The sequence below is a fragment of the Mustelus asterias genome, chromosome 10 (assembly GCF_964213995.1).
Source record: "Mustelus asterias chromosome 10, sMusAst1.hap1.1, whole genome shotgun sequence".
Taxonomy (NCBI): Eukaryota; Metazoa; Chordata; class Chondrichthyes; order Carcharhiniformes; family Triakidae; genus Mustelus; species Mustelus asterias.
In genome coordinates, this window is record NC_135810.1 from 56,527,391 (window position 1) to 56,599,479 (window position 72,089).

General features: G+C 44.2%; 1 protein-coding gene across 2 annotated transcripts; it reads right to left on the reverse strand.

Annotated features, from left to right (window-relative positions):
- Positions 1–323: 323 nt before the first annotated feature.
- On the reverse strand, positions 324–34,509 carry cfap300 (cilia and flagella associated protein 300). Of its 2 annotated transcripts, none has more exons than XM_078222780.1 (7): positions 34,220–34,458; positions 33,970–34,051; positions 24,757–24,832; positions 19,442–19,608; positions 14,573–14,745; positions 1,887–1,953; positions 324–872 (listed from the first exon to the last, which is right to left on the reverse strand). In XM_078222780.1, exons 2-7 carry the CDS (start codon positions 34,045–34,047, stop codon positions 741–743), a joined length of 693 nt encoding a protein of 230 aa, XP_078078906.1. In that variant the 5' UTR covers positions 34,048–34,051; positions 34,220–34,458; the 3' UTR covers positions 324–740. The 2 variants fall into 2 exon arrangements, with proteins under 2 accessions (XP_078078906.1, XP_078078905.1); XM_078222779.1 differs by having other exon boundaries at positions 646–872; positions 34,399–34,509.
- Between the last annotated feature and the right edge of the window lie 37,580 nt (positions 34,510–72,089).

The following is a 72,089-nucleotide window of genomic DNA, read 5'->3' on the forward strand; positions in this document are numbered from 1 at the left end:
CCTCTCCTGTTGCAGCAAATATTGTGACATTCAGGCCTTTCTATTGAGACGACTCCAGCACGTCAGGAAGTTCCCCAACTCAAGCTATTCGCCTCAGTAGTGAAAATTTGGCCCAAAATATTTGTTCAATGTCTCTGCCATTCCTTCATTCCCAATCATAATTTATCTTGTTTCTACTTCTAAGGGACCTTATTGTGGTTCAGAGATGCACCATGCACTCGACTGCTTAGTGATAATGGTTATGAAATCAACAGTTTTTCATGACGGTACCTGTTGTAAGTGTGGATGGAATCAGAATCCAAAAATACTATTGCACAGCTGGTCAAGATAGAAAACAGATGCTTTGTTGAAAGTTTTTAAATGCATAAAACTGAGTTACATCTATATAATTCAACACATTCAACAAACAGCTAAGTTACACCATATCTATAATTACTAATATTCAGAAATTCCAAATGTTGTACTTTACAAATTATCTCACAGCAAAACCTATGTGATGTTTTTTTTCCTATTTAGCCAAATGAATAACTTAAACAGCTGTAAATGGCAGATTCTCCGAAACTGCTGACATTTCATTTCCTTTCACGACAAATTCTAATTAAATACAAAGAAAAAAGTCTCAAATATTGAAACAGATAATCCCTTGTTTGCTTCTTACACAGAATGTTTTCACCACAGACAATCTTCAGCTAAATAATCCACTAGTAATAATGTTCCAGCAAAGACACTGATTGTAAGTATTAATTGCAGAATAATCCTCCTCCAAAACAATGGTATAGCACATGCACGTGACGTTTTAAAGGATCCACAATCAGGTAGGCAAAAGTCTGTTCATGCTTCTTAGTGGAAGGGTAGCATGGGCCATAATCATCCTAGTTAAAAATAACAGCAGTGAACAATTAGTATCCCAGCTTCTCACATTTTCACCAAGAAAAGTTACAAAGCAATGTAATTTTGGAAGGCAATATTAATCCTGAAATATTTAAGGCAAATAATGATGCTAATACCCAAATAAATGGCAGTCATTACCATCTTCAAAATTGTTCTGAATTAGGATTTTATTCGATAACAATAAATTCCCCAATGCCCAAGTGCAGCAAGGCGCTGCCTTCTATAGCACAGTTATACAGAGCAATCTATGCTGAGTAGCTAATCTCAGCTAAGGTAGAAGTGGATACCTTTATTATTAGCACAAGTGGGCCAGAGAATGCAGAAACAGAACTTAGCCTGGATTCTTGCTAAAAAGAACTGTCCTATATCGAGAGAATGAGTAATTTGGCTCTAAAATCTCTGAAGTTCAAAAGAATTAGAGGTGAAACAAACAAGATTATGAAGGGAAGTGACAGGAATCAACCCCCATGGTTGGGGAATCTAGAACACAGGGGCATAGTCTTAGGGGCTGTGGATACTCTGAGGCCAAGATAAACATATTTTTGGTCTCTCAGGGAATCAAGAGATATGGGAAGTGGGTGAAAACTGGAGTCAAGGCCAAAGAACAGCCATGATTATATTAAAAGTCACAGCAGGCTCAATGGGCTGTATGGTCTACTGCTGCTCCTAGTTCTTATGTTCTTTTGAAATGTTACATCACAAATTATTTCCAATGGTTTGATCAGGTAGAATACGAGAAATCACTTATTGGTAATAACAGTGGACAAATAGCTCACACAGCCACATTACATTCTTCTGTCTGCTACTTTAACTCAGATGTTGATGCTCTTATTTTAAATGGTTAATGCTTCCATTTCGATGTCTATGTAGATATTAATTGCTCATTGATAAAACAAATTGGCTAATTTAATATCTAGGCTTCATCTTTAAGTCAGCACTTCAACCATCAACATCATTTCAAGGAAATTCAGATACAATTCTTGTTTGCTACTTACACTGGCTGTAACCTTGAATACTGTAGAGATGACACGTATATCTTTTGTTTCAGCATCTTTCTGCACACTACAAGAAAGTAATTCCAGTTCAGTATTTCACAGTACAGGAATCTGCTCTAGTCCTATGAGGGATTTGTTCCTGAGAGGCTGGTGTGAGAGACTTTTTAAATTAATAGCTTATTACTTGTCAACAAAATCTTTTCATTTATCTAGGCAATTCTACTAATTAATCTTGCAATTTATCAATTGCTGCTGTTCCCTGTGGCTTTTGAAGCTGCTTGGTTAGCTCCGATGGACAATCAGCTGGCTGAGACACATGCTCACTGAAAGAAATTTTAAAATACTAATCTCTCACCTGACCATGGCTGGAACTCTTCAATTTCACAGTTCAAAACTTCCCAGCTTGTCAGTTTCACTGAAGAAGCTCTTGCTGTTGTGCACTCGCTCGAGTGGCCCTGGCGAGTTTCTAACAGGTCAGGAAACAGCATTCTCCTATACCTTGCAGCTCCACCCATTCTTCTCTCTCCAGACACCTCACATCCCCATCATACCCATCTTATTGTCCTTTCACACTTATGTTTCACAGCCAATCTACACAAATTGTGTCCTTCCCTCCCCACCAAGCAAGCCACTGAGAGTTCTCATATCTCTGCTTTCTCTCTTTGTAGGAGAGAGCACACAACTTGGTGTGAGGCAGAGACCTGGGGGCAAGGCGGGGTAGGGTGTTGGGGGTTTCCCTCCAATGACTTGCACCTTGCCAGCCACTGGCAATGTGTGCTCAGCTGCTCCATGAAAGAAAGGAAAATTTGCATTTATTTGGCACTTTTCACAACCCCCCAATGTCTCAGAATGCTTTACAGCAAATGAAATACTTTTTGAAGCGTAGACACTGTTATAATGTAGGAAACATGGCGGCCAATATGCACTTGGCAAACTCTCACATACATGAATGGGATAATAACCAGATAATCTTTATTTTTATGATATTCATTGAGGGATAAACATTGACCAGGACATCAGTGATTACCCTGCTGTTCTTCTTCAAAATAAGTGCCATTTACATCCATCTGACAGCAGCTCTGACAATGCAGTACTCCCTTGGTACGGCACTGAAGTGTCAGCTTTGATTTTTGTGCTAAGCCCTGGATTGGGACCTGAACCTTGAAAGCTGAAAGTGCTACCAGCTGAACCACAGCTGACACTAACCCTGGAAGAAGGTCTGGTTGCAAATCCCAGCAGTAACTTGCCATGAAAGCCTGATTCTTCTGAGACACTTGTACTCAGAAATGTTGAAAGAACTGATCAACCCATAGATGCTGTATTGGCGGTCTCACTTGCTTCCACCGGGATCTCCTGTGGAGAGGCATGCAGGTGAGGCTGCTGCTGCTGATGGTTTTGCTTCTTCTCTTGCCTCTCACCAGAAGTGGAAGGTGCAGTTGCAATGTCTGCTCCATGTCCATCCCTTGAATGCCGATAGCAGGAAGTACTGTGGAAGTGCTAGGCAGGTAAGTAGTTTTGAACATTAACCTCCCACTGACCATGGCTGGAGCTCTTCCATTTCAATGATCAAAGCCTTCCCAGCTTGTCAGTTTTACTGAAGAAAGCTTTTCGTGCTGCGCACTCACCTCAGTGACTCTGGTGAGCTCCTGACAGGTCAGGAAACAGGCTCCCTGACTGGGATATCCAGAATTGAGGGTTAAAACCAGATTTAAATGACTTCTTAACTCCCGTAATTATTTACCCAACAGATCCAAAGGAGGTAGTTCCTCCAACCTCCCTATTGACCATAACTCCACCACTGAACATCAAGTCATCATATTCAGGACTGTCACTAATCTCATCTCCTAGAGATCTATCCTCCACAGTCTCCAACCTTGTAATCCACCAATCCTGTAGTTCCTCCTTCCCCAAATCCATAAACAGGACTGTCCTGGTTGACCCATTCTTTCAGCCTGTCCTCAAAAATTCTCACATTGATTACCAACTGCACAATGATGGAGTGGACAAATATCTGCTGCTGTGGAGGTGCTCAGATTGTCGATGGTGTACAGTGAATGACACCCTGCACAAGTGGGAAGCCAGCCAGCGTTGGAAATCTGAACATTCATTCATTCTGACTAGTTTAATGACAAGTGAAGTTAGCATAATTGCTGGCCTAGGTAAACAGGCTCCAGTGTTTATGAGCTGTTGACTGGGAAATTCTTGATATGCCTTCAGTAGGGTCCCAAAGGATCTAGAGGCAAAAAAGTTGAAAGCAGCAGTGGCCTTTCACAGACACTAGTAATGCATAGCTGCCAACTCCAGCAGAAAGCAGGTCTTTTTCTAGGAGACTGCAGATGTCTGCCACCAACAGATGTGACAACCTGAGCTTCCTGAGACGCTGCTCTTCAGAAGTGTCAAGAAAACACAGCCTTTGGTTGTTGGTTCTTTCATTAGTAATACCTGCTGCAAGGGCCACCCTTCTGTTGCTCTCCTCTCAGCTGCTCCCCTCTCACCTGCTCATCTTGGGGTCTCTGGCCAGAAGACTATTTTTACTGTGAATAGAGCCAGGCCTTTTAACCTAATCTGGCATTAGCCTGCCTTGGGCTCTGGCGGCAGGCACGACTGCACATCCCTCAGATGAAAATCCTGCCAACCAGCACAGCCGGGCTGGAGGCAGGATCGTGACGTCAGGAAAATTTCCATCTGATAATCCCCATCTCCATGATCCATGGAGTTAAGTGGTCTCACGGATTGGCGGAATGGGCTCAAATAATTTAGTGGTTTACTCTTGTTTCTGTGTTCCAAAATATAGACCATTGGAGAATAGCCAATGTGACTTCCATTTCCAAAGAGGCAGTAAGGAACCTTCAAATTATAAACTTATAAGCCTTATTTGCATTATGAGATAATATAAGGAGAAATATTGGGTGGTAAAGGAATGAGTGTCTGTGGATCAAGCTGAAAGATTTAATTTCTTATGTAGCATATTTTCCATATTGGTTACCAGATGTCGGCAATGGGCACTTCCAGGCAGATGTGACATGGTGAACACAGGTAAAGCCTTCTTTACTCGTAATAGAAATAAGTTCCTCCCCACTAATCTGTGCATCTGCCATCTAGTGGGCTTCTCGGCCTTTTGGCTAGGATCAAGTGTATGGACGGCAGCCCATGGTCGGCCGCACTTGGTTGAGGTCATTAGGTTACGCTGAGGCTTCATATGTTTCATATGAAGCAATTTTTTAAAGCGGCATCTCGGCCTTTTGGCTAAGATGCAAATGAGCTCAAGTCTTGGAGGAGGAACCTCCCCCTTCTCCAATCAGCTTGGCTCATGTAGATCAGGCCCAGGACAGGGTGGTTTGGTCGCTCGCCCTGTCTTGTCAGCCTGGATCTGAAATATCTCAACTTGTTGAGACTCTGAATTGGATTTGATTTGATTGAATTGGAAAAGTATTTAAAAAAATCTAGTGGTACACTAAAGCTGCAAAATTTCATTGCCCTCACAAGAAGGGTTGTATTTTGTCGGTGTTGTTTGATTGTGCTAATGTCAATAGGTTACATAAAAAAATAAATTTGGCAATACGAAATTAGAATAATGGCCCAATATTAATAAGCTAATCAAAACAGATTGTCCCAATACATTGCCAAGTGATGTTGGAATGACACATAACTTGCATTTATATAGTGCCTCTCATAACCACTGGACATCTCAAAGCGCTTTACAGCTAAAGGAATACTTCTGAAGCACAGTCACTATTGCAATGTAGAAAGCGCAGCACCAATTTGCACAGTGGAAGTGGAAATGAAAATGAAGTGGAAATGGTCGAGAGCTTCAAGGTTTTAGGTGTCCAGATCGCCAACAACATATCCTGGTCCTTCCACACCGACACTTTAGTTAAGAAAGCTTACCAACGTCTTTTCTTTCTCAAAAGGCTAAGGAAATTCAGTATGTCTGCAATGACTCTCACCAATTTTTACAGATGCACCATAGAAAGCATCCTTTTCGGATGTATCACAGCTTGGTATGGCTCCTGCTCCGACCAAGACTGCAACTACAAAGGGTTGTGAATGTAGCTCAGTCCATCAGGCAAACCAGCCTCCCATCCATTGACTCCGTCTACACGTCAACTGCCTCAGAAAAGCAGCCATCATAATCAAGGACCCCATACACCCTGGATGTACTCTCTTCCACCTTCTTCCGTCACGAAAAAGATACAAAAGTCTGAGATCACATACCAACCGATTCATGAACAGCTTCTACCCTAATGCTATCAGACTTTTGAATGGACCTACCTTAAATTAAGTTGATGTTTCTCTGCACCCTAGCCATGACTGTAACACCACATTTTGCACCCTCTCCTTTCCTTTATCCATATGTACTCAATGAAAGGTATGCTTCGTCTGTACAGCGTGCAAGAACCAAAACTTTTCACTGTTTACCAATACATGTGACAATAAATCAAATAAAAAATCAAAACACAGCAAAGTCCCACTTCAACAAGATGATAGTCAGATAATTAAGTTTTGTGTTGGGATAAATTTTGGGCAGGACATTGGGGATAGCTCCCTGCTCTTCTTTAAAATAAGAATGGATCTTTTACATACACCCAGCAGACAGAAGACATCTCGGTTTAACATCTGACCCAAAAAATAGCACCCCCCAACAATTTAGCAATCCCTCAGTGCTGCACTGGACTGTCAGCTTAACCTTGGTGTTCACGTCCTGGTGTGGAACTCGAATATACAATCTTGTGACTCAGAGGGAGAATATAGAGAAAATCCTGTTTCACCTCAGATGAGGTAAAATAAAACACTGCACATTTGCCTAATATTAATGATTTTTAGAGATTATGATATCAACATAATACACATTATGCCTTCTGATAAGAACTTCCTGGGTGCTAGCTCACAATGTTTTCATAACAATTTGGAATAGGTTTTTCATAAATCAACTGAGAATGGATAGAAAATCCAGCCCTTAAAATATTTTATGGCACTCGCTATAGCTTGAAATGACATGGTAAAGCCTCAGCTCCTCGGGATAATATTGTTATGAGGTTCTTGACATTACTTTCTCAGACTTTAAAGTTCCTCTTGCCAGCTTAAAAATTCAAAATTCATTAAATAATCACAAATGTAATTTCACGTCCCCATTCTGCCACAGGAGCCATCAGGAGCATGAGGAGTGTGTAAGCATCTGGTCACTGTATCTATAGCATCTGAAAAAGAGCTATACAGCCTAATGCTATTTTCAACTTGTAGATTCAAATTCATATCAAAGTATTTTTAATGCAATGAGGATTTCAACCTGTAGCATCCTTTCAATGAGTTCTAGAACCCCACTACCCTCTAGGTTAAAAGACTTCCCTTCAACATTCACCTAATCCTTTTGGCAATTACTTTAAATTAATAATCTCTGATATTGATCTCACTGCAGAGGGAAGTAGATCTTACCACTTTAGCTAGGCCTATCATAGTTTTATACACCTCAATTAAATCTCCCCTTAGCCTCCTCTGTTTCAAAGAAAACAACCCCACCCTATAAAATCTTTCCTCGTTGCTAAAGTTTTCTAATCTTGGTAACGTCCTTGTGAATTTCCTCTGTAACCTCTCTGAAATGACAACATGCTTCCTGTATTGATTGACCAGAACTGCATGTAGTACTCTAGTTGTGCTCTAACTAGTGTTTTGTACAATCCAGCATAACCTCCCTGCTCTTATATTCCATGCTACAGCCAAAACCCATCAGAACCCTGAATTATTCTTTTAGGCAGATACTGATGTAACAATAAAAAAGCAAGATACAATTAGCTTTGTCCCTAACTAGACTTCAAAAGGTACCAAACACTGTATGAGGATAAAAAAATCTAAAGCTAATGGTAGGATCTCTGTACATATACACAAAAATGTCCAGCTGAGTAATATTTTGGATGGTACTGTGATTAGTTCTGATATTAGTTATGATAGTCATTGTGATTAGTTATGATAATCACACAAGGTTTCTGAGCTTCATTGTATAATAATCTATATGTGGAGATGCCGGCGTTGGACTGGGGTAAACACAGTAAGAAGTTTAACAACACCAGGTTAAAGTCCAACAGGTTTATTTGGTAGCAAAAGCCACACAAAAGCTTTTGCTACCAAATAAACCTGTTGGACTTTAACCTGGTGTTGTTAAACTTCTTACTGTAATAATCTATACTCATCTTATTTTCTTATGTTTCATATTGTGGGTTGAACAGATTCCAACTTCTATCCACCCAAATAAAATGACAAGGCCTACTATTCTTAAAGCACTTCATTCAAACTCAACTGCTGGTTTAGGCCAAAGTACAATGCTGGGGAGCTAGTGCTGAAATACAATGTTTGGATCTCAGAGTACTGGGAAGGGATTGGAAGGTGCTGGGGGTCAGGATCTGGAAGCATTCAGCTGGATGGCATTGCAAGACTAAGAGGTGGCTCACAGAATTTGTCCACATTTTTGTAGAACTGATAGTGAAATGTCAGGTCTGGGAGAATGAGGCTGGGGAGAAATTTTGGGGGAAAGAGCGCTAGCATATGGAGGGAGTAGCATGGTGTTACAGGCTATTAAATCACGAGTGGATTGGTGGGAAAGTAAGGAATGGGTGCTTGGTGTGACAAGGGCGAGAGGCAGCAGAAAGTGTGGATTGGTGAGAATGTGACAAGGAACTAGGGAAAGGGCAAGAGTATCTAGCACATCGAATACCAGTAGGAGAAATGGCAAAAAGACATGGCTGCTCAATAGGGCACAGAGTGGCAAGAGGTGGTAGGATGTAGTGGGGATGAGGCAAAGTCATGGGCACCCGAGATGTAGTGCTGAAAAGCAATAGGATGGAGTGAAATCAGAGAGCAGGTGCAGACAGATTTAAGACAGTGCCAGTGTTGGCGTCCCCCTCTCTGCCCAGAATGAAAAATCAATAAGACACTATGGAAAGCCCGCTTTTATTTAAGCCAAATGCGCTCCTATGCAAATAACACATGTCCTTATAGTGGAAAAGCACAATAATAAATCTACATTAACTCCATTCGACCAAAAGCCATGTGACTCCACAAAGTGCATCATCTGTCTTAGATGTGAAGTGGGGAAACCGAAGCAAAATCTGATAACATTCCAGAAATAATATAAAGGAAATTGAATAAGAGAATGTTTCAGGATGTTAAAAACTACAACATTAGATATTAAACTTGCCAGTTTCAAATCAAAATACGTATCATTTAAAAGGATGAAAGTTAATCTCAAATAAAGTTTCACAGGCAATGATCAGAATTCTCTGACCTTGCCCGCAGCTAGGATTCTCTGGTCCCGCTGCAGCGAATGGGGATTTGGCTGAGCGCCAGGTTCTCTGTTCTCACTGGCTGCGGTGGCAGGGCCATATTCCAGCCATATTTTAAAAAATCTGCCCTGATATTAGCCATTTGACATTATGCACAAATGCTTAATGCTTTTGCCTGAAGTTCTTCTCTGGGTCACTTTAGTTGAAGCAGTATGTTATGTATTTTAAACACGTTGATGTCTATGTCAAAATAGTAGAAAGAAAATTTCAAACTTTGCACTCCAATATTTACACCTTAGACTCATCATATGAATTCACACATGAAATGAAATGCTAACGTCATTGTTTGGGGACTAAAACCAAGGATTTTTTAAAAAGTGTAAGTCACTGAATTATGTCCTATTCTATCTGCTTGTAGAGCAGTATTATAACTGACTAACATGCACTGAAGTGTACTAAAACTCTGTTCCCACCTAAAGTGTCAGGCAGAAACTAACTTGATTTATCTTGGAGGAGTCTCTGTTTTGAAAAATTCACTCAATGTGGAATGTAAGCTTGACTTCCATTTGGATGGGAAGTACTTAGAAGCAAGCTTTAGATCCAGGTAAGTTGGCTGCTGTTGCTAGTGGATGCATGAGAGGAGGTGGGGTGAGGGTGTGGGGATTTGGGGGGGGCGGGGGGTGGGGGTGAGTGAGGGCGTGGAGTGGGGGTGGGGTCGGCTGCAGTTGTATGTGGAAAGTGGTGGTGTCGATCCCTGACCCTGAGGTAGGTATGTCTAACCTTCAACCCTAGGCAGAGGTGGAGGTAGCTTGGTGGACCAGGGGTTGCTCTCTGAAGCTGCCCTTGGCTCTCCTATGCTGCCAGGTTTTCTGCTGCTTGGGAAATATGGTGGCCAGGTTAAACTTGCAAAACTCAGAAGGTGCTATTCTATTTAAAACATTTAAATGGCCAACTTGCCTCCTGGGCGTGGTTAGTTGGCCACCCCTTGTCCCATCTCCGTTAAACCTGAAACAGGGCTGATTGGAAATGGTTTGGGATTTTTAATGTCTTAACGTCTCACCTGACCTAGGAGTTAGGATTTAGCCCAGAATCTCAGGCAAATTAACAACAACTTGTACTTATATATCATTTTTAATGGGTAACAACTCTAGGAATTTCACAAGAGAAGACTGGTCTCTGAACAAATATTGGGAAAAGAGTCAGGGAATGCAATTGTAGGTATATTCAGAAAAGTAATTTTTCAAAAAGGAAGATTTCAAAAATGGTGGGAAATCTGCTCTCACCATCCCCAGAGTCAGTGCCGAATGTGCAGCTGCCAACTCTCAAACTCCATTGCCAGATGTGGTACTGCAGCACTCAGCCTGGAACCAAGTCCCGGGACCTTCGAAAAGGTAACTCCCGGAGGCGGGAAGGCGTGATTGTGACATTGGGGGGGAGGGGGTCTGGGGGAGGGGCAAATTCCAGAGCTCCAAGGCTCATGGGGGAGGGCGACCCAACTCTGAGGGGACTTTCAGACTGAAGCATCCCCCCCTAACCCCCATTCCCGCCCAGGATAGGAAAAAAGTGTAATGCCACTTTCCCACCCTACCCACACCCACCAGCCTAGAAATTGAGGTTATTGAGTGGCAGTGGCAAAGTGGTAATGTTGCTGGATGAATAATCCAGAGACCAAGCTATTGCTCAGGGGATATCAGTTCTAATCAAAGGCAGCTGTTCAGTTAAATTCAGTTAATAAATCTGAAATAAAAAAGGTGTCTCAGCAACAGTGACCATGAAACCATTGTTATAAAAACCCAACGGACCCTTTTGTCCTTTAGGAAATGCAGTCTGCCATCCTTACCAGGTCTGGCCTACATGTGGCTTCAAACTCACAGCAATGTGGTTGACTCTTAAATGCTCTCTGAAATGGCCTAGGCAGCCCATCGGTTGTATCAAATTGCTAGAAAGCCTACAGTTTTGTGTGGCACTACCATGAGCTAATTTGGATAGATTTAGATGAAATCTAGCAACTGATAACTGGGCATCCTTGAGGTGCTGTGGGCCATCAGCAGCAGCAGAGTTATAAACAACCACAATTTGTAACCTCGTGGCCCAGCATGTCCCCCACTCAACCACTACCATCAAACTGGGGATCAAATTTGGTTCAATAAAGAGGGCAGAAGGCATGCCAGGAGCAGCACCAGGCATATCTAAAAATGATGTGTCAGCCTGGTGAAGATACAACACAGGACTATCTGTGTGTCAAACAGCAGAAACAGCATGTGATAGACAGAACTAAGCGATCCCATAGCCAATGGGTCAGATCTAAGCCCTGTTGTCCTGCCACATCCAATTGTGAATGGTGGTAGACAATCAAATAATTCACTGTAGAAGGAGGCTCCATAAGTATCCACATTCCTCAATGATGGGAAAACTTAGCACATCAGTGCAAAAGACAAGGCTGAAGTATTTGCAACAATCTTCAACCAGAAGTGCCAAGTGAATGATCCAATTTGACCTCCTTTGGAGGTCCCCAGCTTCACAGATGCAATCTTCAGCCAATTTGATTCAGTCCACATAAATGGCTGCAAACATTGGATACTGCAAAGGCTCTGGGTCCTGACAACATTCCAGCAATAGCACTGAAGACCTGTGCACCAGAACCAGCTGCACTTCGCCATGCTTTCCAATACAGCCATAAAACTGGCATCTACTCAGCAATGTGGAAAACTGCTCAGGTATATCCTGTCCACAAAAGGCAGGACAAAACCTACATGGCCAATACATATCCTAATCAACACAAATTGGATGTAATCAGCACTTGAATTTAAACCTGCAGGTACCTGGTTTAACACTTTCAAGTGAGTTTAAATGTTGGTAATCAACAAAACTGTGCACTAAATCCAGAACCTGTGGCTTACAAGCACAACAACCATTTAGCAGCTGTTTCCGCCCTTTGGCCATAACCTTTGGTAATATGAGATTTCAAGGAAGCATACATCTCATGTATCCCATTGTTCCTTTTGGCTTTGGGACTTTGACTTGGATTCCTTGTGTGGAGTCTTATCATGAAGCCTTCTTTGGAATTTAGTCTGCTGGTAGGATCACTAGCTACACCAGGCCAGCCTGGGTACTGGCAGGGCGTGAACACTGATCCATTGCTCCCACAAATGATAGAAAAAATTTGCAATGTCCCCCACCCGCCACTTCATGTGGAACTGTACAGCCCACCCAAGGTAAGACTCCCATCAAGAAGCCGATCTGGAAAATCCCTCCCACACAGGACTTCAAAGCAAATTCCACCTGGACAAAAGAATGGGAAACATTGGACAAAACAAACAAGTACCTGGTCTCGAACCCAACCCTAACTGGTTAACTGGTTTCAACCTTCCAAGGAAAGAGTTGTCTACCCCCAACATGGTCAGGGCCGACTCCGGCCCCTGCTTGGTCAACCTCCACAGATGGGGCATTAGGACCAGCCCCTGTGAGAGAAACCAAACTATGCACCACATCATAGAAGGGTATCCAATCCACAGACTCAGCAGAGGCCTATTTGCACTCAACACAGCAGGACTGGAAGAAACTGCTTGGCTTAGGGACTTCGCATTCGCTAAATAAATAAATGTACCCCATGATAATACCGACTACAATGCTTTCCCCAAGATTATTAGCTATTGAAGGTAATCACAATGGGTTTTTAATAAAACCAACCACCCATGTACCAAATTTAATATACAATAGAATTTATAAATAGGAAACAAAACAAAATGCATTTAGCTACACTTCCCACTTTGTCATTGTTGCCAAGCACTTCCCAGTACTTTATTATGTCCTGGAAAGTTTTGTTAGTAATGTAACAACATTTAAAAATTATAAAGTAAAAATATAGTAATTGCCTTTTGTTTTTGAAACATTTACAGTTGTGCATGTGATTTGCAAAACTCCAGTGAGGTGCAGTGAATTAATCGTAACTGAGACTTTCCCTTCTCTTCACTGGACCTCAATATCAGGGATTGCTACTGCTATATCTTCCCACACCCACCATCTCTTCTCAAATAAAAATAAACAATGATTACAAATAACCAGAAACAGAGTATTTCTGAAGCATTAGTCACCAATATATAACTTGATAGGCTGAAGAGATTTTAGTACGATACAAATTTTCAAAAGAAGAATTTATCAGATGTATAACCCATGGAATAAAAAAAAGGGGAGTGTGTTTTGTAACAAAACTTAAAGATCTTCCAATGAGTTTAAATTGCTCAAGGTCCACTCCTCCAGTTATCAGATTTTTCAGCTGCAGCCACATAAGTTATTCTTGCACCTTTATACTTAGTGGTCCAGAACCATGCTCCCACCACTGCTAACCAATCCACAAGCAAATTATATGCCCTGTCTCTGACTCTGCGGGGTCTGATGTCACTAGAGGGAATTGGTTAACATGAATTGACACGTCCCAAAGGTTTTCAGGGCAATTCAGTTCAGATTACTTCAGTTAAATTTTCTGTTCAGTTCCTATTGCTCCACAATATAGGGCAATACCAATGCTGTATTTATGATGACAAAACAAAACTAAGGTGTCATAAGTGTGCATCTTTCCTGGAAGCGTAACATAGAATGGCAGCAGCTAGGCAGCAAATGCAGCAACAGCACAAATGTATGCAGCAGCACTGACTGAAGGATTTCTGTTCCCCTTCTCACTGGTCCAGCAGATTTGCTTATGGTTGCAAATTTACAGCTTTCTGAATCACCCACACAATAGAAGCAGTCATTAAAATAAAATAAAAGTGAAGCTTGCCTTTCCTCAATATGTTGCTGTAATGGAGTACGTCATAAAATGAATGGGGAACAACAACTAAAAACAAGAATTATGAAAGGAGAAAGAGAGAAAAAATACCAACACTTTTGGTATGATACAGGATGCGGCCAAAAGTATATCAAACCATCTCCATGGAACAGAAAGATAAAGTATCTTCACATATACCCAATGAGAGGAGGTAGTGACACAGTTGTATTGTCACTGGACTAGTAGTCCAGAGACCCAAGGCAATGCTCTGGGGACCTGGGTTCAAATCTCACCATGGCAGATGGCGACATTTGAATCCAAAAAGAAGTCTGGAAATAGATCTAATGAAGCTATTGTCAATTGTCATAAAAACCCTTCTAGTTCAACAAAGTCCTTTAGGGAAACAAATCTGCCATCCTTACAGGGTCTGGCCTACATGTGACTCCAGACCCACAGCAACATGATTGACTCTTAAATACCTAACAAACTACTCAGTTCAAGGCCACTTAGGGATGGGCAATAAATGCTGCCCTGCCAGTGACACCCACATCCCCTGAATGAATAAAAAGCACATGAGCAACCTGAGGTCTTGGAAACTTCCTATTGTTGTATTAAAAGAAAATAATCTGAAAACACATTATACACACCTGACTAATTCCTTGTATACTGCCTTGGTGGTTTCCAGATAAGGATCAACTGTATCTTCAAACTGACAGAGGACTCCACCCAAGCACAGATGTTTAAAGATGCAGAAGACAAATTCCTCACGTTCTGTATCACTGAATATTTGATATTTATCAGATTCTTCCAACAGTAACACCTAAATTAAGTATGGAACATTTAGGTGTGGAATTGGCTCAACCAAAAGGAAAATTAGTAATAGATAAAATCTCACTCATCTGCCCACATGATGAATGGTGGACACATGATATCATTCAGCACATTTCTCAAACAGTATTTTTCTATTGTGCATCATCTTTCTCTGTCATTTCAAGATATAAAATACAGTATATGATTTTGGTTCCTTGTTTCTTTTACAGAGTTGGCTCACTTGTTCAATGACAAATTAGACACTTCTTAAATGTTCCAGTATCATGAGATAAAAGCTCCATGTTGCCTCTAATGTTCAAGATGTTGTAAAATAATTCATTACATTGCTTTGTAATAACACATTTTTGGGACAGAATTCAATTTTTCTTGTAACAGAATAGAAAACAGCATTGTTGGAAAATAAATTAATAGCATTGTCAAGGTAAAACAAATCACAGATAACATATTACAGCATAATTCATGAAAATCCAGATATTTATCAATGTACATTACTTCACTAATGACCAAGTTATTTGCATAGTAGGAAACATACATTACTCGCACTGTGAAAGGGCGTGTAAAACTAACTGGCTGGATTTTGCTGTTGGCAGTGAACTAAGGGCACTTGCCACTGACCTTGAAGAAAGCCACGCTGAGACAACTATCAATTTACATGGTGAGAACTATACTTGGTGTGCAGTGGACTGTAGTATGTTTTATCAGAATTCCTCAATGGAACTGCACAGATGCCATCAGGTTCTTCAAGCAACCAACCGCATTAAAGAACTCTCACAGACAGCTAACTGGCAAATGAAAAGCACCAAATCAAAATACGTGTTCAAAATTTTACACAGAGCAAAATAAAGATTGGGACATGCATATAGGGTGAAGGTAGAAGCTGAAATATTATGAAGAAGATTATTTGAAAAATATTATTTAAAAAGTAGTTTAAAAACTAGAAATTAATTATAACGGAGACATTTAATGACACTCCACAAATAAAGTCATTTTTTTAAGATCAGTTCTGTTGCTCAGCATAGGTTATTTATTACTCAATAGTAATGACTTTCCTAAGGGTATATCCACTGATTCTTTCTCCATTGTTTGGAGATGGCAAATGCTGACAGATTACAGTTAAAACCCCCACAAAATCCAGACCAATTTTACTTTAAGGTGGTATAACAATGTCTTGTACTTAAGCATCTTTAGCCTTATAAAAAGTCCCAAGGTGCTTCCCAGGAACATTATATTACAAAGAAAATGACATAGAGTTGAAAAGATGACTGCAAGCTTGGCCAAAGGAATAGTCTCAGGAAGCATCATACAAGAGAACAGGTAAAGAGAAACAGAGAAGACTGGGGAAGGAATTCCAGGGCTTAAAGCGGTGGTAACTGAAGGAACAGACATCAACGGTGGATCATTTAAAATTGGAGATACTGACGAATCCAGAATCGGAGCAGCAATGACATCTCGGAAATTATGTCTTATATACCTGTGAAATAAGTATGTTCTTAAATCCAGTTTTGTACACATCACATTGTTTTCAACTACTTAAAAGGGAAACCGAACTGCAGGAGGAACATACTGGACAGGGTAAATGCCAACATCTAGATGATGCAGTGGCACAATAGTTAGCACTGCTGCCTCACAACGCCAGGGACCTGGGTTCGATTCCAGCCTTGGGTGACGGTGTGGAGTTTGCACGTTCTCCCTGTGTCTGTGTAGGTTTCCTCCTACAGTCCAAAAATGTGTAGGGTAGGGAGATTAGCAAGGTAAATATGTGAGGTTATGGGAAAGGGCCTGGTGGGATTCTCAGTCAGAGAGTCAGTGCAGACTCGATGGGCCAAATGGCCTCCATCTGCACTGTAGGGATTCTATGATTCTAATAATCCCAGTCAGTTAGCTTTTGTATACATCAATTTATTCCTTAACAAATAATTCAATTTAGTGGGCTTCTATGGAATCGTGCACACTTTCCATTTCAAGCAGTAGATGCGTTGTGGTGTCAAAGCCAAGGTTAATCCCTTGATGTGTATTCTTTCTTATCATTTGATGGAGAAACAATTGGTTACAGTATCAAAACAAAACATGCTTTCTAACTTTGTGAACATGGTTGATTTCAGGAAGAAAGTGATTCCTAAAGTAGATAAATACACTGCCCCTTCACACATGGAAACTGGCTTCAACTGAATGCTCTATGGAAATGTACACTGAGAAGCGCAAGTGATGTGTGAGTTTGCATGGCAACTGAACGGACATAGCCTGAATGCAGGTGTGGCAACAGTAGTGGATGATTCACCTATGCCCTGTTTTCTGACACTGGCAGCATGCAAACAGTCTGCTCATTTCAATGGTTCCTGCATTAAGCATGTTGTTGAGTGGCTGCACTGGGGACGGGCGGGGAGGGAGGGGCAAAATCATGTGAGGCTAACACAGATTCAAGTTAAGCTGCACTACTTGAAGTCAGCCTGCATCTCTTAAGGGGAGGTGCATTTTGACTGAAGGAGGTGCTGAAAGGCACAATGCGGTAGAATGCAAGTTTCAAGGTTCTCCAATGCAGTGTTAGAGGCCTTGGTGCAGGAAGTGCACAGCAGGCGCTTTTACATTGTACATGCTCCAAGAGAGACAACTCCCACATCTCCCTGTGCCTCTATCATTCCCTTACCCCAAAGTAATATTTAAAGGCATCACCCATTCAATTTTCAAATGAGGTGCTTTTGACATTCGCTTTGTTGCTGCAGAGTTAATGGAAATACTGTGTTGTCAGAGGAATTGTTCCTTTAGTCAGAAGTGAGTGATAATGGACTTTATGAAAGAATGGCGTGGTTTTAAAAGACCTCTGTGTACATCACTTGTGCCCAGTCATGTATAGAGGACTCTATATTGTTAACAGCATATAAACTGTACTGTTACAATTAAAGGTAGACAGCTGGAAGGCATTGATTGATTAATCTTAAACACATATAACGAGAGATTTACCTCACATATCACACGTCTGTTGCATTCCCACAATTTGGTCCACCTTGTGGAAATTCCCTCTGTGTGATTCTACTTTGCATGGAAGGGTTTCCTGTATGGCGCTGCAGCACACCCTCCACTTCCTTACCTTCCTCAACCATCAGTACATGCTTTGGTGTTCTCTTCTACTGCCTGGTGATTGGGGAGGTCTCCAGTGGAGGGCACTCTGTGTGTGAATCCTCCCTTTATCCATCGGGGTTCCGAAATGGAAGATTGCATGCAACAGTGCCATGCAATCGCAGGTTTAGGTCATTCACATACTCCCAGGCTGCCTGTGTTTTCTGTAGCCTTGAGAAGCCTGTGCTCCATGTGTATGTAGGATGCATTAAGTTGCAGCCCCTTTATGAATATTTGAGGGGCTGCACCTCAACGTTTGGTTACATTTTAACCCTATGTTTCTGATCTTTGGTTACCCAGTGCAGAGTGGCAGGCAGATCAGGCTGCTCCTGCACCTGAGCAAGGTGGACACTAACAGTCTAGGAAGCGGGCGATCGAGGAGAGCATTCAACCCAAATGTTGCCCTTCTTCCCTGGCTAAGTTTGCACCGGGTGTCCCTGAAGAAGGGGCACGTGGTGCCTACCAGTAGGCTTGAGGCCTTTGGCAATCAAAGAGCACTGTATTGTCTCCAACCAAAATATTATTTTAACTTATTAAGTTTCCATTAAAGGTTTGCTTTTGTTAGTGTCCATTTAAAGGACTGTCAATTAGTTAGTCTGTTGGTTTGATTATTGTTTGTTCAAAGTGTATAAAGAGGGACTTCGGCCATCCAGAGGCAGAGGCCTCTGTAGGGAGGCTCTCTGCATGAGGGTCCTCCCTTTTTCCATTGGGGATTTGGTGTGAAGGGTGTTGAGTGCAGCAGTCCCGTCCAATAGATGATTAAATCAGTTCATGGAGTCCCAGGCTGTCTGTAATTTCTGCAGCATTGAGGAGACCATGTTCATTATGTGACATTGCAGTTCCTCTTTCATTATTTGCAGAGCCTGCTCTTCAGATTTTGCTTGCCTCACGTGAAGCTGGGCCTCCTGCTACGCGCGCAGGCAATCTCCAACATCTTAGCGCTGGGCTGCACAATCCTGGAGGTGAACAGGCAGCACGAAGTTTGTATCCTGCCTGCATCAATTCCACTAGACCCAAGGTAATCACGCATCAGGACCTCAGTGCTCACCACTGGGTCTTACCAAACGTTATCCCCCTCCCTGTCCAAACAGTAACAACAGCATCGTTTTCTATTCATATCGTGACTTTAATGTAGTAAAACATCCCAAAGCACATTACATGAGCCATACCAAACCACTTAAGACCACAAAGGGGTAGATGCTCAAAATCCTGGTCAAAGAGATTGGTTTTAAAGGAGGAAAGGGAGGTAGAAAAGCAGAGTAAGCACAATAAGTTGCCTAATTACGTAACTGCTAGCAATAACACTATGGTCTGTGATTCAATTAATCATGTTTCTTTAAAATCATTAATATCAATACTTCCTCTCACTTGACGAATGCACTGCTTTTGCAATAAAGCCGAGCTAAGAGGTGAAAATTCATCTCAGCTGTGTTAGGCAAATTCAAGTACTGGGACCAAAACCAGCAATATTTTATTTGTGAAACAAGCAACATATTCATCACATTAGAAAAATTAATTATTTTTGTACACTTCCAACACAAAATGACACTTTCTGTCCATGAATATCCTACCTGTCGAAGCTGATCAGAGATAATAAAATCCTCATAAAATTCATCCAAACACTTTCTAATATGTCCTGTTTCTTGCACGATCCCTTCAGTGTACAAACAGTCAAAGAATGACATTGAAAGTTGACTGCAGGGCACTTCTTCAGCCTCTACTTTCTTAATTTCTGTTCCTACCACGACAGAATTAAAGATAAATGGAGACAGATCATAAATAAATTTCCCATATTTACGTAGAAGGCACACAGTTATTTATTTGATTTTGTAATGAATATTTACCCTTAAGTAAACTAAAGAACTTGCCGTGCATCACTGATGCTCCAGTACACTGCATCATTAAGCAATAATATGCAGACTCACACACACGATTGCCATTCAGTAACTTTCCAGTTTAGACTGTGCCTTCAGAGCTGGCACACTCCACAGCACGCAACACCTCATGGCCATCCTTGCACATGGTAAACAGTCAGTCCAAGGGCAATTCTGCCAGAGGCAGGCCACCACATAAGCCGGACACATTGAGCTGGGGTAAAGCATTATTTGGTGCAGAAGAAAATAGTGAAATGGGGAAAAACTGGGAACAAAACTAAATGTAAATACAATTGGCGAGCAAGTGCCTTTTGCTTAATGAAAAGGAGGCTTTGCCAGGATGTTGCAGTTGTTGCTACAAGCAACAATTAATTACATGGATAAAAAATTATAAGGTCAGAGTGCACTATTATTAATAGTGCATTGTTGTACACGTTTCACACAACTGATATGGGGTTTGCATAATAATAGCATCGTCACCTGGCCAAACTGCCTAAAAATTGCTGATCTCGCATTTGTGATGAAATGGATTTAATGTGGCTGTCATCAGCACAGGAGCAGCGTTCTTTTAACAGATTTTGCCTCACAGCGCCAGGGACCCGGGTTTGATTCCTGGCTTGGGTCACTGTCTGTGTGGAGTTGCACGTTCTCCCCGTGTCTACGTGGGTTTCCTCCGGGTGCTCCGGTTTCCTCCCATACTCCGAAGATGTGTGAGTTAGGTAGATTGGCCATGATAAATTGTCCATTAATGTCAGTGGGATTAGCAGGGTAAATATATGGGGTTACAGGAATAGGGCCTGGGTGGGATCATTGCCAGTGCAGGCTTGATGGGCTGAATGGCCTCCTTCTGCACTGTCGAGATTCTATGATTCTTTGATTCTATGATTTGCAGTTAACCTGGGAAGTATATTGTTGGGTTGAGCAAACATCAGGGCTGAGGTTTTCTCCTTCTGCACTTTCCAGAATGTGACATTCCTTCCATTAACTTTAATGAGCAGAAACCATGGGCTGACAAGCTCAGAAGTAGGAAATACTGGTTTTAATATTTTTGAAAGCTTTCGTGACCAAAGACAGTTGTTGAGAAGATGTCAGTGTTACAACTATGTCAGTGGTAGGGAAATTATTGGAGAGGATTCTTCGAGACAGGATTTATTCCCACTTGGAAATAAGTGGACGTATTAGTGAGAGGCAACATGGTTTTGTGAAGGGGAGGTCGTGTCTCTTGAACTTGATCGAGTTTTTCGAGGAAGTGACGAAGATGATTGATGAGGGTAGGACAGTGGATATTGTCTACATGGACTTCAGTAAGGCCTTTGACAAGGTCCCTCATGGCAGACTGGTGCAGAAGGTGAAGTCGCATGGGATCAGAGATGAGCTGGCAAGGTGGATACAAAACTGGCTTGGTCAAAGAAGACCGAGAGTAGCAGTGGAAGGGTGCGTTTCTGAATGGAGGGCTGTGACAAGTGGCATTCCTCAGGGATCAGTGCTGGGACCTTTGCTGTTTGTAATATATATAAATGATTTAGAGGAAAATGTAACTGGATTGATTAATAAGTTTGCGGACGACACAAAAGTTGGTGGATTTGCTGATAGCGATGAGGACCATCAGAGGATACAGCAGGATATAGATCAGTTGGAGACTTGGGCAGAGAGATAGCAGATGGAGTTTATTCCAGACAAATGTGAGGTAATGCATTTTGGAAGGTCTAATACAGATAGGAAATATACAGTAAATGGCAGAACCCTTAAGAGTATTGATAGGCAAAGAGATCTGGGTGCAGAGGTACACAGGTCACTGAAAGTGGCAATGCAGGTGGAGAAGGTAGTCAAGAAGGCATACGGCATGCTTGCCTTCATCGGCTGGGGTACTGAGTTTAAAAATTGGCAAGTCATGTTGCAGCTTTATAGAACCTTAGTTAGGTCACACTTGGAATATAGTGTTCAATTCTGGTCGCCACACTACCAGAAGGGTGTGGAGGCTTTGGAGAGGATTCAGAAAAGATTTACCAGGATGTTGCCTGTTATGGAGGGCATTAGCTATGAGTAGAGGTTGGAGAAACTTGGTTTGTTCTCACTGGAACGACAGACATTGAGGGGCAACCTGATAGAAGTCTACAAGATTATGAGAGGCATGGACAGAGTGGATAGTCAGAAGCTTTTTCCCAGGATGGAAGAGTCAATGACTCGGGGGCATAGGTTTAAGGTGCGAGGGGCAAGGTTTAAAACAGATGTATGAAGCTGATTTTTTATACAGAGAGTAGTGGGTGCCTGGAATTCGTTGCCGGGAGAAGTAGTGGAAGCAGATACGGTAGTGACTTTTAAGGGGCGTCTTGACAAGTACATGAATAGGGTGGGAATTGAGGGATATGGTCCCCGGAAGGGTAATGGGTTTTAGTTAAGTCGGGTAGTATGGTTGGTGCAGGCTTGGAGGGCCGAAGGGCCTGTTCCTGTGCTGTAATTTTCTTTGTTCTTTGTTTGTTCTTTATACTGGATTAGCTTGGTTAGAGCCAAAAAGCGGAAAATGTTGGAAAAGCTCAGCAGGCCTGGCAGCATCTGTGGAGAGAAAAACAGAGTTAATCACCAAAATCTTGCTCCCATTTACGCTGGTGGAATCTTACGGTCCCACTGCCGACGCACCCCTGCTGCGGTTTTTCCAGCAGCAAAGGGTGCATTCAACAGGAAACCCCATTGACAATGGCGGGACCATAAAATCCCATCGCCAGTGAGCAGTGCCACCTCCGGCCACCGTGAAACACACTGCAGAGTGGGAGAAAAATCCCGCCCAATGTTTCAAGTCCATATGACTCTTATGGGCTTGAAAAGTTAACTGTATTTTTCATTTTCTGTTTTTATTTCAGATTTCTAGCATCTGCAATGTTTTGTTTTATATTGGCGAGAGACATGGCTGATTCCGGAGCATAAATCTTTGGTAGTCCTGCCAGGATGTTGTCAGGACCCATAGTTTTTGCATTTTTAAGTGCCTTCAGAGATTTCTTGATACCATGTGGAGTGAATTGAATTGGCTGAAGGCTGGAATCTGTGACATTGGTGATTCCAGGGTGAGATGGATCATCCACTTGGCTGAAGCTGCTTTCGAGTTGTCTTTTGCACTGACGTACTGGACTCTCCCATCACTGAGGATGGAGATGCTGAGAAGTCTCCTCCAGTTGTTAGAACGTCTACCACCATTCACAACTGGGGTTGGAGGCCTGCAGAGTTTTGATCTGATCCAATGCTTGTGGAATTACTTAGTTCTGTCTGTCACATGCTACCTCTGCTGTTCAGCTTTTATTTAGCCCTGTGTAGTTGCCTCACTCGGTTGGCACCACATTTTTAGCTATATCTGGTGCTGCTCCTTGTATTCTTTCCTGCACTCATCATTGAACTAGGGTTGATCCTCATCACTACTTGATGGTAGTGCTGGAGTCAGTAATATGTCAGGCCATAAGGTTACAGTTTGTGGTTGAATAAATCCAGCGGCTCCTGCTGCTCCACCGCCATACATGTCCAGCTTTGAATTGCTAGATCTGTTCTGAATCTATCCCATTTAGCATGGTGCAGTGCCACACAACACAATGAATGGTATCCTCAATGTGAATATGGAACGTTGCCTCCAAAACGTCTGTGCAGTGGTCACTCCTACCAGTACTGTCATGGATAGATGTATCTGCATCAGGATGAGATCCCTCAGGGTATCCTTTTGGCAGCACAGCAGCACTGCCATCTCACAGTGCCAGGTACCCAGGATTGATTCTAGCCTTGGATGACTGTCTGTGTGGAGTTTGCACGTTCTCCCCGTGTTTGCTTGGGTTTCCTCTGCGTGTTCTGGTTTCCTCCCACGCTCCAAAGACGTGCGGATTAGGTGGATTGGCCATGATAAATTGTCTCTTAGTGCCCCACGATGTGTAGGGGATTAGGGGAATTAGTGGGGTTACAGGGATAGAGTGCGGGATGGGCCTGGGCAAGATACTCTTTGGGAGAGTTGGTACAGACTTGATGGGCTGAATGGCCTCCTTCTGCACGGTAGTGAACCTATAATTCTAGGACATGGCCAGGTCAATCATGGTGTTACCTAGCCACTTTTGGTGATGAGCACTGAAGTCCTCTATGCAGAGTACATCCTGCATGAACAAATGTAAAGCAGTTTACATTGAGAGGAAAAATAGGCAATACAAGTTATTCTGTGATAACAGAAACCGAGAATACTGGAAAAAACTGAGCTGGACTGGCAGCAACTGTTGCAAGAGAAACAGGATTAACATTTCAAGTCTGTATGACACTTCTTCAGAGTATGCATACTCTGTGAATGGCATTAAAATTGATAAAAAGATGGAAGTGCTCAAAATGTCCAACCAAAACAGAGCCACAATCAACAAAATCAACAGAATATTCAGGTATCAAGCCAAATCAGCAGAATACATATCAGAGGAAACTATGAACAGGTCATGACTACACTGTTGACTTCTGGACAATCTCAAAGGCCTAAGTATGAGGAAAGGATGGAGATAAATGGGTCTTTTAATATTGAAAAGAGATGCTTAAGTGCTGATCTTATGAAGGTATACAAGACTATTCGTAATACAGAAAGGATAAATTAAACAAAATAGTTTAAATTAAGCTAAGAGGAGAATAAGTGATCACAGATATAAACCAGCAAAATATATATTCACAAGTGTTATCAGGATTTTTTAAAAACAGAATGGTGACCATATGGAACAGAGTCTCAGGTATAGTAGTACAAGTAAAAAATGGAATGATTTCAGAACCAATTGGATGTCTCAATGAGGGAAGTTTTGGACTTCACTTTGAGATTTTAGGATTGATGAGCTATATAACTGGAATAACCTACCTTGTCTTTCACAGTACGTTAAAATAGAGAAATGTTATGTTAATTTGTGCAATGTTTGCAACAATTTGTGTTCAATTCAGACTGCCATTTGAATCAAATCAAATTTAAATAAACCTATTGGTGTTGTTCCCTACAACAGCTTTGACAACAATGCTATTCGTACCTAGAGTTGTCCATTCAGGTGATAAAGGTGTGAGTACCTTCAGATTAGCCATGACATTTGGATCCTGGAAAAATGCCTACAGGAGTAAAACATAAAATGAACAAATTCAATAAACAAATACAATAATTATTTGTTAAATATTTCTTGTATATATTCTTAAATATATTTACAAAACAGTGATTAATAAATAACCCATTGGCTGTGAAGTGTTTTGAGATCCCAATGTTATAATAAAGGTGCTATATAAATGCATTTTTTGCTGCTATCAATGCTAATGCAGTGATTAATATCTGCTGAGCTCATTGGAAACACTCTCACCTCAGAGTCAGTAGACTATAGGTTCAAGTCCCACTCCAGATACTAGAATACAAAATATAGACTGGCATCGCGATGCAGTATTGAGTGTGTGCTTCATTGTCTAAGTTGCCATCTTGTACATAAGACATTAAACCAAGGCTCCATCCTCAGTGAGACATCAAAGATCCTTGGTCAATGTTTTGAAGAACAGCAGGAGAGTTTTCCAATATTTAGCTCTCAAACAACTGGTTAAAATAGATTATTTGTTCATGAATGTTGCTATTGGGGGGAATTTGCTGCGGCTACCACATTTGCTATATTAATTACAAGAGTAACGAGATTTCAAAGTTAGTGAACTGGCTGTAAAACACTTTAGGATGCCCCAAGATCAAGAAAGGCGCCTTATAAATGCAAGTCCTTCTTTCTTAACAATCTGTTGCGCTCTGTAGAATATTTTGTTGTCTTTGGGAGATTGGGTTTGTACTCGTTGGAGTTTAGAAGGATGAGGGGGGATCTTATGGAGACTTATAAGATAATGCGGGGGCTGGATAGGGTGGAGGCGGAGAGATTCTTTCCACTTAGTAAGGAAGTTAAAACTAGAGGACACAGCCTCAAAATAAAGGGGGGTCGGTTTAAGACAGAGTTGAGGAGGAACTTCTTCTCCCAGAGGGTGGTGAATCTCTGGAATTCTCTGCCCACTGAGGTGGTGGAGGCTACCTCGCTGAATATGTTTAAAGCGCGGATGGATGGATTCCTGATCGGTAAGGGAATTAAGGGTTATGGGGATCAGGCGGGTAAGTGGTACTGATCCACGTCAGATCAGCCATGATCTTATTGAATGGCGGGGCAGGCTCGAGGGGCTAGATGGCCTACTCCTGCTCCTATTTCTTATGTTCTTATGTTCTTATGTCTTATTCTATTGGTTTTTCACAAACTGAAATAGCCGCCCAGTTATTCTCTAAAAGTTTACTCCGTTTACATTAGGGGACAGTATCACTCAATCATTCAGTTAGATCTTGCTTATCTCTTCAAGTGCATTTGTCACATTATAAAGAACAATGGTATAGAGTTTCTGCTCATTTGCACCAGCAATATCAAGGCAATAAAAACAAAACAAATGCTGGAAAAACTCAGCAGGTCTGGCAACATCACAGTGGTGATGTGGAGATGCCGGCGTTGGACTGGGGTAAACACAGTAAGAAGTTTAACAACACTAGGTTAAAGTCCAACAGGTTTATTTGGTAGCAAAAGCCACACAAGCTTTTGAAGCTCTAAGCCCCTTCTTCAGGTGAGTGGGAATTCTGTTCACAAACAGAGCTTATAAAGACACAGACTCAATTTACATGAATAATGGTTGGAATGCGAACCCAGTCTTTAAGAAACAAAACAATGGGAGTGGAGAGAGCATCAAGACAGGCTAAAAAGATGTGTATTGTCTCCAGACAAGACAGCCAGTGAAACTCTGCAGGTCCACGCAACTGTGGGAGTTACAAATAGTGTGACATGAACCCAATATCCCGGTTGAGGCCGTCCTTGTGTGTGCGGAACTTGGCTATCAGTTTCTGCTCAGCGACTCTGAGCTGTCCCCAAGAGGCCAACAACGAACACAATGAGACAGCCAATGAACCGGAACAGCCGACAGAGAGATCCGCAGTGCATCCGAAGAGGAAAGAGTCGAATTGGACTCCTCCGGAAGGCCGCTGCCCTCGACTTGACATGTATGCCCAAGCCGTCAGGAGGTGCGTCAACACCAAATTCATCAGCCGCACTCACAAGACAGCCCCGAACATCACCCAAGCACAACGTAACGCCATCCACGCTCTCAAGACCAACCGCAACATTGTCATCAAACCAGCAGACAAAGGAGGGGCCATCGTCATACTGAACAGAACGGATTACTGCAAAGAAGTGTACCGACAACTAAACAACGAGGAACACTACAGACAGTTACCTGCAGATCCGACCAAAGAACACACCCGTCAACTCAACACTCTGATCAAGACCTTTGATCCGGACCTTCAGAGCACCCTCCGTGCTCTCATCCCATGTACTCCCCGCGTTGGAGATCTCTACTGCCTCCCGAAGATACACAAGGCAAACACACCCGGCCGTCCCATCGTATCGGGCAATGGGATCCTGTGCGAGAACCTCTCCGGCTATGTCGAGGGCATCCTAAAACCCATTGTACAAAGAACCCCCAGCTTTTGTTGTGACACGACGGACTTCCTACAGAAACTCGGCACACATGGAGCAGTTGAACCAGGAGCGCTCCTCGTCACAATGGATGTCTCGGCACTCTACACCAGCATCCCCCATGACGATGGCATTGCTGCAACGGCCTCAGTGCTCAGCGCCAACAACTGCCAGTTTCCAAATGCAATTTTACATCTCATCCGCTTCATCCTGGACCACAATATCTTCACCTTCAACAACCAGTTCTTCATCCAGACACACGGAACAGCCATGGGGACCAAATTTGCACCTCAATATGCCAACATCTTCATGCACAGGTTCGAACAAGACTTCTTCACCGCACGGGACCTTCAACCGATGCTATACACTAGATACATCGATGACATTTTCTTCCTTTGGACTCATGGTGAACAATCACTGAAACAACTCTATGATGACATCAACAAGTTCCATCCCACCATCAGGCTCACCATAGACTACTCTCCGGAATCGGTTGCATTCTTGGACACGCGCATCTCCATTAAGGACGGTCACCTCAGCACCTCACTGTACCGCAAGCCCACGGATAACCTCACGATGCTCCACTTCTCCAGCTTCCACCCTAAACACGTTAAAGAAGCCATCCCCTACGGACAAGCCCTCCGTATACACAGGATCTGCTCGGATGAGGAGGATCGCAACAGACACCTCCAGACGCTGAAAGATGCCCTCATAAGAACAGGATATGGCGCTAGACTCATTGATCAACAGTTCCAACGCGCCACAGCGAAAAACCGCACCGACCTCCTCAGAAGACAAACACGGGACACAGTGGACAGAGTACCCTTCGTTGTCCAGTACTTCCCCGGAGCGGAGAAGCTACGGCATCTCCTCCGGAGCCTTCAACATGTCATTGATGAAGACGAACATCTCGCCAAGGCCATCCCCACACCCCCACTTCTTGCCTTCAAACAACCGCACAACCTCAAACAGACCATTGTCCGCAGCAAACTACCCAGCCTTCAGGAGAACAGTGACCAAGACACCACACAACCCTGCCACAGCAACCTCTGCAAGACGTGCCGGATCATCGACACAGATGCCATCATCTCACGTGAGAACACCATCCACCAGGTACACGGGTACATACTCTTGCAACTCGGCCAACGTTGTCTACCTGATACGCTGCAAGAAAGGATGTCCCGAGGCATGGTACATTGGGGAAACTATGCAGACGCTGCGACAACGGATGAATGAACACCGCTCGACAATCACCAGGCAAGACTGTTCTCTTCCTGTTGGGGAGCACTTCAGCAGTCACGGGCATTCGGCCTCTGATATTCGGGTAAGCGTTCTCCAAGGCGGCCTTCGCGACACACGACAGCGCAGAGTCGCTGAGCAGAAACTGATAGCCAAGTTCCGCACACACAAGGACGGCCTCAACCGGGATATTGGGTTCATGTCACACTATTTGTAACTCCCACAGTTGCGTGGACCTGCAGAGTTTCACTGGCTGTCTTGTCTGGAGACAATACACATCTTTTTAGCCTGTCTTGATGCTCTCTCCACTCCCATCGTTTTGTTTCTTAAAGACTTGATTAGTTGTAAGTATTCGCATTCCAACCATTATTCATGTAAATTGAGTCTGTGTCTTTATAAGCTCTGTTTGTGAACAGAATTCCCACTCACCTGAAGAAGGGGCTTAGAGCTTCGAAAGCTTGTGTGGCTTTTGCTACCAAATAAACCTGTTGGACTTTAACCTGGTGTTGTTAAACTTCTTACATCACAGTGGCACAGTGGTTAGCACTGCTGCCTCACAGTGCCAGGGACCCCGGATTCAATTCCCGGCTTGGGTCACTGTCTGTGCGGAGTCTGCACGTTCTTCCCATGCATGCGTGGGTTTCCTCCGGGTGCTCCGGTTTCCTCCCACAGTCTGAAAGATGTGCCGGTTAGCTGCATTGGTCATGCTAAATTCTCCCTCAGTGGACCCGAACAGGCGCCGGAGTGTGGCAACTAGGGGATTTTCACAGTAACTTCGTTGCAATATTAATGTAAGCCTACTTGAGACAATAATAAATAAACCTTAAAACATCTGCGGAGAGAAATAGAATTACTGTTTCAGGTCAGAGATGACCTTTCATCAGAAGCGAAGAAAGATTTAAATGTAAGAGTTTTTAAACTGGTGGAAGGGGTGAGGGAAGAACAAAGGAGAACGTTTGTGATGGGTTGGAGGGCAGGGGAGATTAAACAACAAAAGATTTCATAAAGCAACAGCCAAAGAGAGTTGTAATGGGTACAGTAATGAAACAAAGGATTTGCCCAAACGAGGTATGAATGGCTGCATAAAATCATCTGAAAGCAACATGAAGGTATAAAGAAAGACACAAGACAAGATCAACCCAGCAGGAGCATGGGGAAAACAGAGTGTGGAGAAAACAGGAGCAAGGAGAGAGCACAAGAGGAGCAGGGTTAAAGCAGGATTATGGGGCATAGAGCATGATACTGACCATTGCTCACTCATTTCCCCTTGATCACAATGATGTGGGTGATAGCCAGTATTGGTTACCCGTGTAGTCACCCAAGTCGTGGACTCCTCGATGGTGTCTGTGAACTCCTGGCTTAGAACAAGCATTTTGATTTGATATTTTATTCCTAGAATCCCTACAGAGCAGAAGGAGGCCATTTGGTCCATCGAGTCTGCACTGACCACAATCCCACCCAGGCCATATTCCCAGAACCCCACATATTTATGCTGCTAATACGCCTGACACTAGGGTCAATTTATCATCGCCAATCAAACTAACCCGCACATCTTTGGACTGTGGGAGGAAACCCACGTAGATAAGGGGAGAATGTGCAAATTCCACACAGTCACCCGAGACCAGAATTGAACCCGGATCCTTGGTGCTGTGAGGCAGTAGTGCTAACCACTGTGCCACCCATATTGTCACATGTATTGGGATAAGTGAAAAATATTGTTTCTTGTGCATTATGCAGACAAAGCATTCTGTTCATAGAGTACATGGGGAGAAGGAAAAGAGAGGGTGCAGAATATGGTGTTATATAATGCTAGGGTGTAGAGGAAGATCGACTTAATATAAGGTAGGTCCATTCAAAAGTCTAATGGCAGCAGGGAAGTTGCTGTTATTGAGTCGGTTGGTGCTTGATCTCAGACTTTTCTATCCTTTTCCCAATGGAAGAGAGTATGTTTGGGGTGCATGGGGTCCTAGATTATGCTGGCTGCTTTTCTGAGGCAACGGGAAGTATAGACAGATTCAATGCATGGAAGGCTGGTTTGAGTGATGGACTGTGCTACATTCACAACCCTTTGTAGTTCCTTGCAGACTTGGTCAGAGCAGGAGCCATACCAAGCTATGATACATCCAGAAAGGATGCTTTCTATGGTGCATTTGTAAAAATTGGTGAGTCATAGCGGCCATGCTGAATTTCCTTAGCCTCCTGAGAAAGTAAGTGCATTGGTGGACATTCTTAACTATAGCGTCGGCTTGGAGAGACCAGGGCAAGTTGTTGGTGATCTGGACACCTAGAAACTTGAAGCTCTCAATCATTTCCACTTCATCCCCATGGATTTAGACAGGGGCACATCCTCCATTATACTTCCTGAAGTCGATGATTATCTCCTTTCTTTTACTGACATAGAGGGAGAGATTATTTTCGTCGTACCATTTCACCAGATTCTTTATTTCTTTCCTGTACTCCATCTCATCATTGTTTGGGATCTGACCCACTACGGTGGTGTCATCAGCAAACTTGAAAATTGAGTTGGAGGGGAATTTGGCCACACAGTCATAGGTGAATAAGGAGTATAGTAGGGGGCTGAGGACACAGGCCTTATGGGGCACCGGTGTTGAGGATAATCGCGGAGGAGGTGTTGTTGCCTATCCTTACTGTTTGTGGTCTGTGAGTTAGGAAGTTCAGGATCCAGTCACAGAGGGAGGAGCTGAGCCTCAGGCCACGGAGTTTGGAGATGAAGTTTGTAGGAATAATGGTGTTGGAGGCTGAGCTGTTGTCAATACATAGGAGTCTGACATAGATGTCTTTGTCATCCAGGTGTTCCATGGTTCAGTGTAGGACCAGGGAGATGGCGTCTGACCTGTTGCGGCGATAGGCAAACTGTAATGGATCCAGGCAGTCTGGGAGGCTGGAGCTGATTCGTGCCATGACTAATCTTTCAAAGCACTTCAGAATGATAGATGTCAGAGCTACCGGGCGATAGTCATTAAGTCTTTGGTACCGGGATGATGGTTGTCTTCTTCAAGCAGGTAGGGACCTCAGATCAGAGTAAGGAGTGGTTAAAGATGTCTGCGATTACCCGTACCAGCTGATCCATGCAGTATCTGAGTGCTCGTCTATGTACCCCATCCGAGCCAGTCACTTTCTATGGGTTAACTTTCAAGAGGGCCGATCTGCCATCTGCGATGGTGACCTCAGATTCGAGTTTGGCACCCTACTATACTCCTTACATACCTATGACTGTGTGGCCAAATTCCCCTCCAACTCAACTTCTTCTGGGGCAGAAGACATCCTCTCACTGACCTCGTACTCAAAATGGGCATAGAATGTCTTGAGCTCATCGGAGAGGGGTGCATCGTTGCCGGCGATTCTACATGCATTCATCTTGAAGCCTGTTATGTCTTCCAGACCTTGCCATAATTAGTGGGTATCTGTGTGGCTAGCCTGGTACTCTAGCTTGGTTTGGTATTGTCTCTTGGCATCTTTGATGGTTCACCATAGATCGTGTCTGGATTTCTTGTAATAGGTCAGGGTCACCCAACTTGAATGCCTCAGATCTGGACTTCAACTGCACATGATATTTATAGAAATTCATATGTTCCACTGCTCTAGTTCAATTATTTGTGGTAATCCTTTTCTAGCCTGGAGCCTTTTGTCTGCAAAGTGACTTTATAATTTTAGCCAGCAGTTATTTACACCGTGCCCTATTGAACTCCATGTTTTTCAAATTCACAGAAAAGATTTTCCGAATTGGACGCAATCATGAACTTTGTTCAAACTCTCCTGATCCCACCCTCCCTCACTGTATCTCTGCACTCAGCTCTGACATAGCCCTGCTCTTCCTCTGCTCCTTTAATGCCTTCTCTTTGTTTTGCTTTCTCCAGCCCCCTGCTCCCTCCAGGTCTCTCCTCTTTCTGTGCCATGCTCCCTCTGGGTCTCTTGTTTCCCCACCACCCATTCTCTCCAAACTGTGCTTTCCCAGTGCTTCTTCCTCTGCTCCATCAAATCTTTCTCCATGCTCTGTTCAACTGGGCTTCCTCAGCTATCCGGATTCATGCTCACTCATTCTGCGCTGCTGTCAAGGATGGATGGCTGGCACAGTGGTTAGCACTACTTCCTCACAGTACCAGGGACCCGGATTCGATTCCCGGCTTGGGTCCCTGTCTGTGAGGAGTTTGCATGTTCTCCCCGTGTCTGCGTTCGTTTTCTCCAGATGCTCTTGTTTCCTCCTATAGTCCAAAGATGTGCAGGTTAGGTGGATTGGCCATGCTAAATTGCCCCTTCGTGTCCAAAGATGTGTAGGTTAGAGGAATTAGCGGGGTAAATGTGTGGGGTTAGGGGATAGGGCATGGGGGTGGGCCTGGGTAAGATGCTGTCAGAGAGTCAGTGCAGACTTGATAGGCCAAATGGCCTTCTTCAGTACTGTGGGGATTCTATGATTCTGCAGTGAGAAGCAGGCCTACCCATTGTTAACAGTAAATGAATTGTGTTTAATTGTATGCTGTTGCTAATCAAGAACTAGGGATCCACTTGTGTCCGATTAATTAACCGAAATTCTGATTGTTGGGGGAGGAGGTCCATTCTTGCAATGTGCAACTAGGTAAATAACTATTTATAAAACAGTCTAAAGATTGGCTCTAGTTCTATCCTTCATCAACTAGCTTTCTGGAATATAACATCCATCTCACTGATATCCTAGATAATACCCATTTCCTTTAAAACATTACATGTAACATTTTTGTATTCTGTATTATAATTTAGCTGGTATGTGTGTTTGTGTGGTGGGGAGTCCATGATTCTTAATCTGTCTGAAAAGGGCCCTTCAACCAAAAATGTTTGTGATGCACCGCTGCAAGACATTCACAATAAACTGATGTTCATAAGAACATTAGGAGGAGATTACTTTATGCACAACTAACTTAAAAAGTTGTGTTTTTAAGGGTATTTTTGTTGAGTTCTGGGGGAAAAATTGGACGAGCCTGAGACATCTATTAGATACAAGAAGATTTCTGAATTTTCACAGCCTATTGCAGTGTTATGCAGAATTGTACCAAGTCAGCAAATCACTGCATGTGATACTTGTAAACCTATAGAAATTCATGTATTCTAGTTCAATTAGTTGTGGTAATCCTTTTCTATCCTGGAGTCTATGGTCTGCAAAATGCTTTTATAATTTCAGCAAGTGGTCATTTATACTGTGCCCCTATGTTTTCTTTCAAATTCAAAGTCTAGAGTTCCCGCTTTGAACGCAATCATGAATTCGGTTCAAACTCTCCTGCTCCTGCCCTCTCTGTATCCCTGTGCCCAGCTCTGACAGCCCTGCTGTCCTCTGATCTTTGAAGAAGGCTCTTCAAAATTATCTGATCGCTGGACAATATCTAGTGGCCAGATGTTTGAAACAAAATTAATGCATTATCATAGCGCCGAAAATATCACTGGCCAAACATATATTTAAAAAAACAAATAAGGCAATGATATAACAGCACTTACCAGTACAAAATTATCCTTTTCATAAGCCTGAAAGTATTGGTCAAAACTAAAAACCTGAACTGTGATCCTTCCCTGCATTGACCTAACAGGAGGGAAATGCAGAAAGGGGAAAATCTTCATTAGAGCAATGCCATAATACTATTTCAATATTAGCTTTAAAAGACAAATTATCTTTGTTTCTGGCAATGAACACAAACACTGGTGATGTTATTTTTAAAGTAGTCAAGTTAAAGCTAAAGTAGTTAAAAACCCTTAATGCGAAGTCTGCTTGTCTGGTCTCCAGTAAGTAACGATACAGTTGATGATCCAGCGGTTAGTGAAATGAATGAGACCATTCAGTGAAGGGTTCAGCCAGTAGCCTCCTCCCTGGGCGATCCCAGTCTGAGTCTCTCATCATTTCTTTCCCATCCTTTTCACCGCGGAGTTTACCATTTCACAAACAGATCTCTGATGTGGCCATCTCCCAGGAAGTTGATCTTCTTGTTGCTCAGATGCCTGAAAGTAAACGCTGGCTTCACACCCCTTTCAACGGCCATTGCTTCGCCAGTGTTTACCAGTTGCTAGGAAACGCCTGCCGCCCTCAAATCCTTCCCTGGATCGCTGACACCAATTACAGTTAGTTCCTGGCTGCAGGTAGCTATTTAAACCAGCAGAGAGTGAGGGGGAAAGTTCACACAGTGCACATTTTGGGCGGAGAGAGTACAGTTTCAATGTCCAGGACACTGAAAAATCATAGGGACATTAAAAAAATACATAAAATTTTCTTTGAATGTTACCCTTTACCAGATATAAAAATATTGAAAATGGAAGGGGGCTGTTTGACTGACAGTCACAAATCATCCTTTTGGGTAATGAGTCTTTTTGCTTTCCAATTTGTGTAGGAAGGTAATGTGTCACAAGGATGGATGTGTTGGCTGACAGATGGCTGGAGTTTGGGGGAAAAGTCATGTGATGAAAACTCAGGATTATATTTACTCTCAGCTGGCAACCTGGGGCCAGGAATTGGATAAGATCCTGGACCTTTGTTTTGAAGTGGAAGTGGAAAGGGATTAGATAGGTCAAAAAAATGGAATGGGGATCGCAATGCGTCATTGCCTGTGTCAATTCCAATGCAGAGGCCAAACTTGTGCTCCTTGTTCATTTAAAATGGTTTCTGTGTGCAGCCAGTGCCAAGCGCACTGCTGAACGGTTGGACATCTGAGCGGAGATGCAAAATCTGGAGGGGCCAACATGAGTTAAAGTCTGCATTACTTAAAGCAAGCTGAGCTGGGCTGGAATTAAATTTAGAAGTGACTTGGACCTGGGAAAGACTCTAGAATGATACACTTGGCAGGTTCCAAAGTTTTTCAATAAAGCAATGAAAATTTTGGTGCTGGAGGAGGACAGGAGGAAAAAAATCCTCCAGCCAAAGGGGACCAGTAGCTCTCTGGACAAACTCTGAGAAAGCAATGGGAGCTGATAGACAGGCAGGTCAATGGTAGGAGTGTAGCTTTGAAGATCAGAATGCGGTGCTAAATGAAGATCAATGATCTCACACAAGTGGTTAAAGTAAGTGAACACATTTCCAAACGGCACATTCGATCAACTTCAGCACCAACCCCACACAGCTCAAGGCAACACCCTAACAACGCTATCCATCAATCATGACTCATTCATTCATAACTTCAACTCACCCTCACACACTTTGCACTTGTACAAGTCTCACACCCTGTCAGCACTGCCAACTATTTAACATTGTCAGCCACAACACCTAAACAGATTGCACCACACTCAATGACACACTTCCCTCTGTCTTGCAGGACAATTAGGTGGCACATAACTGAAGGCAACAGCTGGGGACAGGCAGAGGTCTGTGTCCTCACCCCCATGAAGGAGGTAGTGGTCAGTCAAAGAACAAAGAACAAAGAAAATTACAGTACAGGAACAGGCCCTTCGGCCCTCCAAGCCTGCACTGACCATGCTGTCCAACTTAACTAAAACCCCCTACCCTTCCGGGGACCATATCCCTCTATTCCCATCCTATTCATGTACTTGCCAAGACGCCCCTTAAAAGCCACTACCGTATCCGCTTCCACTACCTCCCCTGGCAACGAGTTCCAGGCACCCACTACTCTCTGTGTAAAACATCTGCCTCGTACATCTGTTTTAAACCTTGCCCCTCGCACCTTAAACCTATGCCCCCTAATAATTGACTCTTCCACCCTGGGAAAAAGCTTCTGACTATCCACTCTGTCCATGCCTCTCATAATCTTGTAGATTCTATCAGGTCTCCCCTCAACCTCCGTCGCTCCAGTGAGAACAAACCAAGTTTCTCCAACCTCCCCTCATAGCTAATGCCCTTCATATCAGGCAACATCCTGGTAAATCTTCTCCGTACCCTCTCCAAAGCCTCCATATCCTTCTGGTAGTGTGGCGACCAGAATTGAACACTATATTCCAAGTGTGGTCTAACTAAGGTTCTATAAAGCTGCAACATGACTTGCTAATTTTTAAACTTAATAACCCAGCCGATGAAGGCAAGCAAGCCGTATGCCTTCTTAACTACCTTCTCCACCTGTGTTACCACTTTCAGTGACCTGTGTACCTGTACACCCAGATCCCTTTGCCTATCAATACTCTTAAGGGTTCTGCCATTTACTGTATATTTCCTATCTGTATTAGACCTTCCAAAATGCATTATCTCACATTTGTCCAGATTAAACTCCATCTGCCATCTCTCCACCCAAGTCTCCAACTGATCTATATCCTGCTGTATCCTCTGATGGTCCTCATCGCTATCAGCAAATCCACCAACCTTTGTGTCGTCCGCAAACTTATTAATCAAACCAGTTTCATTTTCCTCCAAATCATTTACATATATTACAAACAGTCATGACAAACAGTCATTGAAGCAACCATGATGGAGGCCATTAGCAAGCAGCATGGCTGAAACCATTCAAAATGACTCTATGACCGATCTGAAGGATCCTGCTTTACACACCATGAAATAGGCTTTGTAGTTTGGAGTATGTTAAAAGCAAATCTTTATTAACAACTATGAACATATTCACAGTAGAAGGTACAGGTAAAGAGCTGGCCCCATTCTAGGTTTTACCCAACTGTGTCCATCTCCAGACTGCCCCTGGCTCTTACTATGTGGTAGTACGGTACTCAGTCCCACATTAGTTCTTTATGTCACATCCCACTTCCTCTCATTCTACAATCCCTTCTGATTTACAAACAGCAGATGGTGTAAAAATACATCTTTCTTCCTTCTCCCTTCCTTCATCATAAGCCTATTGTGTGCCAATCTCCTTTCAGATACTGATGGACTGCCACAGGCTGTGGTACAGGATTGTGAAATGGAAGAGAAAGGAGAGACTGATGATGTGCATGCAGTCAGGCTAAGGAGAAAGGTTAGCACAAGTAGCAGCTGCACAGAAGGCAAGTTTGCACATGAGCTCTGCTGCAGAAGACTCCAATGAAGAATTCAATAGGATGGCATACAGGAAAAGGCGAATAGGTATGTACAGTGACATGCTTGGTGGCTGGCAGGCCTGCCAGAATGCTTGCTGTCACTATCAAGGAATGCAAGCATTCCAGCATCAACTAGACACATAGATTTGTGTAGAGCTTCAGCTATCTATCCTCCAACAGATTACTGGGATTCCTGAGATTCTGCCTCGTGGAGTGGCTCCATGGATCCACAATCTCTGCCCTTTCTCAGGATGATAACATTCATCCTCCCACCACTGCCACTTCACCAGTGTCCTCACTGTTGTCATGCATCCCAAGCTGATGCAGTCGGTGGTCAGACTCTTGAGGGCGGAATTTTCCCATCCCGCCCGCGGGAATCATGGCGGGTGGGACAAAAAAATTCGGCGGACCATTGCAAAGGTCCATTGACCTCAGCGGGAATTGCTGGCCTTGGGGCGAGCATGGCCGGAAATTCCCGTTCCGTCTCTGAGTGTTTTGGACAGAGAGAGAAAGAGAGAGAGAGAGAGGTCTCATAGATACAAAAGCCGGAGTGGTTAGCAGAGGGGAGAAAGCAACAGGTCCTCACTGAGTTATGAGGGAGGATGTGAAAGGGTGGATTGTTTCTGGTTGAAGAGATGCCAGTTGTGCCAATCTGAAGTCTCTGGAAGATTTGCCATAGTGACTCCAGGAGGAGAAATTACTTCTGGGTCTGCACCTTACTGCTGGTAGTTAATTTGAAAACTCTCCAAAAAAAAATGAGGAAGCAATCTTTCTTTGAAAGTTATTGGTCTCTCTGGAGAGTAACAGGGAACAAAGACAAGTTGGTGGACTGGGAAATCTAGTAACAAGCAATGTGTAATAAAACATTTTGAGAGAAAGGTTAAAAAGAGTAAATATGCACCACATGATAAAAATTTAAAATGAGTAGAAGATCAGAGTGTCTTACCAGAGAGTTACATATCCAGCAAAGCCTTAACTCCATTTTTAGGTTGGAAATGGACACCACAAATCCATCAGCGGACCTGTGACCAGCTCAGGACGCAGTCACATTGAAGGAGAATGGATCTCAAGGTTCCACCCCCAGAGATATGTATAAGAATAATGTACTTCAAAGACAGGAGCTCTGCTACCTAATGCACAAGAATCTGCAGCCAATCATCTGCCTGTACTGTTCTCTATGAAGGTGATGATTGCATTCAAAGTTGATGGCACAGGGTAATCTCAGGACAGCGCTGGGTGGAAAAGTTAACCCTCTGCTCCCATAGATAATGGTCAACCAAGAGTGACTCAAATAGTCGTAGAGAAGTTATGTGATAAGATATATCCTTTATGTGGCACGGTGGCACAGTGATTAGCACTGGGACCCGGGTTCAATTCTGGCCTTGGCTAACTATCTGTGTGGAGTTTGCACCATTCTCCCCCTGTCTGCATGAGTTTCCTCCGGGTGCTCTGGTTTCGTCCCACAGCCCAAAGATGTGCATGTTAGGTTGATTGACCATGCTAAATTGCCCCTTAGTGTCTTAAGATGTGTAGGATTAGTCATGGGAAATGTGTGGGTTTACAGGGATAGGTTGGGGAAAGGGCCTGGGTAAGATACTCTGTCAGAGAGTCAGTGCAGACTTGATGAGCCGAATGGCCTCCTTCTGCCCTGTGGGGATTCTAAAAGTTGTCATTGACAGAACCACCTTAAAGATATGCTTTAACTGTCGAGACAAGTTTGGCGGTGGATGGTCTGCAGCGCGTACAGTTCTGCCCTGCTCTGCCCTGCACAGTTATAGTACACTCTAAAGCCAGAATTTGGTTGTTGCTGGGGAGGCAGCCTTAACTGGTTTGAAGGCAGAAATAGATATTGGAGATCAACATATTGACCTGCTCTCAGACAGCTCCTCAATGATAGCTGCAGAATCTTTGCTTTTTCAGGAAAACTGGTTTAATCTGCTGTAAAGAAAAAATATCACATCGGTTTACTTATTGAATGGAACGCTTTTCTTATCAGGAGAGTGACCACTTAGAGGAGAATCTATCTACTTATACATTATTCCAGTTCTTCTGCGCCAAGTGTAATTCCTTCAAGCATTTCTCAGTTTCAGCAACCTCTGAAACCCAATTGGTGTCATCTCCTTGTTACATTTGGCCCTGGCTATAAGATTTTTTTCTGTCATCATGTCACATGTGCCATGCCCAAAGGCAGGTTCATTGGCTCACTGTCTGCTGATGTTTCAGCTTGTTTTTCTAGACCTCCTCATATAATTAGAATAAATGAAATGCAGAAATAGCAATGAAAATAAATGGATAAATAGGCCAAGAATGCAAGAATAAAGAGTAACTAAAAACAGAAAATGCTGGATAAACTCAGCAGGTCTGGCAGCATTTGTGGAGAGAGAAACAGTTAACGTCTCACACAGACTCAAAACATTAACTCTGTTTCCCTGTCCAAAGACACGGGCCGGAATCTTACCCACCATTCCTGCCGCAGTGAACGGAGATTTTGCTGGCTGCCAAATTCTTCGACTTCGCTGCAGCAGGAGTGTGGCGTGAATGGCAGCTCAGATCCCACCCACTGAGTTTACCCAGCATTTTCTGTTTTTATTTCTGTGTTTCAGCATCCACAGTATTTGCCTTTATTTAAAGAATAAAGACTAAATATATTCAATGAAAAATATGAATGAGTTCTTGTTACTTTGCAGTTTTCAAGAAATGTGTAGTTGTATTTTTTACCTGTTGTCAGGGTGTGATCCAAAAAGCTGCATTTCTTGCCTGTGACTAGTTGGCCTGAAAAGCTTATGTTGGACCATTGCCTTGAACTACTGCACTCCTGCTCCTGGTGGTGCTCTCACAGTGGTGACAGGGAGACAATCACAGGTTTTTGATGCAGTGACAGTGAAGGAACATTGGTATATGTTTGAGTTAGAACAAAATATAAGATGAAGGGGAATTTGGAGCTACTGGTGCGCCCATGATCTTGCTTCTTTTATCCTTCTCAGTGGCAGTGATAGTAGCTGACCAAATCAGTCTCGAAATGTTGCTGAGTCCCCTGTATATGCTGCAGCCACTGTATAGTGGTGTTGGATATACTGGCTGTTATGTTCAATGGTAGGGCATCAGACAAGTAAACCAGTCTGTTCTAGCTTTTACTGACCTTCTAATGGGACTTTTCTCCTCCAGTGAGTAATGATATTCCACTTCTGCCTTGAGACTTGTGGATGGTGGGGCGGCATGGGAAAGATATGAATCATTCACTAAAACAACAATATAACAATTCACATGATGTAACATCTTTAAACTAGACATGTCCTTAGACAATTTCACAAGGGCAGAAGCAGAAATGGGTACCAAGCCAAAGAAAGTGATATTAGGAAGAGTGGCCAAAAGCTTGGCTGAAATGATGGGCCTTAAGGAGGGTTTTAAAGGTTGATACAATAGAGTGTCACATGTTTAATTTGTCACTGAGCACTGAATGCCCTGCTCTTTCAGTGACAGTGTTGCTAACGCTTGGCCCTGTTAAGCTTCTGTTCAGTGGTGACAACCAAAGGTGTTGGCAGTTGGAGATTCAGTGATTATCTTGCTGTAGAAGATTGGGGGAGGAGGTGAGACCTATTGTTGAGAATGGTCATAATCCAGGCACTTGTAAACTCTAATATCATCTTCCAATTGTCAGCCCAAAGCTCAAAGATCCCTAGGTCTTACTTTAGGCTAGCATGGTTGATTATGAGAGGAGTTGTGACTGGATGAACACTGCAGAATTACCAGTCCAGTCCATGTATAATGCCTGAGGGGACATCATTGATGAGGCAACTGAAGATGATTGGGATAAGGAAAAGCTGTTGTAGTGATGTCCTGGGGTACAATGTTTGCTCCTGACAAACCTACCCTTCCTGCTTGTTGGTTATGATTCCAATTTTGCCTTTCTGCTTCACAAAACTCAGTTTTGATTAGGATTGAAAATTTCCATGGTGCTGACAGCAAGCATGGACAAAAGAGTTGAATTCCAGTCGTAAGGTAAGAGTGACTATCTTTGACATCAAGGCAGTATTTGACTGAGAATGGCATTAAGGAGGCCGAGCAAAATTTGAAATCAATGGCAATCCAAAGGATTGAAAGGGGCAGCATGGTGGCAGAGTGGTTAGCACTGTTGCCTCACATCGCCAGGGATCCGGGTTCAATTCAAGCCTCGGGCCACTGTCTGTGTAGAGTTTGCACATTCTCCCCGTGACTGCGTGGGTTTCCTCCGGGTGCTCCGGTTTCCTTCCACAGTCCAAAGATGTACGGGTTAGGTTGATTGGCCATGCTAAATTAATCCTTAGTGTCCCAGGACGTGTAGGCTAGAGGGATTAGAGGATAAATGTGTGGTGTTGTGGGGATAGGGCCAGGGGTGGGATTGTTGTCAGTGTAGACTCGATAGGCCGAATGGCCTCCTTCTGCACTGTAGAACTTCTATGATTTCTATCTCAGCCCCAGGACAACACCACAGGGGTTGCTCAGGATAATGTTCTAGACCCCAACATCTTCAGCTTATTTGTCAATGACCTTCTCTCCATCAGAGATGTCCAGAGGTGATTGCACAGTATTTAGTTCCAAATCAATCCATGAAATGATGAAGTAGTCAATGCTGACATGTAGCCAAATCTGGACAACTTCCAGCCATGTGCTGATAGGTAGCAAGTAAAATTTGTGCCACACAAGTGACAGGCACTGACTGTTCCAACAAGAGAGAGATAAACATTTTGCATTGGCATTCAATGGCATTGCCATTGTTGAATCATCAGCCACAATCCTGGAGGTTGCCAATGGCCTGAAATGAACTGGATCAGCCGTATAAATACTGTGGTCACAAGAGAAGATCAAAGTCTGGATATTTTGCAGTTATTAACTCACCTTCTGACTCCCCAAACCCTGTCCACCATCTACAAATCACAAGTCAGGAATGTGATGGAATACTGTTCACTTGCCTAGATGAGTGCAGCTCCAACAACATGCAAGAAGTTTGACAGCATCAAAGAGGAATCAACCTGTTTGATCAGTACCCCATTTATCACCTGAAACATTAACCCCCTCCACCATCAGTGCACAATGCTCTACTGAAACTACTTGTCAAGGCTTCTTTGACAGCACCTTCAAAACCCATGACCTCTCACACCTAGAAGGACAATGCCAAGTAGTGTATGGGAATGCCACCACCTGTGAGTCATGCTCTAAGTCATGCTCCATCCTGACTTGAAAATACTAAATTGTCCTCTAGTGTCCCAAGGTGGGTAGCTTAAGGGGATTAGCAGGGTAAATATGTGGGGTTACAGGGAGAGGGCCTGGGTGGTTTGCTCTGTTGAAGTGTTGGTGCAGTCTCAATGGGCCAAATGGCCTCCTTCTGCGCTGTAGGGATTCTATGATTCTATGAGTGAACCAACTGAGCATCAACAGTTAGGTTATTGGTGAGTAGGTCTTGCTTAGTGACCTTATTGATAACATCTTCCATCGTTTATTGATGACTGTGTTATGTCCAGTGAAGGCATGTTCTATTCTTAACTTTAAAGATGGCCCGAAGTCAGTGTATAACTGTCTTTGTCTTTTATTTGAAAATGGACATTAAAAGGAGTGTTAAGGTAACTGCCAAAGATCAAATGGCCTTTGCAATTTTTGCACAGACAAAGGATTAACGTATTTCTGGAAAGTTCTCTTATATAAGTGGGTTTTTCAAGGGCAAAGGGACAATCCTGATCAGTTCAATGGAAGAGATCGAACAAACAGACGTGTGGGAGCCATAAGGATAGAATATCAAATAAAGGCTTCCAGTGAGCTAATCATAGCTGTTATGTTGATGGGTTACCAATCATACCCTGTTACCTATCAATCACCCTATTGTTCACATTATGTGAATAGAAACATTGGTCATATGCTGGCCACAGGTTAACAAATCTATTATTTCAAGAACCAGGAATAAACAAGTACTCCACATAGGCCACCAGCTCCAGGATATCTGCAGCAGAAAATACTGTAGAGTCTTGCCTTTTGAAACCTGGATATTGTCCCATCTAAAATGGCTCCCAGCCTGATTCCTATTTCTCGCCCTTCTGTAAAGAAACTTGATGGGCTGGTCAAAAGAAGTTGAAAATGAATAATTTGTAAAGTTTTTTACATTCTGTTTTATATTCCTGGCTAGTTTACTCTCATATTCATTTCTTCCCCTTTTTAATCAGCCTTTTGGGTTCGTGTAGCTGGTTTCTAAAATTCTCCCAATCCTCATTCTTTGGAACCTTATAAACCTCTTCTTTTAATCCAATACTACCCTGGACTTTACTGTTAAGCCATGACTGGATCTTTCTCACTGACTTCCTGTTCTCTAATTAAACATGCATTTGTATTAAATTTTGAATAATTTCTTGAAAGGTTTCCCACTATTTATTCACTGTGTTTAGTCTATTTATCCAATCAATCTTAGGCAGCTCTCCCCACATAGACATATGATTGGCTTTGTTTAAGTTTAAGATTTTTGTTTTGGTCTCAAATATGTCACACTCAAACTTAATATGGAATTCAATTGTATTATGATCAGAAAAGTATGTTTGGCGATGTGACAAAAATGAAGAATTTTTGTCTTTGATGGATTATTTATTGGATTCTGTCATGTTGGCTAAAGTACAAACAAGCTCAAAACTAAGGTTCACTTAAAGAAAAATAGCACATGCTTTTTGATGAGGCTAGACCAGAGTCTTCCCATTATTAATATCCAGATATATATTCATATACTGGAATTCTTAGCTAATTGTCTGGTCTACTGTGTTCATTGTAGCCGCTGAAATACATTAATTGGATTTTTACAGCAGCGTTTAATTGGAACAGGATACTTTCTTACAGAGTGACGCTATTCAATTCAAAGACCTGTGGTTCTTTTTAAAAGTTCTGTTATTCTGAAAACGGGGCTCTGTTTTGAATTATGTGTGTCTCACTACATGTAGTTATGAGAAATACAGTTTTAATGTTCCTTCTTTTGGTTTATCTTCAAAGGAATTTGGACTCTAGCTTAGCCAGATTGTAGCCAGAGATCTGTTAATCTAACATCGTCGATCATGAAATGTGGGCAAGCAAGTAGCCATGTAATCTATATGAGGCTGTATTTTTTGTCTGTTCTTAGGAATAAGGGCATTAGATGCTTGTTTTTGGCATTTGTAAAATAGTACAAGTTTGTAATTGTTGTAAACATGCCATTTGTATCATGTACTGACCTTTAGTATTTCATAAGTCTTTTCAGACACTCAGATCCTAAGTTATGGTCCGATAGCATGTACAATTTTCTGCCTCCTAGGGTAAGTAGACCATATGGAAACACATGATATATTCCAATAGTTGGAGCATAGTGCCAAAGTTCTTTGTTCAACCTTCTGAATTTTCTTACATGTCTTTAGACATCAAGCAGATAAAAACACAATGATTTGTGTGGGAGGTGAAGCTTTAGCCTATGGGAGTGACCAGTGAATAGAAGGAAATAACTTACATCACAACTCCAACACAGTCTGAAATAAGGTTAGGAAATATCGCTGGTAAGTAAGTTAGCTGATGACACAAAACTCAGAAATGTAGTAAACAATGTGAAGGGCAGTGTTTTGTTGAGTTGTTGCTACTGGTGTTGTGTACTGCTTTAGGTATCATTAAGCAGTCTTGTAGAAGCCTTTATTAACATGACTGAACTATGTACGTGTTTAGAGTAAAGGGTACAGGTATGGAGAGAACTTCATGGCATGTCCTTACATGTTGCTACATAGCTCTATACTGCCAACCTGAGCTCTAGGTCTTGTGCCTTCTTACATCACTGGTGGGTGGTAACTTACTCAGTCCCAGATTAACCCTTAATGTAACTAATCCTTCGGCAAGACTTCCCGCTATATGTCTTTATCCCCTGGATATAGACTGACAATAGTCACTTACAATTTGATTCAAGTCTTGTGTTGTCGTAAGACTTGTGCACTTAACTCCAGTGTTGGAACTATAACTACTCCAGCTCTGAGCTACTTTGTGATTAACATTCCAACATTAACAGCACGCACTATCAGAGTTCATACTACCCGGCTCCCCTCTTCAAGTCTTTGAAATCATGGTTTGAGATAGTCTCGAGGTCTCCTACCCCTGTCACATCTCATTTCAATCTGATTGGGAGAGGCTGCTGATCTTGGTGATGGATCATTGGTTGGAACCGGGTGTAGGCATGCATGTGCCTTTTCTACTGGCGAGTGTTTCACCACGCCCGGTTGGTGGGGTTGCTGCAATGGTGGTTTGGCACAGTGAGTGGTGGTTGTTTCTTTCTGGGAATAGTATCCATCCAGTTGTTGGTTGCGTCCCTTTTCCTTCTTCCTTCACCATTTCTGGGGTCTGGAAGCCATCTGGAGTTGAGGGTTTGAAATAGAATTTAGAGTGACTCACCTTTACTAAGTGGTGTTTGCGTTATGTTGTTAACTGGTTCCAGTGGGTTCTGTGGTTTCATCACCCTGGCTGGTAGTAGCAAGGGCCGTGTGTTGGTTGTCATTTCAACTGACAGCACCGTGGTTACTGATTTAATTTGATTCAATTTATTATTGTCACATATATTAGCATTCAGTGAAAAGTATTGTTTCTTGCATACAGACAAAGCATATCATTCAAAGAAAAGGAAACGAGACAGTGCAGAATGTAGTGTTACAGTCATAGCTAGGGTGTAGAGAAAGATCAACTTACTACAAGGTAGGTCCATTCAAAAGTCTGATGGCAGCAGGAAAAAAGCTGTTCTTGAGTCGGTTGGTACGTGACTTCAGATTTTGTATCTTTTTCCCGAAGGAAGAAGGTGGAAGAAAGAATGTCCAGGGTGTGTGGGGTCCTTAATTATCCTGGCTGCTTTGCTGAGGCAGCGGGAAATGTAGACAGAGTCAATGGATGGAACTACAAAAGGTCATGAATATATTCATGACCTTTTGTAGTTCCTTGCAGACTTGGGCAGAGCAGGAGCCATACCAAGCTGTGATACAACCAGAAAGAATGCTTTCTATGGTGCATCTGTAAAAGTTGGTGAGAGTCGTAGCTGACATGCCAAATTTCCTTAGTCTTCTGAGAAAGTAGAGTTATTGGTGGGCTTTCGTAACTATAGTGTTGGCATGGGGGGACCAGGACAGATTGTTGATGATCTGGACACCTAAAAATTTGAAGTTCTCGATCCTTTCTACTTCATCCCTGTTGATGTCGATAGGGGCATGTTCTGCTCTATGCTTCCTGAATTCGATGACAATCTCCTTCATTTTGTTGACATTGAGGAAGAGATTATTGTCGCTGCACCAGTTCACCAGATTCTCTATCTCATTCCTGTACTCTGTTTCATCATTGTTTGAGATCCGACCCACTACGGTGGTGTCATCAGCAAACTTGAAAATTGAGTTGGAGGGGAATGTGGCCACACATTGGTGGAGGTTGAAGCACTGCTGTAAGTCATTCTGGCTCTGGCATCACATCCACTGGGAGTTTTGTGGTCACCTCCTTTGCTGTGGGCTGGCCTGGCCCTTGGTTTGGTTTGGGGGCCTGAGAAAGAGAAGAACTGACCTGCTTCATGAACAGGAAGAGGTCACAAAGTCAACATGTGAATATAGTTTTGTGGTTGAGCCTTTTGGAGGACGCTGGATGTTGGATTATGATTGAGGGCTGGTTGCTGCCCCATGAAATGTTCTCCCCAATGATTGGTTCTTCCTTGGCAGATTAGAATTCCTCTATGCAATCTTTCAAATGCACATTCTACATTTGTTTTCCTATCAGTTGATTTTGCAAGAACTCATGCTCTCTCGTGAGAACTTCAATCCTTGCTTGGCATTCTATGTTTTTGATCTTCAGCTGTTTGTAGACCTCTTTGGGAAAGCAATCTTTTTCCAAGGTTCCTTGAAGATGTGCAACTACTTCCTGCAGCACTGCAGTCTCATTGTTGTACCTCTTGACTTCTTCCCAGGGTAGTGAACATTCCTAAATCTTCTGTGAAAACTGGACTGTCAGTTCGTTCAGAGTGGCAGTAAATTCTCACTTCATAATTTTCCCGAGGGGCAAACTCAGACCTGAGGAATCCTTTTACCATACAAAGGTCCTTCAACAGGTTTTCCTTTTGTTGCAGAGCTCATGTACTTTGTCTTGAGTCTCATGGAGCCTGTCCTGCCATTCTTGGGTGGCACGGTGACACAGTGGTTAGCACTGCTGCTTCACAGCGCCAGGGACCCGGGTTCGATTCCTGGCTTGTGTCACTGTCTGTGTGGAGTCGGCATGTTCTCCCCGTGTCAGCGTGGGTTTCGTCTGGGTGTTCCAGTTTCCTCCCACATTCTGAAAGACGTGCAGATTAGGTGAATTGGCCATGTTAAATTCTCCCTCAGTGTACCCGAACAGGCGACTAGAGGATTTTCACAGTAACTTTATTGCAGTGTTAATGTAAGCCTACTCATGTCTAATGAATAAACTTTTTTTTCTATTGCTCATGGTATTCTGTATTTCATTGTGTTGCTGAAAGGTGACGCACTGTGTTTGAATCTGCTCTTAAAGGACAAGTAGTTGCTCTTTCAAATGTTTATTTTCTCCTTCTGCTCCTGCACGCTCTAGCTGGGTATCAGTAAATATGTTTGTCATTGCTGACAGATCCAATGCAGTGTTCTCTAAAGTAGCCTTCAAGATTTTTGCCAACTCCTCCTGTTTTTTGAATGATACGTATTAGCTTGTCAGAGTCTTTCAAGGTAATGAGTCTGTTGAGTGCCTTTCTTGTCAACTATTGTGCCTGTCTGTACTTCATGTTGAGATCTTCCAGCTTGACTTTGAGACAAAAGTTTGTACCTTGTATCTGTACTTTGGTCTGCAAGGCAAAGGTTTTTTCCTTGTCATCCACTACCAGCCTGTATGGGTCAGGCAACATGCCCAGGTCATCGAGAAAGAAATCATCTGGGTCTTCTGATCCAAGATACCCAGAAAGATAACTTAACTGGGGTTTTGGCCCATGGTGTGACTCTCTGGCACCCCCGTGTGGTTGGTCTGGGTTTCACCTTTTGCCTTTCTTTTGTTCTGCTCGGGATTGTTTTTATGACTCTTTTCAAGCTTTGCACTCTTCTCACCTTCAAGATTAAAATATCCATCAAAGGCTGTTCGCCATTCCCTGAAACCTGTGTTAGATTCATCAATGCCCTGCATTAGAACTACATGATTTGTATGATCGCCAAGCCAGTAAAACAAAAGCAGTGAGTTTTAAGTTTATTTATTAGTCACAAGTAGGCTTACATTAACACTGCAATGAAGTTACTGTGAAAATCCCCTAGTCGCCACACTCCGGCATCTATTTGGGTACACTGAGGGAGAATTTAGCATGGCCAATGCACCTACCCAGCACATCTTTTGGACTGTGGGAGGAAACCGGAGCATCCGGAGGAAACCCGCGCAGATACAGGGAGAATGTGCAGACTCCGCACAGACAGTGACCCAAGCTAAGAATCAAACCTGGGTCCCTGGTGCTGTGAAGTAGCAGTGCTAACCATTGTACCACCATGCCGTCCATACCAATGATCTGGTGTGGGTCTGATTCTTCAGCTGATGCTGGACTAGATACCGAGTCAGAGGTCAGACTAGTAATCGTGCAACTGGATTTTCAGCCTGACGGTTTTTCACCAAGTTACCATAAGTCTTTATTAACATTACTGAACTATGTACATATTTACAGTAGAGAGTACAGGAATGGAGAGGACTCCATAGCATGTCCTTACATCTTTCTACCTAGCTTTACAATGCTGACCTAAGAGCTAGGTCAGGTGCCCCCACTGCTGGGCAGTACTGTACTCAGTCCCAGGTTAATCCTTAATGTACCAGAACCTTCTACTACAGGTATTTAGTACTTCAGCTGGATATTAATAGACTGGTAAGGTAAGTTGACATGCCAAATGCCAACTTAATGCAGGGCACTGTGAAATGATGCACTTGGAAGAATAAGGAGGTAATAATCTAAATGATTCAGGAGTAGAGAAATCTGGGGTATACTTACACAAATCATAGAAATGATGATTAGACTGTGGAATAGGCACACAGATCATTAACTTTTAAACAAAGACAGAGCACAAAAACAAAGAAGTTCATCCTAAAAACAGAGAATGCTGAAAATATTTAGCTGACCTGGCTGAATGTGTGGAGAGAGAAAGCGATTTGATGGCCAGAATATTATGCTCTGGAATTCTGACCTCCTTCTCCTGCGGCCTATCCCTCGACACTCTGGTCGCCTCTTCACGGCCTCTCAGATGTTCCCTACCCTCCCTACCCCAAGACCCTGCCACTTACCTGTTGTCTGGGTCCCGGGACTTAGATCCAGGCAGCTCCCTGCAGTGCCTCTTCTGGCACTGTGCCTGGAGGGACGAGAGAGCTGCCAGCCAATCTGATTGAATTTGATGATCAGCCATGTTCATAATGAAAGGCGGAGCAGGCTCGAAGGGCTGAATGGCCTACTCCTGCTTCTATTTTCTATGTTTCTATGACAGCCCTCCATGGTGGGACTTTCTCCTGAGTGAGGGCAGAACTTCCGTCGAATGCCAATGAACGCTAGAGGATAATATGGTGTCAGTGCTGCTGGAGTTGGTGGGGGTGTGTTCTCTGCCATCTTAAAAGTTCAGGCCAATGTGGTATGTGACTTTTCATCAGAAGTCATTATGGAGCAGAGAAAGTTATGGAGAGATTTAATGTAGGTGTTCAAAATCATGAAACTTTTGATAAAGAAACTGCTTCCAGTGGCAGAAAGGTTGGCAACCAGAAGAGAGAGATCTAAGGTGATTGGCAAAAGAACCAGAGAAGGGGTGAGGAGATTTGTTTTGATGCAGTTAGGTGTTCGGATCTGGACAGTTCTGCCTGAAAGGATATTGGAAGCACATTCAACAAGAACTTTCAAAAAAAGAATTAAGTAATTACATGAAGTGAAAACATTTCCAGGGTTCATTGAATTATGGGAAGAATTGAACTAATTGGGTCATTTGTTCAAAGAACTGGCAAGGGCACTGGCCTGAATAGACTCATGTTTTGTATTATCCTATGATTCTATTTGACCAGCATGTTTTCTTGACCAATATGTTTTTGGCCTTGTTGGCAATCTTTTAAATAGGGCTGGAGCCATTTGCTCACCATGCAAGTTTTATGCTGAAAAAAGTTGCATCGAAGACATCCTGTGGGATAATGGCTATCCTGATCAGCTCATTGCTTGCTGTATATCACACAAACTCATGAATGGGCCTAAGGCCATCACTTCCGGTACTGAGAAGTGGCCAGACTACCCTGGAAGGGTATGAGCAACAGGCGAAGCTGGCCGTTTCACACTGCTATGCAGTAGCAACAGGAGCGGTAACTAACTAGATGCTGCTATCAAACCAAAAGGATAATCTGCCTCTCACATAAATGAGCAATGTGCTACATGAATTTCAATGCTAGTGTGATGCCAGGTATATAGACTATACATCCCAAAGATTGCACAACATATTAAACAGTGCAGCCCTTCGGCTATTGGCAACAGTCAGAATACTTATTGTATGCAACCAGCCTGTGCTTGTAAAACCTAAAGTATAGTGTTCAACATTAGAAATGATTGTGCAATTGGACAACACCCATTAAACAATCCCGATTCTGCTAAGAATTATACTGAAAGCCAATTTAAGATTGACAGCCAGCCTCCCAGTTTGGCTCACTCACACAAATTCTAAACCACATATTTTCACACACAGGCCCCTGTCCTTTGCAGACAGAAGGAACACGTGCACACTTTGTACCTTTTTCAACTAAACAAAAGATTAGGGAACAGAATTTCCTTGGTTCGTTTCCCCAGGGCAATGTCTTGACCAGAGTGGACCTGCCTGGTTGGAATTTGAACAAAGCTGGGCAGTTAATGGTTCCTTGCTGCATTCTTTAAGGCTATGCCCTCACCAATCAGAGTCCATTTGCCAGCCAATCAACATTGTCTTCTCATGCAAAATAAACGGTTGTTCCCTGTTACGCTGTTGAAAATTTTTTGTGAGCTAGGCTGATGAGTGCAAGATGAAATACTTTGACTTGCATGACTCTGTTTTCAGCAATACTTAAATTCAATTAATAAATTGAGTGCAGCTGATGAACTGAGTACATGTCTTGGAGATTGGTGAGTGAGTCAGTTTAAAGTGTTAATCTTGTTCTTGAAACATCGGGGGTGATCTTACCATCATGCCCTGCCGGCCAATGGGAGGGGCGAGCAGGTAAGATCACACAAGAGCTGAGAAATCAGGATTGCGCCCGATTTCCCACCTCTTCTGGCACCTGATATCCGGCACGATCAGCCTCGCTCCCATTTCTGGTGCAAAGCTGAATAAATTGTTTAAATTAAATTTAAATTAAATTTAATGTCATTAGCAAGCCCGGGACATTAGCGACTGGGCTCACTTGCCTGTGTGCTCGTGACAGGGTAGGTTCTCTCCAGCGAGAATCACAGCTGATCCCCAACAACAGGGACCAGACGTGATGACCTTGCCAGTAGAACCAGAGGCCATTAAAGCCCCCCTGGGCGGTCGGGGACAAGGAGGAGTGCCCCTTGGACAGATCAAATCTGGTACCCTGGCAGTGCCAGCCTGCCCCCCTGGCAACGCCATCTTGGCATCCTGGTACTGCCCACCAGCACCAGGCAGTACCAAGGGGCAGGGCCTGAGGGGGCAGGGCCTACTGGGGGGGTGCCAGACCAAGGAAAGGTCAATTGGCTGGGGTCCACTGCACGCTCTGCATTTGCGAATGGTGGTGGTGGTGGGGCGGGGGGGGGGGGGGGGGGGGTGACCAGTGCCACTCTGCAGTTGAGATGGGGGGGGGGGAGGGGAACTGCTGCTACAACACAGTTGCGATCAGGTTGTGGGGGGCAGGTTGTGGGGGGGTTGATTGGTCCAGCCGGGGAGGAGGTGAGTAGTGGGAGCTGATTGGTCTCGCCAGGGGGTGGGGGTGGGCAGGGTGGTTGCGAGGGTTGATCTGTCTGGCCGGGGGAAGGTGGGGTTGTGGAGGTTGATCAGTCTGGTCGCAGTCGGCTGCGGTCCCCCATGGTAGCTGGAGGGGGCGGGGGGGGCGGTGAGGCCTGCTTTAGGCCTCCATAGGCAGACTGAAAGTAGCAGATACTGTGTGATATGTCTTTCTGCTGCTCAGAGCAGAGAGACCTGCACATGTGTTCTCTGCTGCTCTCAGCCAGCTTTCTGGCAATTTAAACCCCGTCCCCTCCCCCTACAGGTGAGAAACAGTTTTGAGGTTTTTTAATGCACAGTGTATAAGATACCAGATTTGGACTCGCGGAAAAAATGGATCCAAATCTCTCCCATTTTCATGCTTGTTCTTTTTTTTCATAAGATCGCCCCCATCTAGCCTTGTTTGTAATTAGCAGTAACTGGAAAGTGCTGTAATTCTTTTCTCCCCACCTTAGCTATATAAACACACTCTGCTGTAAGAGCTGAGTAACTAATCATCTCACTGGTTGATTTTGGTTTCTCTCGCCCCAGTTCCGTTTACTCCAAACTCAGAGTTCTTTAGTGCAGTCAAGGCAATTGAGTGCAGCTGAGAAACTGAGTGTATACTTGAGAGTTTGGTGAGTGGGGAAGTCTCGGGGGATAGGCCAGCAGGGGAAGGAGGTCCAGAATCCCAGAGCGTAACATTCTGTTTCTCTCTCTCTGCAGACTCAACCAGGCCAGCTAAGTATTTTCAGTATTTTCTGTTTTTAGTTGGTGAGGCAGTGGGGAGAGAGTGGGGTGGAGGCAGGCATTCATTTCCTTTTGCTTCTCTTATCTTTCTCATTCTCGCAATTAGTTCTTACTCTACTACAGGGAAAGGAGTTAATGTTTAGTTCATCTCTGGCAAGCAGTTAAGATCTGTTCCAGTCCTAACATTTAAAATAAAATAAATATTGGTGGTAAAGTTAATATTAAACATATATGAAAACAGCATAAATAAGTGAATGATATAATTAAGTAACTATTTAGAATGCAATAAGGATGGCAGGGCAGGTGATGTGTCAAAGCTGCAACATGTCGGAGCACCTGGATACCAGTGCGATCCAGGGCAAACATGTCAGCAGTAAGTGTTTACGGCTTGAGGGACCTTGGCTCAGAGTCATTGAGCTGGAGGCTGAACTGCAGATACTGTGATACATCAAGGAGGAGGGAGGTTACCTGGATGCTTTGTATCAGGAGGCAGTTATGCCTCTTAGAATAGGGCCTTCTGATTTAGTCAGTGGTCAGGGACAAGAAGGTGTGACTGAAAGTGAGGCAGGTAAAGGGGCCCAGAAGACAGGAGTGTCACCCTCTGCAATTGTTCAATAAATTTGAGGTTCTCTTGGCTTATTAGGATGAGAATAAGGGCTGCAGGGTGGATGAACAAACTGACCATGGCATTGTGGGGAGCAACAAGGAGCGTAGAGGTAATAGAGGACATTAGGGATTAACACTGATGTCTGCAGCCAAGAGTGAGAGTCCAGATAACTATTTTGCCTGCGCAGTGCCAGGGTTTGGGACATCTGCTCAGCACTGGAGATGAACGTGCAGTGGGAGGGGGAAGGATAGAGTTGCCATATAGATGGCAATTACATAAATAGAGTTAGGAAAGCGTTTCTGCATAGTGAGTATGAGGAATTAAAAGTTTATTTATTAGTCATAAGTAGGCTTACATTAACACTGCAATGAAGTCATTGTGAAATTCCCCGAGTCGCCACACTCTGGCGCCTGTTCGGGTACACTGAGGGAGAATTTACCATGGCCAATGCACCTAACCAGCACATATTTTGGACTGTGGGAAGAAACTGGAGCGCCCAGAGGAAACCCTCACAGACACAGGGAGAATGTGCAAACTCTGCACAGACAGTGACCCAAGCCAGGAATCGAATCTGGGTCCTTGGCGCTGTGAGGCAACAGTGCTGGTCACTAAATAATAAAGCAGAACCTCAAAAGTTACAATCTCTGGATTGTTACCTTAGCCACATGCAAATTAGCATAGGGTACATAAAATTAGAGGGATGAATAGATGGCTCAAAAACTGGTGTGGAAGAAGTCAGTTCCAGTTCCTGGGGCACTAGTACCAATGCTAGGGAATGTGAGGACTGTACCATTGGAACACTCTGCATTTGAACCATGCTGGGACCAGTGCTCTTCTGAACCAGAGAATGAGTGAAGAAGAGAGGCCTTCAAACTAAACAAAGGAGTGAGGGATCAAGCTATAGTAGATGTAACAAGTCAAGGGGTGGAGTCAAAGCAAGAAATGAAAATAGTAATGGTGTAGGGTGTAGAAAATTGGCTGACTGTCAGAGAGCAGAGAGTATGCATAAATGAGTCTTTGTTTAATTGGCAAGACGTGACAAATGGAGTCTTGCATGGGTCTGTGCTGGGGCCTCAATGCTTTACAGTTCATATCAATGAGTTAGACAAGGGGTGTGGAGGCACAGAGCTACATTTGCAGCTGACAATAAGATAGGTAGAAAAGACTGTTGAGGAGTTTGCAGCAGACATGGAAAGGTTGAGTGAAGGGCAAAAAATAAGACACATAATATGGGAAAATGTGAAGTTGTTCACTTTGGCAGGAAGATTAAAAAACAGTTTTACTTAAATGGAGAAATCTGAGGTGCAGAGGGATCTAGGTGCTCGAGAGCATGAGTCACAAAAAGTTAATATGCAGGTACAGCAAGTAATCAAAAAGGCTAATGGAATGCTGTTCTTTATTATGAGAGGAATTGAATATAAAAGTAAGGAAGTTATGCTTTAGTTGTACAGGGCATTGGTAAGACCACATCGCGAATACTGTGTGCAGTTTTGTCTCCCTATTTAAGGAAGGATATAAATGCAGTGGAGGCAGTTCAAAGCCGATTTTCTAGATTGATACTTGGAATGAGTAGGTTGTCTTAAGAGGAAAGGTTAGGCATACTGGGCTTGTTTCCACTGGAGCTTAGAGGAGTGAGTGGTGACTTGACTGAAGCGTATAAAATACTGAAAGGCCTTGACAAGGTGAATGTTTCCTCTTGAGGGTGAGACCAGAACTAGCATGGGCACTGTTTTAAAATTAGCAGTTGCCCTTTTAGGACAGAGATGAGGAGAAATTTTCCCTCTCCAAGGGTTGTGCAACTTTGGAACTCTCTGCCTCAAAAGGTGCTGGAGGTGGAATCATTGAATATTTTAAAGGTGGGAGTGCACAGATTCTTGTTAAGCAAGGGGATCAAAGGTTATCAGGGGTAGATGGGAATGTGGAATTTGAAACACAAACAGATCAGCTCTGATCTTATTGAATCACAGAGCAGGCTTAAGCAGCTGAATGGCCCACTTCTGCTCCTATCTTGCATGTTCATGTGAAACTAAGAAAAAAAATCAGACAGAGAACTAAAATCCTAGTAGCCACTGTCGAAGATAGCAGACATCAAATGTAAATTGTTGAGTATAATTATTCTCCAATGTTCTCAGAGTCTGAACTACATGTCCAATGGAAGAACAAAGTGAAATGTGGACACAGGTATCTCCCCATCAAAAAGGGAAAAAGGCGTTTTCACTTCCTGCAACAAGTAGAACCAGAAATAAAGTAATTTTTCAGCTCAATGTCCGTCAGTTGGTTAGCTCTTGGATGAACTTTACAAGATATGCATATCATTATCTGTTAATAGCTAGGAGGCATGGTCAGGTTTTGATAGGTTTCAGAACACAGCAGGTCATTTCATGTCAGAACATATCGCTGACTTTAACAGATTCTATCATAAATTGACAAAATTCAACTTGCAGGTCCCTGGATCAGTACAAGCAGCTAAATTGCTGGATTCTGCAAACATGCCTCAAAGGTTCCTGGGTCTAATTGGTCAGTTCTCAGAGAAAGAGACCTTATTGGATCAGATGTCTACTTCAAAGAAATTCCTGGCGAATCCTTTCATCTTCAGGAAACAAATGAGATGCACAACGGTGACCCAGAAATAAGAGAGTCAATGATTGCCAGATTTCAGAGTGGCCCAGGTACCAGGTGCAGACACCAATAGAACAGGAGTATTAAAAACAAATGAGAATGAAAGCACCTTTAGAGGAACTTGCTATTACAACAGAAGACAAATCTTTTACAAAAATAAGGGGCCAAAGAATTCCAGAAACGCTCAAGAATATTAGCTGAAGATTGAAGTTATCGTTATGCAGTAGCAGGTCTTCAAAGTGTCAAATGTTGAAGAAAATTCTGAGGGAAAGGATATAGATAATAATTGTATCCTGGTTACAAGGAGTTTTGTACTATGATGAATGTGTCAGTTGCTGACTCCTTTAACAGTGCAGTGCTAGATCGGAAGATTGAAGTTAATGTCTTCTATCCCTGTCACAACTCCGCTTCTTTAATTACCACCAATTCTATCCCCCTCCCTGGCTGAACCAGACTGTGCACAACCTTGTGTCATACTTGACTCCAAAATGAGTATTCAACCCTATATCTGTGCTATCATAAAAACTGCCTTTTTTCCCTGAAACCTTACCCATGTCCACCCTACATTAGTTCTTATGCTGCTGAAACCCTTATCCAAATCTTTGTGAGCTGTGTTTCTCTAATGCCAGCCTCTAAACATACCTGATTTTAAACCGCTCCACCATTGATGGTCATTCCTTCAGCTGTCTAGGCCCTATCCTCTGGAATTACCTGCCTAAATATCTCTGCCTACCACATTTTCCTCCTTTAACACACTACTTGAAACCTACCTCTTTGACCAAGCTTTAACACATCTGCACTAATATCTTTTTATGTGGCTCAGTGTCATGTTTTATTTATAATGCCTCCGTGAGGCACCTTGGGACATTTTGTTATGTTAAAAGTGCGATTTAAAATGGCTGTGTTTGCTGATGTCACAAAAGCAAGGATGCACTCTGCGCACGCACGTCTGAGTCATTGACAGTGATGTTCCAGGTTGCTGGCTGCATTAACGGTGGCTCAGACCAAACAAAAAGAGCAAAGAACACACACTGCTGTTCTCACTCCCTGCCAGTGGAGACTCTCTTTGTTGCTCCCTCCCACCCCCTTTGTCTGCCATTTGTCTCACACCACCATTCCCTTCACCACTTCCTCCTGCTTGAACAGCAGTGGAGCAGCGAAGAAAGCAAGAGGAAGTAGGAAGTAGGAGGGAGCAACTAAGAAAGAGGGAGGGAGCTGTGAAGAGAGCGGGAGGGAGTGATGGAAAGATCTGCAGGGAATGGTGAAGAGAGCAGGAAAGAGTGGTGAAGAGAGTGAGAGGTAGCAGCATTGAGAGTGGGAAGTTACGGTGAAGGGAGTGGGAGGTAGCAGCATTGAGAGTGGGAGAGCGGTGAAGACATTTAAAGGGTGTGATGAAGGAAATGGGAAGCAGGTGGGAGAGAACGGGAACTTGAGAGGGAGTGTTGAAGAGACCAAGAAGCAAGACAGTGCAGGAGAGGGAGCAGGAAGTTGGCGGGAGAGGGTGGGAAGTGAGAGGGATAGTCAAAGGGGGCAGTGAAGAGAGCAGGGCACGCAGGAGGGAGCAGCAAAAAGAGCAAGAGGGAGGGACAAAGGGGGTGGTGAAGGGAGCAGGGAATGTGGGTGCTGGAGGGAGCAACAGAGGCAGTGGGTGGAAGCAGCAAGAGGAGGGACAGGCAAAGCAGATGGTGGACAGCAGAAGGGAGTGGCCACTTGGACAGGTGTGCCTTAATCAATGAAATCCAGGACAGATTTGTTGAAGACAAGTCCTGTTTAGATGAGGTAACAGAAAGGGTTGACGAGGGTAATTATGTTGGTGTGGTGTACGTGGACTGCCAAAAGGCATCTGATAAATTGACACACGACTGGTTTGTGAACAATATTGAAGCCCATGAAGTAAAATGGAAGAGGAGCAGCATGGATATGGAACTGGCTGAGTGACAGGAAGCAGAGGAGCGGTGAATGGCTGCTTTCAGGCTGGAGAAGACATATAGCAAGGGTTCCCCAGGGGTCACTATTAGGACCACCACTTTCCTTGGTTTATATCAATGACAGACAGGGATGTCCTGGACACAATTTCAAAATTTACAGATGAAACAAAACTTGAAACTACTGTAAAATGTGAGGAAAATTATAAACTTAAAGAGAACATAGGCTGGGTGAACGGACGGATATACGACAGATGAAATTTAATGCAGAGAAGTGTGAGAAAAAATAAACAGTACAACTCTAAAGGGGTTGTCAGAGGGACTGGGCACAAGTCACTGAAGGTTGCAGGACAGATTGAGAATGCTGCTAATGATGTGTTTAGGATGCTGGTGTTTATAAATCGAATAAATGATCAGGATTGCAGCATCTGCGAAAAAAGTAATGGAGTTAACGTTTCAGATCAAGGAACTCTCATCCGATCCAAAGTCAGGTTATACATTGTTGCGAAGTTGAGTAGAGTAATTGTAGATTGGTGTTTGTAAAATTGTAAAATGCTAGGGAGAAAGCATTGCATGGTCCCTTTAAAAGGTGGTGCTTTTTCTGTGTTTAGAAAGTTAAAAGTACATATAGTGCCCAGACTGAAACATTTGTATTGAAAGGCCAAGCAGCAGTGTTACCAAGGCAATGGGCTTTCAGGCATTCGAATTATTTGAATTCAGCCTATCAATTTGACTCAGGCATTTAGATACCAAGAGCCTATTATATTTAAATCTGACGGTTTTGGCAACCTAGGACCAATCCTATTGTGGGGGATATTGATACGTCATCACAGGTAGAAAAGAAGGAGGCGGTGGGACAAAAGCAGAGAGCAACTGCCATCTGCCAGAATAACAGCTCTTAATTCAGGTCTCAGCTCGAGAGAGAGAGACCTGCTGACTGTCATGGCCTCAGTTATGTTTCAAGAGAAAGCACCATCTCGATAGCGAAGGTACCAAAGAAGGCAAAAGTTCCAGACAGAAGAATCAACAGAGAAGACCCAGAATATTCCGGAAGACGCTAAACCTGGTTATAATTGTGAGAGTGATTAAATGCTATTTTTGTTAATGAATGGGAATTGTATTTATCTGAACAGCATTCCATCAGAATCTTGTTTTATTCGGTTTGTTAATAATTTAGTTAATGTGTTCACTGCTGGTTAAATAAATTGTTACTTGTTGACTTCAGAGAGAGTCATGGAGTTATTTTGATTTAACTACTAAAAGTTGCTGAAACACAGATCATCCCACTTCCCACTCACTTTAACGGATTATGAGGCGAGGTACACCTCTTTGAGGGTTTTGGTGTTAGTTCTCAGAGGCGGCTGGGATCCACCTCCACTTTATAACCACAGCTTTTACCTCCCTTCAGCTCTGAAGAAAGTTACAGATACTGCCAGACCTGCTGAGAATTTCAAACTTTTTTTGTTTCATTTCAGGCTTCCAGTCTCTGCAATGTTTTGCTGAAGTTTTGATGAACTGTTTTCAAATTATTCAATCTCAGTTGTAGTATTGTGTCCAGTTCTGGGCATAACACTTTAAGGGAAGATGTGAAGGTGCAGGAAAGTTTTACACAAATGGTTCGAGGTATGAGGAACCTCACAGTGATGAGGTTAAATTGAGGAAGCCTCCTTCCAGAGGCTGAGAGGTGATTTGATAGAGGGGTCTGAACAGAATAGTTAACAAGAAACTGTCCCCGTTGGTGGGAGGGTTGAAAACCAGAGAACTAAAAGTGATTGGTGAAAAGATCAACAGTGACATGAGGAAAATCTTTTTTATGCAGAGAGTGATTAGGATCTAGCCTGAGGTTACGCTGGAGGCTTTCAAAAGGGAATTAGATCATTATCTGAACAGGTGAGAGTTACGGGTTTCTGCAGAGTGTGACCAGCTGAGTTACTTCCACTGAGAGTGCCAGCACAGAACAAAAGGGCGTTTTTATTCTTTACCATGGGATATGGGCATCAGGGGCAAAGTCAATGGGGGTGATTCTCCCAAAAAGATCTACGTGTTGAGTTTGTGTAATAACTGGAGTAAATCCCGCTGGTATTTTCAGCGGGAGTTTCAAAATGAATCTCCCACACTCTGTGCACGGCAGAGTGCACGAGTGTGATTCACATAAAAAATCAGGAGGCAGGGCGTATTCCCTCTGGAGAGGCTAGCAGCATAGCGCTGAACGGACCACTGCGCATGCGCCGATCTGTCAACGCCGAGATCGTGCATGCACAGTAACCCCGCTCTGCCAGCCTCCCGATCACTGGCCGCCGAACATGTCTGAGCCAGCCTTGACCCTCCCTCCCACTCCTGGCCTGCCTCAATCTCCCCCCCACCCCACCGGCAGCCCTGACCCCCCCACCCCAAAGCCCTGACCCGCCCCCTCCACCCTGGACAGGCCGACCCCCCCCCCCCCCCCCCACCCCTCCCCACCCTGATGCACAGCCCCGATCACTGGCCACCCTCCTTCTGCTTGCAATCCCTCCGCAGAGTGACAGTGGGACACCATACCCTCACCGATCTCCTCCAGAGGTCCCGCCCCAATCTGACCCAGCCCCCATGGCACTGCCCGGTGGGCAGTGCCAAGGTGCCACCTGGGCATTGGCACTTTGCCCCTGAGGTGGCCACGCTGGCACTGCCAAACTGGCAATGCCCAGGGCACCCCCCAGACCCATGACCCTCTGGAGGGCCTCAATGGCCCCCCTTCACTCCAGCAGGGTCGGGCCGCCAGCTCCCTGCAAGTGGGGAGCTATAGTAAACTCCGCTGGAGTGAAACACTCCTGGCGGGGGGAGGGACAGGGGGAGAGGCTAGCGGCTCAGTGATTTCAGTCCCGGGCCCACTAAGGGATACAAATTGTGTGGAAATGCTTGTTTGAATAAATTATGTCGTTCCACGTCAATGTCTGACACAGAGCTGACAGCGCCAAAAATCTGGTGCCTGGAGACTTGCGGAGGCCGTGTCGCCCAGCGGGAAGCCCACGAAATGGCCTCCCCAATATTTGTGGCCCATTTCTAATTGATCTTGAACCGAGTAGCCTGTAAGGCCAATTTCCAAAGGGCAGTTGAGATTAAAGAGGTCTGGAGTCCCATGTAGGCTGGACCAGGCAAGGACAGGAATTTCCTTCCCTAAAAAGTGAACAAAATGGAGGTTACAAACAATGATCGTTTCATGGTCTCCATTACCAAAACTAGATTTCAAGTCTAGGTTTTATTCATTGAATTTATATTCCACCAGCTGTCATGTTGGGATTTGAACCTATGTCCCCAGAGTATCATTCTATCTTCTGGAGTGCTAGTCTTAGAATCCCTACAGTGCAGAAGGAGGCCATTCAGCCCATCAAGTCTGCACCAACTACAATCCCACCCAGGCCCTATTCCCGTAACCCCACATATTTACCCCGCTAATCCCCTGACACTAGGGTCAATTTAAAATGGCCAATCCACCTAACCTGCACATCTTTGGACTGTGGGAGGAAACCAGAGCACCCGGAGGAAACCCACACAGACACGGGAAGAATCACAGAATCCCTACAGTGCAGAAGAAGCCATTCAGCCCAACGAGTCTGCACTGACTCTCTGAAAGAGCACATTAACCCCGTAACCTCACACATTTTTCATAACTTGGGACAATAAGGGGCAATTTAGCATGACCAATCCACCTAACCTGCACATCTTTGGACTGTGGGAGGAAACCGGAGCACCTGGAAGAAACCCATGCCGACACAGGGAGAAGTTGCAAACTCCACACAGAAAGTCACCCAATGCAGGAATTGAACCCAGGTCCCTGGTGCTGTGAGGCAGCTGTGCTAACTACTGTGCCACCATTCCGTCCCCCGTGACATTACTACTACACCACCAGCAGCCCAGGTTGATTGGTCTTCTTCTGTGTTGTCGCCATTCTATGCTTCTGTGAACTGAGAACTCCACCAAAAACAATTCCACATATTACTCATTGCTCCCGATCACACTGAAGCCAATACCTGATCTGCTACTTTGTGACCTGTTGGCCGAGTCTGTCTCTGTACTGGTTCAGGTGGAGCAGTCTTTGGCAGAACTTCTCTTGCCCAAACACATAGAGGTCATGGCAAGTTAACAATCAAAGCAGACTGCCTCTACCTCTTCTGAAGCCACAGCGAGTGGACTATCTAGAAACAGTGGGCAGAGCATGAGAAATTACCTGCAATTCATCATTGTACATTATTGTTTGAGAACATTTAATGTCATTAAGTTTCATAATGTTATTGCGACATATCAAATATATTAATTTGCACCACTGCTCATGATGCCCAGTCTGCGGACATCTTTTCATTCGCTTGATGTTGAATGTGAATTGATGGGACCAATGGAGGGGTGAACAAAGTGTGGATGGTTGGCTAGAAGACTTCTTTAAAACTCCTTTGCTTTGCCCTTGACTGATTAAAAATTTACTTCTAATCACAAACACATCTGCTGATCCAAATGATTATTTATAGCTTACTAAAACACTAAGATAACAAATACCTGCCTTTCAATTTACAAAGCGAGACATATAAAAACCCTTGAAGCCCAAGGTGTCTGCCACTTGTGAGAATTAGTTTCGTGTTTGTATGTAGTCCTTGTACAGGCAACACCCTCTTTTAAGTCAACTTGCTGGATAGGAGCCAAAGATTTCCTATACCTAAAATAAAAGTAACTATTGAGAAACGATTTCACTGTGACAGCTCACATGAAAAAGATTATCCATCTGATATTCTGTATGTATAAACACAACTTGCTTGTATTACAAGGACTGTAAAATCCTTTTAGAAATCAATGGGATGATTTTAACTCTACCTCTCCAGCAAAAAATGAACAGGTGGGTAGCTGGATTTGACGAGGTGAATTACCTGTTGATGTCCTGCCTGGTAGTTTTGACAGGCAGCTTAGCGAGCAGGGCAAATCTTTCAATATAAATATTATTATAGCAACATAATCATCAGCCTGATTACGTTTTAACTCTGGCCTGGGAAAAGAAGACAATCAGATGCAGAAGAGGGCATTCCTGGTAGGTGTTTTTTACTTTGCTTTATTAGGCCAAGAGGAACACAAGGATTTAACCAGACCCCAAAGAAAAAGGTTAGGCCTCTCCTGCCCCCAACTGAAGCCCCATCTTCCTTCCAGCAAGAGGTTCCCAGAACCACACTTACCCAATTGCTGGTGGATAACAAAGGCCAGATGGTTTCCGCAAGTTGCCAGCCCCTTTATACTTATCTTCCAACCGGTTTAGCTCAGTTAGCTGGACAGCTGGTTTGTGATGCGGAGCAACGCTATCATTCTGTATGTATAAACACAACAATGGGTTAAATTCCTGTCCCAGTTGAGGTTATTCACGAAGGCCCCTCCTTCTCAACTATGCCCCTCGTCTGAGGTGTGGTGATCCTCAAAGGGAGAGCAGCCTATGGTCATCTGGGACTATGACGACTTTACCTTTGCTTTCCATATATTTTGATTAGAATGGCAGCTGTGTTTTGCCCAGTAAAAATACATCATATTCCTAACTTTTAGGATACAAGCTCTATTCAACGTGGACTCTTTGACCTGATGGGATGGTATACAAGAGGACATTGGTAAAGATGTACACCCAGATGCTGGATGTTTACCAGCAGCCTCCTGTCATGAGGAGCATGGAGGAGTTGAGCTTCAATTTGTCCAGAAGCTTCTGTTCAATCTCCAGAAGCTGAAAGCTTGATCTTTGACGAGTGACAAGGGAATTAGTTGAATGGACCTCCGTGGTCCAAATTTAGAAAGTGATATCACATTGGCCAGTCAGGCTGTATGACATCATAGCACCACGTCAGCCCGACTGGCAGTCTGAGCGATGCCCGCGTGAGCTCCTTCTCAATACGGTGTGCCACGTGAGTGTCCCAGAAGCAACTGGCAGCGTAATGTGGACCCCATGACCTGGCAATACAAATCTGAACTTTGGGCCCATAATATTTACTGAGCCCTAAGCAGTAACTCTTCAGGGCCAAGGTTCCAAGAAACCTCATATATTCATATACTATTTGCAGATAACTACATTTTTGAATAGAATAAACTCATCCTTTCTCATTATCTTTAAAAATAGTCTTGATAAGTCATAAACTATGAAGCAGAACTATCCGTGCAGTCTTAAACAATGGGTGTGGCATTCAAGGGTGGGATTTCCAAAAGTCCACAATCTTAATAATGGAACAACTGGAATTACTTGGTATGAGCAGAAAAGTGTTAAAATGCCAGTAAACAACAGCATAAACACAAATTATACTTGAACCTTGTGAGGTATATTATTTTGCAATTGAAAGAAATTACAATCATAAGGAATAATCTTATAAGATCTACAGAAATGTGCTGACAGGCCCGTTATCTCTGCCAAAGGCATGCCTCTAACACAATGTTCCTGATAAGGTTGGCTCCCATGACTCATAAGTAAACCACCCATTTAAGAAGAGGTTAAAAATAGGCTCTCAAGAGGGGGGAAATGAATCACTTCAGACAGGAAGGAGTTTTAAAAGTGATCCATGCTTCAGTCCCCTTCAGATGGAGGAAGATCGGGGAAGAGCTTCATAACACTTCTGTTCAAGAGCAGAAGGCTACTGCCACTGACTACGGAGATCAACACTCAATCCAACATCATCCATCCATCATCCTCCAGGACAGGTAAGCCATTCTCATCTGTTACCGGTGATATGCTTTTTTCACCTGATGCGCGATTAAATCACTCGGGAGGCTGGATCGTACCCGGGAAATAAAGGCTTTTATTAGTAACAAGAATGGAGTATACTGCATAACAATACAATCCCAGACTAAAGGGTCACCAGGCAGTGCAGTGACCTTTATACTCCTACAGGCAGGCGGAGCCAACCGGAGTGTACCACAGAACAATAACAACAGGTAGAACACACCAACCCTAACCCCAACAGTGACAACAGTAACATATGTACAAGTACCTATAGTTCTGACCATCTATGGTTCAGTACCCATAGTGGTAACCATCTATGGTTCACCACATTCACCCCTCCTTTAAAAACAAAGGCCGGTGGGGCAAAAAAAAAGTACGAACTGTCCATATATTCACAAGTTCAGTCGTATCGGAGGGCCGCACCGTCTCTGCGACCTCCTCAACACTGGCGGTAGCGCCGGTTCTGATGACCGTGATGACCCTCTCTCCAAGGCGGTGTCCAGTGACTCCTCCAGTTCCTCACGGACGGGTGGACCACGAGGTGGCGACAATCTCCTGGACTCAGGAACGCCCCGAGGTGGCGACAATCTCCTGGACTCAGGCAAGCTGTACACAGGAGTAAGAGGATTAAGTGGTGGTCCCGATACTGCCCGCGCCGTGTCAGGAGGGGAGATAAAGGGCAAGGGGTCCCTAACCAGGGGTGCGGGAGTGACGGGGGTTTCCAGGTCCCCTGCAGGCACCAGATCTCGAATAGAGACCGTGTCCTCTCGCCCGTCAGGATATGCTACATAGGCATATTGAGGGTTGGCGTGGAGGAGATGGACCTGTTCAACCAAAGGGTCGGACTTGCGGGTCCTAACATGCCGCCGCAGGAGGACAGGTCCTGAGTACGTCAACCAAGACGGCAGTGAGGTCCCAGAGGAAGACTTCCTAGGGAAGGTAAACATCTGCTCATGTGGGGTAGCGTTGGTTGCCGTACACAGGAGGGACCGGATTGAATGGAGCACATCAGAAAGTACCTCTTGCTAACGGGAGACTGGAAGACCCTTAGACCTCAACGCCAGTAAGACAGCCTTCCAGACTGTAGCGTTTTCTCTTTCGACCTGCCCGTTATCCCTGGGGTTGTAACTCATAGTCCTACTTGAGGCAATCCCTTTTGAGAGCAGGTATTGCCTCAAGTCGTCACTCATAAACGACAAACCCCTATCACTGTGGATATAACTGGGGTAACCAAACAGGGTGAAAAGATCCCGCAATGGTTTGATAACCGTGGCAGCGGTCATGTCTGAACAGGGAATGGCAAAAGGGAATCGGGAGTACTCGTCAATCACGTTGAGGAAGTACACATTCCGATCTGTCGAAGGAAGGGGGCCCTTGAAATCAACACTCAGTCTTTCAAAAGGGTGAGTGGCTTTAATGAGGTGTGCCCTGTCAGGTCGGTAGAAGTGCGGCTTGCATTCAGCACATACCTGGCAGCTTCGAGTTATCGACCTGACATCCTCTATGGGGTAGGGCAGATTCCGGGCCTTTACAAAATGGAAGAGCCGAGTGATCCCCGGATGGCAGAGATCATTGTGGAGGGCCTGTAGCCTGTCCTCCTGCACACTGGCACATGTTCCACGCGACAGGGCATCTGAGGGCTCATTGAGCTTCCCCGGACGGTACATGATATCATAGTTGTAGGTGGAGAGTTCGATTCTCCACCTCAAGATTTTATCATTTTTGATCTTACCCCTTAACGTGTTGATGAACATGAACGCCACGGACCGCTGGTCCGTGAGCAGGGTGAATCGTTTTCCAGCCAAGTAATGGCGCCAATGCCGGACGGCCTCCACAATGGCCTGAGCCTCTTTTTCCACAGCGGAGTGCCGAATTTCAGGGCCTTGGAGGATGCGAGAGAAAAAGGCGACGGGCCTGCCCGCCTGGTTAAGTGTGGCGGCCAGGGCGAAATCAGATGCATCACTCTCCACCTGGAAGGGGATGGACTCATCGACAGTGTGCATCGTGGCTTTCGCGATGTCAGCTTTTATCCCTTCAAAGGCTAAGCGAGCCTCTGCTGCCAGGGGAAAAGAGGTAGACTTTATGAGCGGACGGGCTTTGTCCGCATAATTGGGGACCCACTGTGCGTAATACGAAAAGAAGCCTAAGCATCTTCTCAGTGCTTTGATGCTAGTGGGTAGGGGAAGTTCAAGAAGGGGACGCATACGGTCTGGATCAGGGCCGAGGACCCCGTTTTCCACCACGTATCTGAGAATTGCTAGGCGGCGCTTGCTGAATACACACTTCTCCCTGTTATAGGTCAGATTCAGGCGAGACGCAGTGCGTAAAAACTTTAGGAGGTTGGCATCGTGGTCCTGCTGGTCATGGCCGCAGATAGTGACGTTGTCCAGGTACGGGAAGGTAGCCCGTAGCCCGTTTTGGTCCACCATTCGGTCCATTGCACGCTGGAAGACCGAGACTCCATTCGTGACGCCAAAGGGAACCCTTAAGAAGTGGTAGAGACGACCATCCGCCTCAAAGGCCGTATATTTTCGGTCCTTTGTGCGAATGGGGAGCTGGTGATAAGCTGACTTCAAGTCGATGGTGGAGAACACCCGGTACTGCGCAATCTGGTTGACCATGTCAGATATGCGCGGGAGAGGGTACGCGTCCAGCTGCGTGTATCTATTAATAGTCTGACTATAGTCTATGACCATCCGGGGCTTGTCTCCAGTTTTAACCACCACGACTTGTGCTCTCCATGGGCTAGTGCTAGGTTGAATGATCCCTTCCCTGAGGAGCCGCTGAACCTCAGATCGAATAAAGATCCGATCCTCAGCACTGTAACGCCTGCTCTTAGTTGCGATGGGCTTGCAGCCTGGCACGAGATTCTCGAATAAAGATGGCGGGGTGATTCTGAGTGTCGAGAGATTGCACGTGGAGCACGCTGGGCAATTTGGAGGCTGCTGTTCTCCCACTGAAAGTGGAGGGAGTGGCCCATCGTACTGTAGGGTCACACTCCTCAGGTGGACCATAAAGTCTAGTCCCAGGAGTATCAGAGCGCAAAGGTGCGGTAAAACGAGGAGCCTGAAGTTCTCGTAAACTGTGCCCCGCACTGTTAGGTTTACCACGCAGCTCCCAAGAACGGTAACAGATCGGGACCTCGACGCCATAGAAATTGTCTGTCTGACAGTCTGTACTCGGAGACCGCACCGTTTCACGGTGTCAGGATGAATGAAACTCTCCATGCTCCCGCTGTCAAACAGACAATGTATTAGGCGTCCGTTTACCTCTATGCCCATCATGGACTTGTCGAGTCTGTGAGGCTTGGCCTGGTCCAGGATGATTGACGCCACCGTTGAGTCTTGAGTGCAACTGCAGGCAGCTGAGATGGTTGATGATGATGACCCCTGCTGGTCGTCTGCGGTCAGTGCCGACCAAAATGGCTGCGCCCATGGATCGCACGTGGTCGATGGCATTGAAAATGGTGGCACTCGCAGGTCGCACGTGTCTTGCGTCGTCGTCCTCAGGAATGGCGGCGCTCGTGAATCGCACGTGGTGGAAGACCTCGATGAAGCCGGAGACAAGGAGACAGATTCTGGAGAATCACATGCCGCACTGCTTGGCTTCGAGGGTGGTTTAGCTCAGCACACTTTAGCATAGTGCCCTTTCTTCCCACACGCGGAGCAAAATACCGTTCTGGCCGGACATCGCTGACGAGGGTGCTTTGTCAATCCACAGAAATAGCACCGCGGGCCTCCCGGAGCCGCCGCCGCCATCAGGTCAGAGGTTGAAAGCACGATCGCGCAGTTCCTCGGAGCCGCTGGGTAGAGTTGAGTCGGTGGCTGTACTTGCCACGATGTTCCCACGATGGTTGGTGGGGTAAGTTTCTAGACTTCTGGAGGCCGTTTCCATCGCATCAGCCAATTCCACCGTCTTAGCTAGGTCTAAGTTACCTTGCTCTAGCAGCCGCAGGCGAATATAGGATGAGCCGATTCCCGCCACGAACGCATCTCGGATCAAATCGTTAGTATACTGGGTCGCCGACACTGGCTTGCAATTGCAGGCTCTGGCTAGCTGCTGAAGTTCGCGCTGGTACTGTCCTGTCGTTTCGCCGGGCTGCCGCCGTCGAGTGGCTAGTAGGTGTCGAGCATGAATCTCGTTTGGCGGTTTGTTGTCCAGTTTCTTAAGTAGTTCGATGGCCCCTTTGTAGTCTTGGGCATCGCGGATTGTTGAAGATACAGTGTCACTTACCCTTGCGTGGAGGACCCGCAATCTATCGGCGTCATTTTGAATGGCTGTTGAGGCGTCGATATAGTCTTGGAAACACTTCAACCAATGGTCGAAAGTGTTCGACGCTCCAGCTGCACGCGGATCTAAGGTAAGCCGATCGGGTTTTAACATTTGCTCCATGGTTTTTTTTTCAACCAAAAATTGTTACTAATAAAATTGATGCGCGATTAAATCACTCGGGAGGCTGGATCGTACCCGGGAAATAAAGGCTTTTATTAGTAACAAGAATGGAGCATACTGCATAACAATACAATCCCAGACTAAAGGGTCACCAGGCAGTGCAGTGACCTTTATACTCCTACAGGTAGGCGGAGCCAACCGGAGCGTACCACAGAACAATACCAACAGGTAGAACACCCCAACCCTAACCCCAACAGTGACAACGGTAACATATGTACAAGTACCCATAGTGGTAACCATCTATGGTTCACCACACCACCTATCTGCATTATGTATAATTTTTAAATTGTTGTATATTAAAATCATTTATGTGAGCTCAACACTCTTCCTGGGTAATCTGTGATTCCTAGACCAGAATCTTACAAGTTGGTGTCAGAAGTGGGACACACAGCAGTCAAGATATCATCAGCTTGAAAAGCAACAGCCTTAGTTGGAGAAATATCATGTGGAGAATATCTTAAACAAAGCCAGGAATACATCATGACATTGGCATAATACAGGAATGGATTGATAGAGAGTTCACCTGAGAACAGAGGCACACCAGGAACAAGAAATATCCTGGGAACTGTCGAAGTGTGCGACAGGAATTATGAATGTATCCTTGGTAGGCTTTTGGGTTCAGGAAGGTGAAATTAAGTTGAGGAGGATTTAAAATAAATTTGCTGATGGTAGTGCTTCCCAAACTATTTCCCAGTGTGACCCCATTTTAAATGCCTCAGACTTTGTGTAACCTGCTCCCCTCAGAGATGGAGAGAGATTTTAGTTGCTGAGGTAACTGGGTGCTTTGGTCCTCGAGCGGGGTTTCAGAAAACAGGAGCTGAGCATTGGGGAATTTGACAAAAAGGCAGGGTTTCTCAAAAAAAACCCTACTTTTTCACAGGCTTTTTTTGCAGCAGCCATCTGGCCATTCAGGCCACGTGTCTGTTGGGCTGCGCCCACTAACAAAAGAACTGCAAGAATTTATAGGGGCTTCACCACAAATCAGTCAGAACTCCACATCTACCATTCCTGCCCCACAATCTCACCTCACGATTCCACAGCTTGGGAAGCCCTGGCCTATGGTGCAGGTGCCTTACAGCTGAATACAATGTAAAAGAGTTAAGAGAATTAGTGGATAAGTTGCAAAAAAAAGTGAAAGTTGTCAGGAAAGCATTGGAGTCCCGCACAATAAGTTGCAGAGTAAACAGGAGACTGATGATAGAGTGCATTATACAAGCAAAAAGATTGGCACAAAATTAAAGTAAAATATAGCAGATGCTGGAAATCTGAAATAAAAACAAAAATGCTGAAGAAAAGAAGCGGGCTTGGCAGCGTTTGTGGAGAAAGAAATAGAGTTAATGTTCCAAATCCAAATGATCCTTCTACAGATTGAAATATTCACCCGGATTTTGTGGCCGTGTTTGCTGCGGGCCAAACATGGTGATGTTGGCACAGAATCCCACCGAGGGTCAAAACTGAGAATTTTGCCGGCAAGATCTCGGGACGGAATTGTCCTCACCCCCTGCCATTGTCATAACGAGGTTCCTGCCCAGGAAGGTGGGGAACCTCACTTAAATACACTAACCCATAATTAGAGAGCTTCCCCGCTGCTTTTCCTGCCACATTGAGATCTCCCTTAGGTGAGATTTCAAACAGGAACCAGCAAAGGGAACCTGCCAGGGTGTGCAGGTAAACACAGCCCTTGAGAGGAGAGGGACACATCCGGGCAGTGCCCCTGAACTGCCCCCTGGCACTCTGACTCTTCCCCAGAGGGCTGTGTGGGGGTTGCCCTCTGGGGAGCTCCATGGGGGTGGGGCTCCCAGTTTATGTTGGATGGGGAATTCCTGTGGGAGGTGGGGTTGGGGGGAGTGAGGATTGTCCATGTTCCTCTATTTTCTCCTTTAGAAAAAGTGCCCCAATCTTCAGAAACCTGGCGTTGCAGGTTTTTTCAGGCCTTGCCCTGATAACATGACACCTCCATGATTTCTTTCTTCAAAGCGCTGGACAAAATGGTGAGAAAAGCCAGTTGTGCAGCCAGCCAGCGAGCTGCACACTGCTTTCCCTGCCTGGTCCAGCACTTAGAACTAAAAAAGGAAAATTCCACCCATTGAGTTATATGCAGAAAATACCAGAATGGGTGAAGAATTGGAACCTGCAAGGGGCCTTTGAAGGAATTAATTTGGAATAAACAGTCCACTTCCCTGAAGCAGGCCACACCTCATGCTTAGGCTAAAATCAGACAGATTCAGCCAGTAGCAGCATTCTTGGCACCGTCTCCATAACCAGGACAGTTGACCCCAGCAAATTGTTGGGACAACATATTTAAAAGCACTTCCCCTTCTGCTTCAGCGCGCATATAAAATGAGAAAATACTGGCGTGTGTCTGGTCACCTAGCCAGGGCCACAGACAGGCTAAGACCAAGACAAAAGGGAATGGTGAAGAACCATTCTCATTGACTAGGGTCAGGGAAGAGGTCACCACCACAACGTTACACACACCCCTTTCCACCAGCGAGGTTAAGGCCCTGGAAGAAGAATTTGGTTTGACAGTGGATATGAACACTGGCCCTCCTCTTTCTCACTCCAAAATGGGACATTTTTAAGATCGCACATGCAAATTTAGAGAAAGTAGCCTTAAATAGGTTCTCCTAGCTGTCTGTTCCTGGAGTTATGATGAGAAATGG

Excerpts from the sequence above, each read along its gene's own strand:
- cfap300 (XM_078222779.1), bottom strand. The coding sequence starts at position 34,505 with ATGGCCGTTGAAAGGGGTGTGAAGCCAGCGTTTACTTTCAGGCATCTG. Across the intron at positions 19,609-24,756 it reads ACCTGAATGGACAACTCTAG|GAACAGAAATTAAGAAAGTA; the intron begins GTACGAATAGCA and ends CTGTCGTGGTAG. Across the intron at positions 1,954-14,572 it reads GTATACAAGGAATTAGTCAG|TGTGCAGAAAGATGCTGAAA; the intron begins GTGTGTATAATG and ends ACTTTCTTGTAG.